We start from the raw sequence: 72,089 nt of genomic DNA, 5'->3' as shown, positions 1-72,089 counted from the left end.
CCATTTGCTGCTGTGATTTCATTACCTAAAATGACTTTTCTCCTAGGTTATGGTCTGAAAAGTCACATCAGGACACACACTGGAGAAAAACCGTATCGCTGTCAGGAGCTGGACTGTAAAAAATCTTTCAAGACCTCAGGGGACCTTCAAAAACACACCAGAATACACACGGGTATTTGTTAAATCTGCCATTTATTCTATATGACATCAACAATCGTAAGTGTACTGTTATAAAAACGTAAATGTTTGGTACTAAATAGTGGACAAAAATATGAATTATGTGAGAGTCAAAAGGATATTTGTCATATTAACTTCATACAGACTGACAACTGACCTATTTTTTGTCATTTTTGAAGGAGAGAAGCCATTTCTATGTCCTTTCCCGGGCTGTGGGCGATCCTTCACTACCTCAAACATCTGTAAAGTGCATGTTCGCACGCACACAGGAGAGAAACCGTACCACTGCCCAGAGCCAGGCTGTAATCGGGCCTTTGCCAGCGCAACGAATTACAAGAACCACATACGGATCCATACAGGTGTGTTGTATGAATACAGTAGCAAATTGTCAGTGTTGACCTTCCTAATGCATCAGCCAAGCAATAATGGACAAGGGGTTGTTTATTTATTAGAAAACAACGCACAGTCACGTCTTGAGTGTGCATTACTTTTTAATAAATCAATAGACCAGAGTTAGTTACTCTTATGCAATGGTTATCAAACCTATAGAGATTGTTTACATGATGCATTTCAAAACATGCCTGGCACTACTTAAGCGGTGCATAAATATCAACATTTTTGCACACCTTTAGACCAGAGGTGTCAAACTCCCGCAGCCCAACACATTTACCTGTAGGTTTCAAACTAGTCTGAAGGACTCAGTTAGTTTGATCAGGTGTGTTTAGTTGGAGTTAAAACTAAACCATGCAGAGCTGCAGCCCTCCAGGAACAGAGTTTATCACCTGTGCTTTATACAGTTAATCGGCCAATCAGAATCGAGCATTCAGCTGCCCTGTTGTATTGGCGATTGTTTTAGAACTTCAGAATCAGCTCCCTATGGGAGAAATGACTAGGAATAATAAACCGCGGAAAACAGTCAAACTACTTGCTCTACAAACAAGTGTTTGCATGACTATACAGACAAAATAGAATAACATAATAAGAAAATATTAGTTTGCAACATCAAGCAGCATAAAGAGCTGTTTTTAAAATCTAAAAATGACCGGAGGTCTCCAGCCAAAAAGATTACAATTGGTGCACCTGCTCGTACGCAAAGAATAAGGTGAATAATGATGTGTGTGTGTGTATATACTCTATTACTCTAGCCATTTATAATAAATTGCCCCAAAAATAACTTAAGAATTGTGTGGTTTCAACTCATTTAAAATAAGTAGTTTGAACCAGCAGCAAAAGTCATCTTATTGAGTGTAGTGGAGAGTATATTAGATATAGAGTCTAATGATTAGTTATTAGAGATATTACTATATAGAGCTGTGGTGGGCAAACTTTTTAGACCCGAGGGCCACAGCAAGTTTTGGGAACCAAGTGAAAGGCATCATGTCAAATCCTTCAAAAAATTACTTTTATTTATAGTGGCAGTATGCATAGAACATGTAATATCGGAAAGAAGCACGTCACATTAACACAAAACTGATTTTTTAAAAAGTTATTATTGAGTCAAATTTACAAGTCACATTAATTTGCACTGCTATTTTTATTTACTTATCAATCACCATAAAACAATAAAATAATCCCTTATAAAATATAATAATGATAATAATAATAATAATGTAATAATTGTTACAGTGAGAATAGAAAAAATATTAACTGCTAGAAAAAATCTCATATTAACACATTTAAAATAATTCTATTCAGTCAAATTTACAATCATCTAATTTACACTGCTTTTAGAATATACAGATCAGTCAACATAAACTTGATAAAATCTTTGATAAAAGAACTTTTTAAAGTGGATGTATGCATATTAAATATATTCTATGACAAAAATGAACACATTTAACCAGCAATTATTATATAATTTGAGTCAAATTCATAACAATCTCATTTGAGCTTGTATTAATATGCTCATATCAATCATTATAAAACTGGGATAAAACGAAAGAATCTTAGTCTTTATAATTCCAAGTCATGTTATTATGAGTGTTAATGTGAACAATGAGCCTGAAAATAAAGTTATATTAATATCAACAGCAACACTCTCGCAAAATACCCAGCTGATTCAAACATTGCCTAGCCACATAAAAAAAGCGCACTGCGCTCCTTTTTTTTCTTGTCAACAAAAAGGCAGTGAGGTGCACCTCGCATTTTTGGAACGTAATTACACGTTCGGTGTGATCGACCCCTTAGGTTGTAGTCTTTAAAAACAGCAATACTTTCTTGGCATATTAGACCTAATGCAATCGGTCCGATGATGGTGAAGAATTATTTTGTTGTCCTTTCTTTTTTAAACGCACAATATTTAAGAGTCTTTTTTTTTTTTTTTTTTTTGCCTGACTCATTGTCTGTCATTCAGTGCATTTAAATATTCGAGAGTGTGTTCTATTTTTACTGGTTGCACTAATTGTACCGCGTGCAATACTGCCATCAAATGGCATTCACTTGTATTGCATCACTAATTTACTAATTCAGAAACCAAACCTTTACTGTGTTTTCACACTGAAAGCAGTGAGAGCGTCCAAGGTTGCTCGGGCCGCCCTGGCGAGAATGCTATCTGCCTTCAGTTCCGGCGATGAGAGCGTCAGAATTTGCTACATTGGTCTTGTATTTAAAGTGGCCGTTGCAGCATATCAGTTACATTCCTGCATAAAACGTTCATTTAAAATGTTGCGCACTTAAATATATAGATATAGATATAGAGTCTTGGAGTATAGTGATTAATAGTAAAAGGGCAATATCAGAAACAGCCATTATGAAATACCTAAAACAATGTTTTTATTAATGACAGGTGAGAGGCCGTACGTTTGCACAGTTCCTGGTTGTGACAAGCGCTTCACGGAGTACTCAAGTCTATACAAGCATAATGTAGTGCACACTCCCTGCAAACCCTACAAGTGCAATCACTGTGGAAAAACCTACAAGCAGATTTCCACACTGGTCATGCACAAGCGCTCCGCACACAACGACTCCGAGCCTATAGAAGAGGAGATGGAGGGCTATTTTGAGCCACCTTCAGGTTGGTTTTGAAAAACGTACATGCACATTATAATTACACAGTACACAAAGTCAATGAACATGTATACAATGACATCACCTATATACTATATAACTGCAGGCTAACTTTATTATGCTTATAAAGTGTGTATAGAAAGTATTCAGGCACTCTTAAATCTTTCGGTGGACAGCTACTTTTACGTCTCTCCAGAGATGTTCAATTGGGTTTAAGTCTGGGCTCTGGCTGGGCCATTCAAGAACAGTCACAGAGTTATTGTGAAGCCCCCTTTAGCTGTAAACCTTCGCCCCATCTAAGATCCTGAGCACAGTGGAGACAGATTTAATCTAGGATATTCCTGTACTTGGCCGCGTTCATCTTTCCCTGGATTGCAACCAGTCGTCCTGTCCCTGCAGCTGAAAAACACCCCCACAGCATGATGCTGCCACCACCATGCTTCACTGTTGGGACTGTATTGGACAGATGATGAGTTTTCTTCTCCCATACCACTTAGAATTAAGGCCAAAAAGTTTTATCTTGGTCTCATCAGACCAGAGAATCTTATTTCTCACCATCTTGGAGTCCTTCAGGTGTTTTTTATGTGTCGTGCACTGAGGAGAGGCTTCCATTGGGCCACTCTGCCATAAAGCCCTGACTGGTGGAGGGCCGCAATGATGGTTGAGTTTTTGCAACTGTCTCCCATCTCCTGACAGCATCTCTAGAGCTCAGCCACAGTAATCTTTGGGTTCTTCTTTACCTCCCTCACCGAGGCTCTTCTCCCCCGATAGCTCATTTTGGCGTGATGGCAAGCTCTAGGAAGGGTTTTGGTCGTCCCAAACGTCTTACATTTAAGGATTGTGGAGACCACTGTGCTCTTAGGAAGCTTAAGTACAGCAGGATTTTTTTATAACCTTGGTCAGATCTGTGCCTTGCCACAATTCTGTCTCAGATCTTCAGGCAGTTCCTTTGACCTCATGATTCTCATTTGTTCTGACATGCATTGTGGGCTGTAATGTCTTATATAGACAGGTGTGTGGCTTTACTAATTAAGTCCGATCAGTATAATCAAACAAAGATGGACTCAAATCTCACATGGGGCGTCAGCCTTAACGCTTCCTATTCACTTTGAATGAGTGACATCAGGCCTTACCGAACTGCATTGTGGATCCGTCGGCACCAATTCAGTGGCATTGCTTGCTGCAGAAGTTGGGACTTGCTCAACTTTTCAAGCGCCGACGTAAGCGTCAGCCAATCAGATCACTGTATGCAAATACACCAGCTCAGACAGTGGCCTGTTGCTGACTAATCTCATTGGCTGAAACTGCTATGATAATCACATCAGCCTCAACTTCAGACACGCCCTCTGTTTGGGGTTGACGCTGAAGTCCCGTGTTTATGGGGCATTAAGGATGATCAGAAGTAATGGACAGCACCTAAGTTAAATATATGAGTGTCACAACAAAGAATCTGAATACTTTGGACCATGTGATATCCTCAGTCCTTTTAAAAAAAAATCTGCTAAAGATTTATAATAATTCTTTGTTTTTCTGTCAATATGGGGTGCTGCGTGTACATTAATGAGGAAAAAAAATAAACACTTCCAGAAAATGGTTGTGAAGAGTGAAACATTTAAGCGGGTCTGAATACTTTCTACTTATCAGCTAATAAAGTTATGGTAAATAATCACTTTTCAGATATTTTTTGTAATGCAATAATGTGCACCTTTTGTAAAGCTGCTTTGAAACGATGATTGTTGTGAAAAGTGCAATACAAATAAACTTGAATTGAGTTGAACAGTCATATGTTGAAAATATTTAAAGGGACAGTTCAAACAAAAATTTAAATGTCCTCATCATTTACTCACACTAAAGTAGTTCATATTGTTTCTTTTGTCTGTTGAGCACAAAATAAGATCCTCTGAAGAATGTTGGAAAAAAGAGGCCTTTTTGATCCATAGTAGGAACTAGGGATGTCCCGATCCGGTGTGTTTGCCCTCAAATCCGAGTCATTTGATTTTGAGTATCTACCGATACCAAAACCCGATCCGATACTTCTATAATACATAAAAAAGAATAAAGAAGAGCGGTTTAATTCAAATGATTTTTTTATTTAATTCACCACATTTTAACATTCAACAACTTTATTAGTTTGTTGTGTTAAATGTAGCCTTTTCCTTCCCACCTCTTTTTTGTGATTATATATTTTTATTTAGCTTTTTTAAGAGTTAACAATACAGAACATCAAAACAAAGCAACAAACAAACTAAATTAAAACATACACAGTATATAAAATAAATAAGTAAAATAAAAAATAAATAAAAAGGGAGGAGACACAGTATAAACCAATGGAAAAAAGACATTTTGTCAAATCAAATCAAGTGGTACTGTTTTAAAAAAAATTCAAAAATGGATTCCAAATCTTTTTTAATACTTCATCTTCTTTCCACCTCTTTCAATCCCAAGTTTACATATCTCAGAGTTTGCTATGGCAATGTTGTCGTCATCAACTTTATAGTACCTCCAGACCGCAGACATACTACTTTGTTCTACTACTGTTCAACTTTGCTGGCATTTAACCAATAGCATCTCTGCAACAAAGGGGTGTCATGCCATATGCGTGGCTGTTTCTGTGTGATTGGACCTGATTTCCGATCATGTGATCAGATCTGGACATCCCTAGTAGGAACTTAAAACTACTACTACTACTGTCGAAGTCAATGGCATTTTTTTTCCACCATTCTTCAGTGTATCCTTGTTTGTGTTTAACAGAAGAAAGAAACTCAAACCCATTTAGAGCATGAGTAAATGATAGAGTTTTCAGTTTTGACCTTGTCTAAAGCTTTTAACAAGCTGAATTTCTGTTTGTTTTTATTATTTATTTATTTAAATAAAAGAGGCTATAGATGACCCGTCCCTCAGCGTCAGCCCGGTGAAGTGTGAAGACTCTGGTCCTGAAATGACTTCTGAAATCTCAGATGTCAGCGAACAACAGCACGTAACGCTTATCACACAGGATGGAGGTTCACAGGTTTGGATCTACACTTTCAGGCCCTGTCCAGACTCGTACAGTAATATAAAAACAGTTTATGTGCTAAATGAAAAATTCTGTGATTATTATTTTTTTTTTTAACAGGCTATTGGAAATGCAATCACTATGGTGACACAAGATGGCAGTATGATCACCATCCCACCCACTGAATCTTTGCTGGCATCAGCGGAGGCTCATTCAGTTACTGTAGCCACAGAGGATGGGACTGAAAGACAGGTGTGTAGGCTTTTAGATACTGTACATTTTAGGAAGCACACGGTTAAATTCATGTGTGTGTGTGTGGTTTTCTTTCCAACACATAAAACGTTCTCCTTATAATTAATACAATACTACATTCCACCTAGTAATTATTTGTGTGCATTTAGAGGTTCCCCTGACAGCAAACATTTATTTATTTTTTAATACCTATTTTCAGAGTACCCACAGGGTCTTAAAAGCATTGAGAAAGTCTTAAATTTGATCATCTCAAATTAAGGCCTTAATAGCCTTGAATTTTGTATACAAAGTCTTGGATTTTGTTACAGAGGTCTTATTTTATACATTTTTTTTTGCCTGTCCTAGAATTTATTTACCATAAAAAATAAACTGTTATTAATGTAGGCTAATTAAAAATTCATGCAGGGTAACTAGGCACCATAGTAAGGTACAGAGCAAGATAGGTACAGAACAAGATAGTCACTAGCCTCGTTTGTCGGCTAAAATTGTGTCGGCTAAAATTACTGAAAGTGTCAGTTTAGGGTGTACTCACACTATATACATTTGCTTTGAACCGGGCCAAAGCACGCTTGTCCCCCTTCCCGTCTTAAGCCTGATTTATACTTCTGCGTCAGGTGACCGGCGTAACCCACGGCGCATGCAACGTGCGTGGCTGTGTATTTATACTTCTGTGCGCTGTCTCTGTTGGTCTGCATTAACACTTCCGAAACGCTAGTTGGCAGTGAGGTGTTAATGTTCCTCTGTGTCGAGTTTCATCGCTGCTTTTTTGCTTTTCCTGAACACTTCCGGGATGTACAAGTGGCTCAAAAAGGAACGTGCAACAACTTTAACTATGAAGTAAACACAAAACAAAACTTTCCATCCGGAGCTCCTTCACGGGACTCCACACTTGTAAACAATTGCTCGCACCATTCGCGCGGCTCTCGGTCCTGCCCAGACTTGTCAGCGCTACCAAGCCGACCAATCACAGAGCTTACGCTACGCGTCGTTGCGACGTGTAGTTACAATTTTTGAGAGGTGCACGTCAGTGACGGCGACGGCCACGGCGAAGGGCTATGCGTCAGCGCCGTAGCATATGCCGGCGTTTGACGCAGAAGTATAATTTAGCCTTTACCCGACCTCTGAAATAGAGACTAAGCCGAAGGAAAACAAATGAAAGAATTTTCAAGCCTAAATCCACTCTCTAGAAGTAATTAAAATGGATGGAAGCATGCAAATCTGGCAAATTACCTCTGACAACTAATATGATTGTATTTCCAAAAAGGATCTACCTCCGTAAGCAAGACAACATGATCATTAGGGACGAGCACCTATGGTGCGTAGGCCCTAGTGAAATTGCTCTGTTGCTTATTATTCTTCTTCCGCAATTTTGTAATGTAATGTAATGTGTATTTTTATATAGCGCATTTATTGTGTATGGCCATACACTCAAAGCGCTTCACAATCATGAGGGGGGGGGGGGGTCTCCACACCACCACCAGTGTGCAGCATCCACTTGGATGATGCGACGGCTGCCACAGGACAACGGCACCAGTGCGCTCACCACACACCAGCTATTGGTGGAGTGGAGAGACAGTGATAGACCCAATTCGGTGGAAAGGGATGATTGGGAGGCCATGATCATAAGACCGAAAGAGGGACTTTGGCCAGGACACCGGGGTTACACCCTTGCTCTTTCACGAGAAGTGCCATGGGATTTTAATGACCACAGAGAATCAGGACCTCGGTTTAACGTCTCATCCGAAAGACGGCGCCCACTGACAGTGTAGTGTCCCCTTCACTTTTTCTGGGGCATTAGGACTCACGCAGACCACAGGTTGAGCGCCCCCTGCTCTCCTCACTAACACCACTTCCAACAGCAACCTAATGTTCCCTAGTGGTCTCCCATCCAGGTACTGACCAGGCTCAGCCCTGCTTAGCTTCAGTGAGTAACCGGTCTTAGCGTGCAGGGTGACATGGCTGTCAATTTTGAGGGTCTAAACATGCCCAAAAGCTCACGAAACTTTGCACACACCCCAGAAGTTCCGCGATCATGCTTGAAATGTCAAGGTGATAGAGCATTTTCAGTAGCAATTCCAAGATCTTCTACTCTCCTTAAGAACATCTCCTACTTTGGAGTTATTTCAGAGGTCACTGAAAACACACTTATTTGCTTTAGCTTTTAATCATGTGTTGTGAGTTTATGTATTTTGGCTCTTTGTATGTTTGCATGTATTTTGTGTTTTCTGTACAGCACTTTGGTATCCAGTGTGCTTGCTAGAAAGTGCTCTGGAAATAAATTGAGTTGAGTATTTCAGGCATTTTTCTTTGTTTTATTTTTTAATCCTATTCAAGTGTTTAATTAGAAACACAAATATCCACAGAATTTTGGAAAGTGGTCCCAGAAGTGCTTAAATGCTAACTTATTTTGTTTTTTTCTTTATTTTTCTTTATTTACTTATTATTGGCCCTGCAGAACTTTTATGAACCCATCTCATGTGCTATTTTTGTGTTGTTTTGTTTCTAGATGACTATTATGATGCCTGAATTAACATCTAGGAACACACAGGATGGATTATCAGCACATCCCATCACACTTCTGGCTACTTCTAATGGCACACAGATTGCTGTTCAGGTAGAGTTTACCTAAAGTCACCATTTTGTCATCAGTTTCTTTTATTTCTTATAAATTATGGATTTCATTTATTTATTTTACTCATTATTTACATAATTATTTATTTAGTATTTATTTTTTAAAAATCACACTGTTTTTACAGTTTATGGTAATACAATTTTTCTATTTTAACTTGTGGGTTTTAACTATTAATAATGACTAATTGCATATGAAAGAAAAGATTGTATTCACATAATATTTATCTGTTTGCTGCGTAGACTTATTATTATTCCATGTAAATCTGTAGACACGTGTGTAGAAAATGTTTATTTATATTTATATATAAATTTATATAATATTTTTACAAATTAATTCAATTATATAAAACTAATTATATATTAACAATAATACATCTAAATATTTTTTAAGTAAATACATTTATCTCTGTATTTATATATACATGATAAATGTACACAGCATGCATTCATACATTATGTATATTCTAACTTTTGTATTCGATTTGTCGCAATTGTTTAGTGGCACAAATTTGAACTCAAATAAATTAAAAATAAAGGTTTTTTAAAGTGTACATTTGTGTTTATATATATATATATATATATATATATATATATATATATATATATATATATATATATATATATATATATATATATATACACACACACACACATACACAGCACAAATGCATACATTATGTAAATTCTGACTTTTATTTTGTATTCAATATGCATTTATGTATCTATGTATCTATCTATCTATCTATCTATCTATCTATCTATCTATCTATCTATCTATCTATCTATCTATCTATCTATCTATCTATCTATCTATCTATCTATCTATCTATCTATCTATCTATCTATCGTCTGTCTATCGTCTGTCTGTCTGTCATTCTATCTATTGGTCTTTCTATCTACGTCCGTCCGTTCGTCTGTCATAAATATACAAAGCATGAATGCATACAATATGTAAATTCAAACTTATTTTGTATTTGATTAGTCACTATTCATTGTTTAGCAGCAGAAATTTTAATTCAGTAAATATTTTAAAGTATATACATTTATATGTGTGTGTGTATTTCATAAATATCAAATATGCATAATACATGTACATTATATAAATTCAAATTTTTATTTTCTATTTAATTAGTCACAATAAATTGTTTAGCAGCACTTGTTTTAACTCAATGTAATATCGTGTACAACCCCTTAAAGTACAGCTGTATTGTATCCTTACTTTATTATTATCATTATTATTTATATTAAATAAACATTTCCATGTCTAGTTTTGACCTTCATCTTTCATCTGAGCATGTAAATATTACATCTATCATACGTGTTGTGTTTTCTCTTGAAGCTCAGTGAACAGACTTCGCTGGAAGAAGCTTTGAGAATAGCATCATCATTACAGGCAGAAGAAGCGGAGCTGGCTGATTAACCACCTTCACCTTGAGACTGGATTTAGTGCGGATAGTGATCACATCAACTCGTGGATCAGCTTTTGTAATTCCCCTGAGTTTCCCCTCAATTGTACAAAGGTCAAGTCATGCACTATAATAGCATTTCTAACAGATTTTGATCACACTGATATAGATCTCTAAATGGCAGAACCCTGTTTGCATTTTTTAAATAAACTGATGATGGTGATATTTAGGTTGTTGTGATATATTTTCCCCTTATTTAACTCCTGATATTTACTCTTTGCTTGAAGGACAAGAAGCTCAGGTTCAAGTCAGATTAAACGTGGCTGACAGTAAAGCAAGATAAATGATACAAAAAAACAAACAAACACATTTTTTCATGCAACAAGAAAACATTTCATTCAAATTGTTATGCTGATAATACAAGCTAGCGTAAAACAGAAAGATGAATATGAAGTTGAAGCCAAAATATCAGCCTTTTGGTGAAATTATTATTCTTTTTCAATAGTGATGTTTAGCAGAGCAGGGACATTTTCACAGTATCTCCTGTAATATGTTTTTATCTGAATTGTCTGGTAAAAAAGCCAATCAAAGGACTGATTTTTGCCGTTTATTTTGATGAAACCCTTACCCAAAGAGCACTGACACATTATTTAAGCTACCCCTGAGCACTGTTTGTTTGATTGTAAATCCTTAAATTATTTTTAAGGTCAATAATATTAGCCCCCTAAAACTTTGTGTTTCAGTTGTCTATGGAGCAAATCACTGATGTTTAATAACTTTCCTAATTAACCCAGTTAAGCCTTTAAATGCCACTTTAAGCTGAATTTTAGTTTCTTGCAAAATAACAAATGAAATAAAGCAAAAACAATTATTAAAATATTTTGATTAAACATTAAAGCATTTAGAAAATATTTGATAAAGATAAAATAAAAACAGCGACACGGTTGCTCAGTGGTTAGCATTGTCGCCTGAGAGCAAAAAGTCCGCTGGTTCGAGCCTCGGCTGGGTCAGTTGGCATTTCTGTGTGGAGTTTGCATGTTCTCCCCGTGTTGGTGTGGGTTTCATCCGGGTGGTCCAGTTTCCCCCACAAGCCCAAAGTCATGCGATATAGATGAATTAAATAAACTAAATTGGCCGTAGTGTTTCTGTGTGAATGAGAGTGTATGGATGTTTCCCAGTGATGGGCTGCGTAGAACATGTGCTGAATAAGTTGGCGGTTCATTCCGCTGTGGCGACCCCAGATTAATATAGGTACTAAGCTGAAAAGAAAATGAACAATTTTTCTCAGTCTTTGCCATGACAATACATAATTTACTGGTTATTTTGCTGCATCCAGTATTTAGTTTAAAGTGCAGTTAATTAAGTTTGGGTTAATTTGGCAAGCCCCTTTTTTTCCCTTTTTTATTAGAGGTCACCTTAGCAGAATGACCGCCAACTATTCCAGCATATGTTTTACACAGCGCCCTCAACCAAGTACTGTGAAACACCCCTACACTCTCGCATTCAAACAATAATCTCGCAAAAATATTGACCTTTAAAATTATTTAAAACAATTTAAAGCTGCACTGAGAAAATTTACTTAGCGGACTTGTAATTGTAATAAACAATAATAAATATTTTCATTAAATAATTTTTTTTTTACTTTCCAGAGTTCACACTTAGCTGATGATTGATAATGAAGCTTGTTTGTTATGCTGCCCTGAGAGAGAGCCCTGAGCTCAGAATATCCTTGAGCCCAGGGCTCCCTCCCATTTGAAGGGCGAGAGGGGAGTTTGAGCTTAGGTCTCAAGAGCTCCCATGTTTGTGAATGTGTTAGAAATAGCTAAGAGATATAGCTGACTAAGAGTTTGCCATATGATGGCACTTTTGATTAGTCAGTGTAGTTATAGTCGAAACCAAAAGTTTACATACACTGTATAAAAAGGCACATAACCATTTTAAAAAATTTTAATATGACTAAACTTTTTCTCTTTTAGGCAAGTTAGGATTATCAAATTTGTTTCTGTTATGCTTAATAGCAGAATAATGAGAGAGATATTTTTGAGACATTGTTATAACTTTTCTTGAAAGTCAAGTTTACATACAATAAGATTATCATGCCTCTGAAAAAGCTCAGATTATGGTGTCAAGGTTTTGGAAGTTTCTGATTGGCTAATTGACAACATTTGAGTTCATTAGTTCAACAGTACTTAAGGAAAACCTCAAACACACTGCTTCATTGTGTGACAACATAGGGAAATCAACAAGCCAGAATCAACAAAAAAGCCAATTACAATTAGCTAAATTACACTGGGGAAAAAAGACACATTTTCGGACACATGTCCTGTGGTCTGATGGAACTAAGATTGAGCTGTTTGGCCATAATGACCAGTGTTACATTTGGAGGACAAAGGGGAAAGCTTACAAGACTAGGAACAACATCCCAACTGTGAAGTATGGGGGTGGCAGCATCATATTGTGGGGCTGTTTTGCTGCAGGAGCGACTGGTCCACTTCACAGCATGGATGGCATCATGAAGAAAGAACACTATGTAGAAATACTGAAGCAACATCTCAAGACATCAGCCAAGAAATTAAAACTTATCCACAAATGAGTCTTCCAAACAGACCATGGCCCTAAGCATGCTGCCAACTTAGTTAAAATGTGCTTTAAAGACAACAGAGTGAATGTGTTGGAGTGGCCATCACAAAGCCCTGATCTCAATCTTATAAAAAAATTTGTGCGCAGTTGAAAAAGCTTGTGCGAGCAAGACAGCCTACAAATCTGACTCAGTTACACCCATTCTGTCAGGAGGAATGGGCCAAAATTCCTTGAAACTATTGTTAGAAGCTTGTAGAAGGAACTCAAAACATTTGACAAAAGTTATACAGTTTAAAAGCAAAGCTAAAAAACACCAAGGAAATGTATGTGAACTTTTGACTGTCTAGAAATTAATAAAAAATTCTCCAAAAAAAATCCTCTCATTATTCTGGCATTTAGCAGATGTAAATGATTTATGTAATCCTAACGGACCTAAAATAGTAAACGTTTGTATGATCGACACAGACATTTTTTTAAATAGAGTGTATGTAAACTTCTGGTTTCAACTGTATATGGTATGTCTTTAGACGGTGGGAGGAAACCAGGGAAAACTCGCGCGAGCATGGGGAGAACATGCAAACTCCACACAGAAACGCTGACTAGCCCGGTTAGGGCTCAAACTTGTAGCGTTTTTGCTGTGGGGCAACAGTGCTAACCACTGGGCTGCCATGCCGCCCTATCAGACAAAGGGGTGAAAGGAGGGATTCTTCAAGACGAAGATCACTGAAGTAAAAAAAAAACTGGTTATTATATAGTGAGTTAGTATTCATCTGATTGGCACGATATGTGAAGCTGATGCGGGACCAGCCATGATCTATCATAAGCACTGGATCGTCTCGAAATTAGTTTATAAATAAACCGCACTTAATATGTCAGTAACCTACTTGTTGCAGATACACACACACACACACACACACACACACACATATATATATATATATATATATATATATATATATATATATATATATATATATATATATATATATATATATATATATATATACATATATACACACACATATATATACATATATACATATATATACATATATATATATATATATATATATATATATATATATATACATATACATACATACATATGTATATATATATATATGTATATATATATATATATTTATATATATATATATATATATATATATATATATATATATATATGTATGTATATATATATGTATATATATATATATATATATATATATATACATATATATATATATATATATATATATATATACATATACATATACATATACATATATATATATATATACATATACATATATATATACATACATATATATATATATATATATAAATATATATATATATATATATATATATATATATATATATATATATATATATATATATATATAAATATATATATATATATATATATATATAAATATATATATATATACATATATATATATATATATACATATACATATATATATATACATATACATATATATACATATACATATATATATATATATATGTATATATATATATATATATATATATATATATATATATATATATATATATATATATTATACAATTAAATGCTTTATGTGTTATCATAAATGATAACAAGACTTTGTATAAGTAGAATTTACTTTAAATTTATAATATGTAGGTGAAGCCTGTCCAAAGCATTCTCGATCACACAGCCACTTTGAGTTTTCTACTCAAGGTATGAGGACCAACATTTTCTGACAAGGCCATAAAAAAGGTAAGACTGAACCCTTTAAATGGCAAAATAAAATGTTTGTTTTATTATTGAGTTGTAGCCTTTTTATTCCAGCTAAAGAAATGCTTTGGAAATTGACTGTAGTACTTTAAAACAGTAATTCTCTAATATATGAAAATGAAAGCTCAGTGACAAGCAATGCTGTCTCTAGAACCTGTTTGTAAGTTGACTTGAGGGCAAAAAGCTGTCAACAAATTCCTGTAGTTCTAGATATATATATTTTTTTCATTGAACTTCCCCTTTTGTAGCTACACTTCTGTATCCATAATGTTGGTTTTGTAAGTCAAGCTCTCGACCTGTTTTTCAGGACTAAGGGAAACTACCATAAAGTATCTCGGATGACAGTGAGCCGTTTATGAATGCAATGCAGCCAATCCAGCAGAATGTTTATAATTGTTTTAAATGCCTGTTACATTAACACGTAACAATAGATGACATTTAAGTACATCTACATTCGTTTCTATTTATAGATGGAACAGGCGGTTATTGTAAAAGTATAAGGATTTCCAGATTCATTGTGGATTGTGTGTTTAAAAATCTTTTGTTTCTTGATTGAACCATTTAATACTTGTGTTAAGGTTGTGTTGCGACCAAAGTTATTCCGGTAACACTTTACAATAACAGTACATGAATAATATGTAAACTAAACATTACTTTATTGTGAATTAATGATGAATTAAGGTATGCACTAATCATGAATTAACTTTAACTACAACATGAGTTCATGTGTAAATGACGACTACCTTAATTACTTGTTAGTACATGTTGTTAATTAATGTATTAATTAACATTTAAGTTTAAGCTAAATGTAACCAACATGAACTCATGAGCTGTTAATGCATAGTTATGTCATGACTTTACTTGGAGGGGCACATCACTATTAACTCATCCTTAAGTACTCATGAACTCCTGTTCATGTTGATGTTGACAGAACACTTTACTATTGTTATTCAGTGTAACTCACTAGCTGGACGTGCATAAGGAGTTCATAAATAGCCCCTCTAAGTAAAGTCACAACATAATTATACATTAACATATAATGAGTTCATTAAGCATAATCTAATGTAGTAACTAATACATTAATTAACAAACAATCATGTACAAACAAGTAATTAAGGTAGCAGTCTTTCACACATGAACTCTTGTGACTCATATTGGAGTTAAAGGTAATTCATGATTAGTGCATACCTTAACTCATCATTAATTCAAAATAAACTAATACATCCTTATTCATGTACTGTTATTGTGTTACCGTTATTCCAATATCAAGTTTTTTTTAAAAACAAGATTCTTTTAAATGACCTGCAGCTTATTTTATTTAATTTTCCTTCAGCTTAGTCCCTTTATTAATCCGAGGTCCCCACGGCGGAATGAACCACCAACTTATCCAGCATATTTATGCAGCGTATGCCCTTCCAGCCTCAACCCATCACTGGGAAATCTTTAAAAGAACTATTTCTTTAAATTAATGCACACCACAGGATTTCAGAAAACTTGATTAAAAAAAAGCAGTGATCCACACTTAAGTGTTTACTCGGGTTGTTTTTATTTTACATTCATCAGGAAACGAAACTGTCAGTTTGTTTCAGTGTGTTTTATAAGCATAAAGGCTACTTTATGTGATACAGCTATACATATCATACTTCATATGTGACTGTGTTTTTGTTTAATAAAGCATGAAATCCCTGCAGAATACCAAACAAGTATGTAAAGCTGGAGTTCAGCTGGTGGTCACGTGACTCCTGTTTCTGTTGTCGCACTGCCGCTGACTGACAGACTGTGAAAGGATCAGTTTTTCAGCTCCCTGACATCTTTCAATATTATTCTGCAAATAATGATTTCCAAGGAAGAAATACTCAAACCCATATGGTACGCGTTTACCGCTCTGGATCTTGACCGAAACGGAAAAGTATCCAAATCCCAGTTAAAGGTAAGAAAACTCTTTAATCTAGCTACTTCAGGAATCAGAGCGCGCGCACCTGTTCGCGGGCACAGCTAGTTTCCGTGTAGTACAAGTCAAGCGTTTGAGAGTAAAGTTAGTCAATAAAGTGATTTACTCGTGTTATTTGTAACAGTATTCATTGTAATTTTAATATTCTTGTTAGTGTTGTATGTATTTAGCTGCATCAACTAGGCGTATTTTCAATGTCATGTTTTAAGAAGATACTGTGAGACAGAAACGGATATAATTTGTGTACTAAATGTCTCATTAACGCATGGTCAGTCTTGCAAGAAGTGTATTTAAATGGATATGCACCGAAGTTGGGAAGTTCCCTATTGTTTAATTATGTTAAAATATGTAACCGTAAAAATTTGGGACACACCCGTTCTTTATTTTATTATATTGTGTTTTATCGCACTTTTTCCATTCAGAATGTTAATATTGAAATGAACGCAAAAACAATCACGACAACATTATCTTATAATAGTCTAATGTGTTGCTTTAATTAGTTAGACATTGAAATGGATATACCTTAAGTCAAATTTACAAAAATGTCCCATATTACTCAAATTCACCCTATTTTTTCTCGATAGAAAGCAGAAAGGTCATGTAATTTCTTCAAATTACCACATTTTCCAGATTTCATCTCTTATAAACTGCTGGACACGCTTAAAGAGATAGTTAACTCAAAAAAGGACATTTACTCACAGTTTACCTTTCCATAAGTGGTCCAAAGCTTTCTTTTTACACAAAAGAAGATATTTTAAAGAAAGCTATAAAACTTTAGCCTATTTATCGACTTCCAAAAACAAATTTGTTTCCATCCCACATATAGTTTGGGTCACAAAGTAAATTATATGTATATATTTCACTTTTATTTGTTTATTTCTATTTATATGTGCACATAAGTTGTATTTAAATAGCTTGAATGCATTTATAGTAAAAATGCAGCTGAACTGTCCGTGCGAACTTACTATAAATGCAGTTAAGTCATTTAAATACAGCATATATATATATATATATATATATATATATATATATATATATATATATATATATATATATATATAGATAGATAGATAGATATAGATATATAGAAATAGAAATAAACAAATAAAAAAGAAATATATACAATTATATATATATATATATATATATATATATATATATATATATATATATATATATATATATATATATATATATATATATATATATATATAGTCTTTCCAATTTCCATTGTATTTGTGACCCAAACTTAACTTCCATTAGTGGTTCCAAACCTTAAAAGAAGATGTTTTGAAGAAAGCTAAAGAACTGTGGCCTAACCATTGACCAAATATGTGACCATCGCACATATAGTTTGGGTCACAAAGTACCTTATATAGAAATATTTCACTTTTATTTGTTTATTTCTATTAAAATGTGCGCATAAGTTGTTTTTAAATAACTTAAAGGAATTTATAGCGAAAATGCAGCTGAACTGTTCAGCGCAAACTCACTATAAATGCAGTTAAGTCATTTGAATACAACTTATATACATATATAAATAGAAATAAACATATATAAGTGAAATATATATGATAAATATAAACAGTGTTCCCAACTTCCATAGCATTTGTGACCCAGACTTTTTGTGGGATGGTCACATTTGTTGTGATTTTCAAAATCAGGGCTATTACATCAAATATAGATTTAACATTGGTATAGTGTTATCTAAAAGAAGACAAAAAACCATCAGGATACACCGACATTATCTTATCCTTATAGAAAGCAGAAAGGTCATGTAATTTTTCTATATTCGACACATTTTGCAGATTCAGTCTCTTATAAACCGTGCTGGACACACTTCAAGGGATAGTTCACCCAAAAATAAACATTTACTCACTGTTTACCCTTACATAAGTGGTTCCAAAACTTAAAAGAAGATATTTTGAAGAAAGCTAGAAAACTGTAGCCTAATTATTGACTTCCAAAAGCAAATATGTGACCATCGCACATATAGTTTGGGTTACAAAGTAAATTATATGTTTATATTTCACTTTTATTTGTTTATTTCTATTTATATGTGTGTATGTAAGTTGTATTTAAATGACTTAAATGCATTTATAGTGAAAATGCAGCTGAACTGTTCAGCGCAAACTCAATATAAATGCATTTAAGTCATTTAAATACTATTTATACACACATATAAATAGAAATAAACATAAAAAGTGAAACATAAACAAGTCTTTGCGATTTTCATAGGGTTTGTGACTCAAACTATTTGTGGGATGGTCACCATCCCACATGTAGTTTGGATCACAAATACTATGGATGTCAATGGTTACCGGTTTTCAGCATTTTTCAAAAGATCTTCTTTTGAGTTCAGTAGAAGAAGCAAACTCTTAAAGATTGAAAACAGTGACAGGGTTCAACGCCAAGGATTTTTCCTAATGGCCCAATTGGACCAGTGGTTCAGATTTTTACCTGCCCTGCCAAAATTTTTACTGGCCCCAAAAAAAAAAAAAAAATTTAATTAATTAATTAAAAAGTTAATTGCTATTTCTTAGCCACATTTATTAAATAATATGTCACAAAATATTGTCTGTGAATCTAGAATTCAAATATTTGAAAAATATTAAAATATTTAGCAGTAAAATATAGAGTATGACTTAAAAGTGACGGCAAACTAAGCAAAACATCCCTTCATTTTTTTCGTCGTGTTGTACTCATGTAAATGTTTCCACAAAGTTAGAAGCAGACGTTTTCTTTTAGCCTCATAATTTAGTGTTAACGGTTATGTTGACGTCTAATAAAATTTAGTGACAAGGCAGCACTGCCCCGATCGGGCCAGTAAGGATTCTGTCTACTGTCCCGAGCATCCCTCATGCTGGCCCCGGGCCATTGGGCAGTCCTTATTGTTGAACCCTGAGTGAGTAAATGTTGCATGGCTGCAATTTTTGGGTGAACTATTCCTTTAAACATAAACAATATAATTATTATCAGTCTTATAATTGCTACATCTGTCTCTCTCACTCTGCAGGTTCTGTCGCATAACCTGTGCACCATACTGAAGATCCCTCATAACACTTCAGCCCTGGAGGAGCACTTTAAAGATGACGACGAAGGACCGGTGTCAACGCAAGGGTACATGCCCTACCTGAACACCTTCATACTTAGTAAGGTAAAAACTAAATACGCAGTTTCTTCTCAAATCACAGTTGTATATAACCTGTTCTATTAGGATGGTGATAATGGCGTGATGTTTTTGTAATAAAAGAAAATCCCTTTAGATACACTCACCGGCCACTTTATTAGGTACACCTTACCAATACGAGTTGGACCTGCTTTTGCTTTCAGAGATGCCTTAATCCTTTATGGCATAGATTCATCAAGGTACTGGAAATAATCCTTAGGGATTTTGGTTCATATTGACATGATAGCGTCTCGGAGTTGCTGCAGATTTGTCGGCTGCACAATTATGATGTGAATCTCCCGTTCCACAACATCCCAAAGGTGCTCTATTACAGTGTTTCTCAACTGGTGGGGACATTTTCAGTGGGTCACGGAGTGTATGGTCAATAAAAACAACAAAAGTTCATTTTTTTTTAAAACTTTTTTTGGCTTATACCGGACTTTTGGTCATATTCTGGTCATATTCTGGAACAATAGGATATATGGTAACTGTTCACAGTTTATTAGTGTCTATTATTTAATTCATCTTGTACTATATTAGTTAAATGTTTAGTTTATGTCTAGTGTGTGTCATATTTTTGTTTTTAAATTGCACATTGGAGTATGGGAGAAACGCAATTTCAGTCTGCTGTGTAATGTACTGTTGCATGGTTTGATTGACAATAAAGTTGACTTGACTTGACTTTTGTTTTGAAATACGTGCGCGACAACCGTACTGTTTAACATGTGAAATTTAATTTAACTATTGCAACAAATATGTCAACGCGCAAGTACGACCCCGAATATGTAAAGTATGCATATATCTATTGACGACAAAAAAGACTTAAAGCCTTAGTATCATATGTAGTGAGGTGCTCTCATAAGAGAGCATGAAACCTTCTAAATTTAAACGACATTTAGAAACCAGAAAACATGTTTTATTAAAAGTTTATTATTAACAGTATTTGTCATTTTTACTTTGTAATATTTCTATAAAATGATCCATTATGTTAAATTACTGCAATAAAATATTGTTTATTTGTGAGTCTTGGTAAATTTGTTATGATGTATCTGTCACTACTTGTTTATGTTAACAAATAAATACAAATTAAGTATAATTCCTAAAATTGTATTATAGTTCCTAAAAAATTGGGTCGCGGCTTGATGACCATGTAAAAATGTGGGTCCCATGGCCAGAACCCCTGCTCTATTGGATTGAGATATGATGACTGTGAACGCCATTTGAGTACAGTGAACTCATTGTCATGTGCAAGTAACCAGTCTGAGATGATTCACGCTTTATGACATGGCACATTATCCTGCTGGAATTAGCCATCAGAAGATGGGTGCACTGTGGTCATAAAGCAATGAACATGTTCAGCAACAATACTCAGGTAGGCTGTGGTGTTGACACGATGCTCAATTGGTACTAATGGGCCCAAAGTGTGGCAAGAATATATCCCCCACACCATTACACCACCTCCACCAGCTTGAACTGTTGATACAAAGCAGGATGGATCCATGCTTTCATGATGTTAATGCCAAATTCTGACCCCTTCACTCGAATGTTGCAGAAGAAATCGAGCCTGTGTGAATTGTAGCCTCAGTTTCCTGTTCTTAGCTGACATTAGTGGTACCCAATGTGGTCTTTTGCTGCTGTAGCCCATCCGCCTCAAGGTTTATCAGGTTGTGCATTCAGAGATGCTCTTCTGCAAACCTCTTCTGTAACGAGTGGTTATTTGAGTTGCTGTTGCCTTTCTATCAGCTGGAACCAGTCTGGCCATTCTCCTCTGACCTCTGGCATCAACAAGGCATTTGCGCCCACAGAACTTCCCCTCACTGGATATTTTGTCTTTTTCTGACCATTGTCTATAAACCCTAGAGATGGTTGTGCGTGAAAATCCCAGTAGATCAGCAGTTTCTGAAATACTCAGACCAGCCCGTCTGGCACCAACAACCATGCCACATTCAAAGTCACTTAAATCACCTTTTCTTCCCCATTCTGATGCTCGGCTTAAACTGCAACAGATCGTCTTGACCATGTCTACATGAATGCATTGAGTTGCAGCCATGTGATTGGCTTATTAGAAATTTGCTTTAACGAGCAATCGGACAGTGTACCTAATAAAGTGGCCGGTGAGTGTATTTCACGAAATTAAAACATGCGAAACGATATATCACTCTCAAAAGACAAGCAGAATCTTTTTTTTAAATTACACTGTAACTAAAAATATTCGTAAATTAGCAGTTTTACATATTTTGTGATTCATGTTTTTATTTTTCCTCATTTATATATGCGTTTGAATTGCATTACGGGACCTTGATCTTTCAAAAGAGTGACTTTTATGAACATTTTTAATAGTTTAAAGTGAAATATTGTCTGGGTTGGTGTCGTGTATTATGCTACAAAAATTATGTAATAAACTGCCAGAACATTTTCTGTTATTTTACAGACTTATTTCTCTCTCTATAAAGTTTTTATAATGTAATATATTATTTAAAACTACTAAAATGTCAATAAAAGTCACTTTGTTAAAGAGTAGAGTTGTAATTTTTAACACCAAAAGTCGACAGAGCAGAGATCAACGTCCCATTATGGAATTCACAATTATAAACTTGTGAATCACAAAATGTTCATTAACAGTGCAGATGATTTTCATTTCCTCTAGAATAAGGTTACACAGTATTTCTCATGACTCGTATAGGGAGGTCATTTTATTTTTATATATGTCTGCTTTTCGGTTCCATGTGTACAAGGTCCTGTCTACCAATTAAGTAGGTCAAAATAATATTGACAAATAATACACTGTCACTATGCATGCCAGAACAGCATTTGGGAATGTCACTTCATAAGGAAACTTGTATGACGTATGATATTGTATGATGTTTTGATTGGCAAGTACTCACACATGGCATAGATGCTATGTGCATGTAACACACACACACACACACACTAGGGATGGGAAGATTAACCGATATGTATCGATACGCGGTTATGCGCGTTCACGATGCGAGTGCATCGGTTGAGCAGCAGAGGATGAATGAAATTTTGGAAGCAAATCGAGATGCATCGGTTTTTGCGAGATGCATCGATTTTTCCGAGATACAGCTTATATTTTTAATATAGAATGTATTTTTTATTTATTAACAAGTGTTGTCAACCTGTTTTTGGCGCATAATTTAATCGACCTACATAAAGTAAGCCTTAGCAACGGATTTGCGGATGTGCACACACTACAACTCAGTGTATCAGGTGTGCGGATGAAGCTAGTGGTGCGCCCTCAGAAAGCGCGAGAAGCAAAACAAACATTTTATTCCCCACTGAGTTTTAAATCTAAAGTATGGCAAGCAACATTATGGATTTAAGGATGGACGACATGACAGGACAGATGCAATTTGCAAAATGTGCCGCGCATCTGTAAAATACGCGGGCAGTATGACTAATCTGAAATCTCACTTGAAGCGGCGCCACGGTGTTGTTGTGAAAGCATCTTCCAGTGTTTCTGCATCCCCGGCTTTCGCACTGCTTCAACCAGCTCCAAAAGTGGTGAGAAAAGCATTGAAAGTTTTTTTTTCCATGCGCAACAGTTCTGCTCGCTCTACGCCAATAACGAATGCTATTGCATTGTTCATCTGCAAAGATATTCAGCCTAGTGTCACGGAGAACGAAGGTTTTAAACACCTCCTCCTGTTAATTTTTATTTAATTATAATAATAATAATATTAATAATAATAATGATAAAAATAATTGGGTGTCACAGTGGCACAGTGGGTAGTTTGACCACCTCACAGCAAGAAGATTGCTGGTTTGTTATATTTTTATTAGCCTGTTGTTTACAGTGACAGTGATGTTTCAAAGCAGCATAACACTGCTAGTTCACGACCTTAAGTTTTGAATAATCAGTGGCAAAATATATCTTTGTAAAACTTGTTTTCATAGTTGAAAAGTTAAATCACAATTCTTGTTGTGCAATGCTAATTTTATTTATGTTGAAAGAGTGCAAATATATACATATTTTTTTAATATATATTGCACTTATACATTCTGTTTATCTTGAAAATACTTAAATAATATGTGCTATATGTTCTAAAATGGCCCTCTACTGTAAACTGACACTCTGGCTCTGAGAGAAAAGCCAGTTTGTAAAAAAAAGTCTTGGTTTTGCTTGGTTAATAAATAATCAAACTCATTCAATGGCACAGCATCCTCTTTCACATAATCTCATAAACTTGATCTAATTAGTTAGTGCTGAAATATCGCATCGTATCGTGATATGGGTGTGAATCGTATCGTGTTGCATCGCAATATGTCACAAATGTATCGCTAATATATCGGATCGTATTCTTTGTATCGAGATGCGTATCGGATCGGCATTATAGCTTAGATGCCCAACCCTAACACACACACACACACACACACACACACACACACACACACACACACACACACACACACACACACACACACACACACACACACACACACACACACACACACACACACACACACACACACACACACACACACACACACACACACACACACACACACGTGTGACATCATTTGATTTTTGTTTTTCAAAACAAACTCACATTTTTGTATTTGACACAGACACGATATAAACACTACCTGTATGTATGAACTCATGAGAGTCATACATAATATAATTTTTTTTCCATTGCAACATGACTTTATATTCTATACCAGGGGTGCCGCTGGGCAGGGGAAAGTTAGGATGGTTCTAAGGGCCCATGCCATTTTGGGGCCCCCAGAGATACTATTAGGGAACCACCATGCTCTTCACTTTTCGCGACACCCACAAAATGTTGCCATAGGACCCGTACCGGCTAGTAGCGCCCCTGTTCTATACTCTTCTTTATTTTTGTTAAGACAGTGGTTCTCAAACTTTTTTCATCAAGTACCACCTCAGAAAACAATTGTCCTTCTAAGTACCACCATAATGAACAGTATTGAAATACAGTTGCGTAGTAGGCCCAGTAAAGCTGCGAAAATGTGGCAGATTAACTACTATTATTAAGGAAATTAATATTATCAGCCATATTAAACATTATAAATAGTTTGAACATTAACACTGTACTGTGCTTATATGTAAAAAACAAACAAAATAAAATATCAATGTTTAAAAATAAAATGTGCTTTTAAAAGTTCTTTAAAAATGGTAGGCTACTGTTCTTAAAAAAAAAAAAAAAAAAGTGTTACCCTATAGTGTGCTATTCATCAAAACCTGGAGATGCTCCTTGGACCCCATAAATATAGGCTATATGTCTTAATATTCATATTTGATTATGTTTGATATATTTTGAAATATATGTTACATGCACATATGAAATATTGGATTTCTCTGTGTACCACTAGAAGGAAGCCCGCGTACCACTAGTGGTACACGTACCAGTTTGAGAACCACTGTGCTAAGAGACAAGACTTTTTTCTAAGCAAAGTCAGACCTTACTGTCCTAATTAAATCATTAACAATCAAATATTTTGTTTTGGTAAAATAAGTGTAATCTAGAGGCATTTGCCTTTCATATAAGCCACTTCTGATACCAAATGATCAACTAGAAGTCAAGTTATATATAAAGGAAAGAGCGAAATGATTTAATCGGGATGAGCTCAGACATTTTCAGTTCAGACTGAAGTGTATTCCAGGTTGAGGGGGCGTTATGACTATAAGCTCGCTTCCTTTTTTCAGTTGTAACTCGGGGAACAGACAAATGATAAAATTCACTTGAACATAGAGCATAGTGGCTTTTTGACCTATGAAGAAGGGAACACACTGTAGGTATAAAGGTGCCAGACCAAGAAGAGCCTTGTAGAACAGTTATTGGGTGTACTTTCTTACATTCAAAGAAAGCCACTTAGCTTGTGCATACAATAGTGGCATTGTTTTCTGAACTTGACCCTGAAAACCATTTCCAAAAAAGTGTTTAGGGGTCCCTAAAATGCTGTTTTTTGTACTGAACTGTAGTTGAAAAAAAATGCATTGAAATTGATATATTATTATATTTACAGTTTGTCCAAATTATTAGCCCTTCTGTGAATTTCTTTCAAAACTGTGGAAATTTTCACAGTATTTCTTATAATATTTTTTCTTCTGGAGAAAGTCGTATTTGTTTTATTTTGGCTAGGATAAAGGCAGTTCTTTTATTTCATGAAACCATTTTAGGGTCAAAAATATTAGCCTCCATAAGCAATATTTGCTTTTGATAGTCTACAGAACAAACCTAATTATCCTAACCTGCCTAATAACCCTAAATACCTAGTTAAGCCTTTAAATGTCACTTTAAGCTGAACAGTAGTGTCTTGAAAAAAGATCTACCAAAATATTATTTACTGTCATTATGGCAAAGATAAAATAAATTAATGATTAGGAACGAGTTATTAAAACTATTATGTTTTGAAATTTGTTAAAAAAATCTCTCTGTCAAGGGCGAGGCAGTGGCGCAGTAGGTAGTGCTGTCGCCTCACAGCAAGAAGGTCGCTTGTTCGAACCTCGGCTCAGTTGGCGTTTCTGTGTGGCGTTTGCATGTTCTCCCTGCCTTCGCGTGGGTTTCCTCCGGGTGCACTGGTTTCCCCCACAGTCCAAAGACATGCGGTACAGGTGAATTGGGTAGGCTAAATTGTCCGTAGTGTGTGTGAATGTGTGTGTGGATGTGAAATGGGTTGCGGCTGGAAAAAACTTGATGGATAAGTTAGCGGTTCATTCCACTGTGGCAACCCCGGATTAATAAAGGGACTAAGCCGACATGAAAAGTAATCTCTCTGTTAAGCAGAAACTGGGGGAAAAATAAACAGGGGGCTAATAATTCTATCTTCAAAATATAAAAAATAAACACCGCCTTGCTAAAACTATTATGCTGATTATAATTTTATTTAATTTTCATATTAAATAATAATAATAAAAAAAAACACTTTTGACAATGAAGTGCTAAAATGTCTGTAGGGAAGTTAATGTGCTGTCACGTATGATTCACTGGTGCATGAGACTTGTTACTCACATATTGATATTTATTTCTGTCTCTTCATAAAAATGAACCTTTAATTAGACCTTTGTGACACTTTAAAATTTCATAGAGTGAAGTTAGAAAATAGCTTACAGTAGAAACTTCTTTTTGAATTCAACTAAAAATACTTTGGGTTGTCTTGTTACTTGGTTTGCTGTCTGTTGACACTTAAGTATTTTAGCTGTGGGACACACACACACACACACACACACACACACACACACACACACACACACACACACACACACACACACACACACACACACACACATGCATACCCTGTAAAAAATGCTCTTCCACACAGTTCCTTGTTGTTGTCCAAACAAAAATAGATTAAGTTTACTTAATTAGTTAACTTCATTCATTCATTTTCTTAGTCCCTTTATTAATCAGGGGTGTCCACAGCGGAATGAACCGCCAACTCATCCAGCATATATTTTAGGCAGCGGATGCCCTTCCAGCTGCAACCCATTACTAGGAAACATCTACACACACTCATTCACACACATACACTACGGACAATTCGCCTATAGTGCATGTCTTAAGATTGTACGGGAAACCGGAGCACCTGGAGGAACCCACGCGAACACAGGGAGAACATGCAAACTCCACTCAGAAATACCAACTGACAACTGTCCACAGTCAGAGGAATGCTGGAGGGGTTGCGGGAATGTGGGCAATCACGCACATATATTTTGGGAGTGTCCGAAGATACTTGCATTTTGGCAAGGGGTAAAGATTGAGATCATGAAAATTATGCAGATAGATCTACCTTTTACTCCCCTGTTTTTCTTGCTTGAAGGGATACCCCAGGATATATATAATAAAAACCAGAGATATATACTACATATACTTTTACTAAGTGCAAGAAAGACCATAACAATAAATTGGATGAAGCCACACCCTCCAACAATTGTACAGTGGATAGAAAAACTTGAATCTACACTTGAAGTCAGAATTTTTAGCCCCCTTCAATTTTTTTGCTTCTTTTTTAATTATTTCCCAAATGATGTTTAACAGAGCAAGGACATTTTCACAGTATGTCTGATAATATTTTTTCTTTTGGGAAAAGTCTTATTTGTTTTATTTCGGCTAGAACAAAAGCAGTTTTACATTTTTTTAAACACCATTTTAAGGTCAATATTATTAGCCCCTTTAAGCTATATATTTTTTCTCGATAGTCTACAGAACAAACCATCGTTATGCAATGACTTGCCTAATTACCCTAACCAGCCTAGTTAACCTAATTAACCTAGTTAAGCCTTTAAATGTCTCTAAGCTGTATAGAAGTGTCTTGAAAAATATCAAGTCAAATATTATTTACTGTCATCATGACAAAAATAAAATAAATCAGTTATTAGAGATGAGTTATTAAAACTATTATGTTTAGAAATGTGTTGAAAAAAAATCTTCTCACCGTTAACAGAAATTGGTCAAAAAATAAACAAGCGGTCTAATAGTTCAGGGGGACTATTAATTCTGACTTTAACTGTATATATATAGAATGAAGTATATGACTGCTCAACTTCAACTAAAACTTTTAAACAAAGATGGGCACCTGTTATGTTGTATCTGAATAGGACATAGTTTTTTTAGCTTTTCTTTTCAACTGAAAATATTGTATGTTTTTTTTTTATTAGTTTTTTTGTAATTTATATTTATTTACATCTGCGGCTACTGTCGTTTTTTTTTTCTTTTAATAATTGCTGCTGTCACTGAATATTCTGTTCTGTAAAATGTTTTAATGCATAAAATTAAAGTAAAAAAAAAAAAAAGAAATGCCAACTGTGGCTGTGTGGCGATCATGCTACCCACTGCGCTGCCGTGTCACATTAGCTAATTTTTTTGAAATTTAAGTGGATTGAACATAAAACAATTAAGTTGTCCCCCCCCCCCAAAAAAAAAACTCAAGTATTGTGTTGATTCGACCTATTTTAAATGAGTAGTTTGAAGAAGCAGCAAAAATAATTATTTTGAGTGTATACTCGTTTAAAATGAGCTAAAACAACACATTCTTGAGTTTTCTTTGGGACAGCTTATATTTTTGTGTTCAATCCACTTAAATTTGTAAAAACGAATAAGTTAACTCAATTCCTTCATGTTGTCTCAACACAAATTGATTGTGTGGACTTTTCTGCTTTTCCAAACAACTTATTTAAAATGAGCTGAAACAACACAATTCTTCATAAATCCTCCTATAGGGCCTGAGTGTTTATATACGTGGACAGCACATTTTTAGCTCTTAAGTGGCTAATTAAAATACTTTTATGAATGTTTATATTTTGTTACAGACATACGGTGTCATCCTGCAACTGTTTTGCAGCATATGAATTGTCCCAAACCCTATTTGTAACTTTACAAAATGGGAAAAAAAATTTAGTTTTTACTATCTGATAGTCAAAGCAAATAAAAAAAATAAAATAAAATAAATAAATCTATGTTAAATTTGCATTTTACATTCGGACCACGAGTCCACAAATATGGTCATCATTTTTCTCTAAAAGTACATCATATCAAAAGATGATACTTAGGTTTTTATTCTAATTAGGTACTGTGGCGAGGCAGAGGGAAAACACATACACAGCGACGTTGGGTTACAAACAAGTCCCCGAAGGGTGCTTTATTTACAAAGTGAATACGTGAAATACGGTGCTCTTCTAGGGGTAGGTGCTCCGGGGAGAAGGTGAAGTAGAGTGAGAGTTCGGGTGCTGGATCGATCACGAGCTGGAGTCCGCTGTGGGAAAGAGACAGAGAGACACATGTGTTAGCACAGGGAGTCGTGTCAGAATGAAGCTCGTCTTCCTCGTGTGTGGGGCTGGCTTATATGTGTCTCCTCTTGATTAGCTCCAGCTGAGATCGATCCAGTGCTGATGATGTGCCAGCTGGGGTAAATCCTAGACCAGGTCGACGTGGCATTGGTATACTCGCTACAGTGCCAATAAGCCCAAATAACAAAGAGAAATAAATAATGTATGTAAAAAAAACACCTTGGGCCTTAAGAGGATATTTTTTGGGACAACTTAATTGTTTTATGTTCAATCCACTTAAATTTGTACAAACAATTAAGTGAACTTAATCGTTTTGTTTTGGGACAACATAAAGAAATAAAGGTCTTTGCACACTGAAGTCTGAAATTTCCGTATGCATTTTTTTCATATTTAAATGCAAAACATTCGTTACGTAAACAATCCTTGCCTACTGAGTCCGATGCGTATTTATGGGGTATATGCAGAAGCATGCTAATAGGTCTTTTAATTTGCCAGTAACCTAGGTTAATCGCTTCCGGCGAATTGATCCGGTGCGTTTAAGGTCTGTTTTCTTTAAAAATCAGCGATCTCCACTAGCTGAGTGATATCCGATTTAAAGTGGTTCTCAGATTATACAAGAAGCACTGCATTAAATTACATTTCCCCTGCCATATCTTTATAATATGAGCATTTATTTTACCCCAGTATATTCAATGGGGCTTCTGCACTAGCCTGCCGATTCTGACGGGCGCGTGCGAGTAAACAGCTTTTTGTCTCGTTTTACGCTTGAGCAACTAAATAAATGCTAAAGTTTATTTAACTGAATGTATTTTAATGACATTACAACATCGATGCTGTATAAGGAACCGTATAAAATGGAAAAAAGTTCACAATGACAGGTCACCGGAAGTGTATCAGCATGGGAACAGCACTAGCTCGGCATATACCCTATTAATCCATTAAGAAAAATAATTCTGGTAGTCAGTTTAAGCAGCGATGCTTTGTTCTCCTCTCTGTACGTTTTCAGAATGAGCCTACAGTATGTTGAGAAAAAGAAAGAGGAAGAGGCTGTATATTGTGTTCATCCAATACTACATAGAGAGGAAGGAAAGTTCATCTAATTATCAAAGAACTGCGCTGGATTATCCCCAAATGCAAAGTTTATTTCAGAATGTGATACTTCACACATTCACACGTAAACAAATCCTAAACAGACAGAACTGGCAGTACCTATAGACATTCTCCATTGACCTCCGCATTCTGTCTTATATTATGCATTGTATTTGTCAAAAAGTTTTGGAGGCTGTGTGTCAATACCACTGACGAAGGTTGAATTTATTTTTTAAAGTGCGAAAATTACAGACGGATATTTCGATTCAGTGTGCAATAACCTTTACATTTGTTGTTTTACAGATATCTATAACCGTCTTGTTACTGAAACAAAGTCTCCCACTGTAATCATTTTCTCATTCGACAAACATAAATGCAACTTAAAATCCACCATTCATGGAAGTTTTGAAAGTGAATGAATAACAACAGCATGTCTTTTTTTTGTCCCTTACTGAACTATGTTAACAGTGCGTCTTTAAAATCAATAGTCTGAATCAATCATCATTTTCTGAACTGGTTAGAGAGGAACCAGCTGAGCTCTTCTGGTTCTTTTTGACTGTGCAGTTGGACATGTTGCGCATTTAGAAATGCTTTTCTATGTAACACCGGCATAACATGTGGTTAAAACTTTTGTAACACTCTCTGTTGCCGTCCTATCAGCTCAAACCTGTTTGACCGATCTTCTCTGACATGCATCCAAAGTGTTTTTGTACTCCCAGAACTGTCACTTACAGGATGTTTTTGGTTGTTTACACCATTTTCTGTGAAACAAGGAGATTGTCGTGTAAAATACTATAAGCTAAGTATTTTCTAAGACACTCAGGTCCATTCGCACCAATGACGATAACTATAACAATAAAGATGCCGGCATAACTTGATTTTTGAGATTGTCTTTCAATCTGTTTTTTATTTTATGTGATTAAATCAATATTTATTACATTGTTATATTTATTCCAGTGATATTATTCAATAATATGCACAATTTTTAATTGATTGACATGAAAACTGCATATTTCCACTGACTTTGAGTCTGTATTTTAATCTGTTTATTTACTTATTTTTATAAATTTTTTGATTTATTTCACTAATATTGAATTATATGCACAGTATTTAATTGGTTTACATTGACAGACCTCTGAGATTGTCTTTCAATCTGTTTATTTATTTGTGTAAATAAATATTTATTCAGTTTTTATATTAATTTCAGTCATATTATTGAATAATATGCACAATTATTAGTTGATTTACTTGCAAATGACTGTTTTTTACAGACTTTTGAGTCTGTCTTTTAATCTGCTTATTAATCTATTTATATAAATAAATATATATCCAATTTTTATATTTATTCCAGTAATATTATTCAATAATATGCACAATTTTTAATTGATTGACATGAAAACTGCATATTTCCACAGAGTTTGAACCTGTATTTCAATCTATTTATTTACTTATGCGTGTAAATAAACATTTATTAAATTTGTATATTTAATTCACTAATATTGAATTATATGCACAGTATTTAATTGGTTTACATTGACAGACCTCTGAGATTGTCTTTCAATCTGTTTATTTATTTGTGTAAATAAATATTTATTGAGTTTTTAGTTTTATTTCAGTCATATTATTGAATAATATGCTCAATTATTAGTTGATTTACATGCAAATTACTGTTTTTCACAGACTTTTGAGTGTCTTTCAATCTGCTTATTAATCTATTTATATAAATAAATATATATTAAATTTTTATATTTATTCTAGTAATATTATTAAATAATATGCTCAATTATTAGTTGATTTACATGCAAAATGACTGTTTTTACAGACGTTTGAGCATGTCTTTCAATCTGTTTATTTATTTATGTGCTTAAATAAATATTTAATAGGTTTTTATATCTATTCCAGTAATATTATTCAATAATATGCACAATTTTTAGTCGATTTACATGCAAAATGCAGACTTTTGAGCCTATCTTTCAAACTGTTTATTTATTTATGCTTTTAGGTAAGTAATTATTCAAGTAATATTATTCAATAACATGCACAATTATTAATTGATTTACATAAAAAATATGATTTTCACAGGCGTTTGAGATTGTATTTCAATCTGTTTATTTACTTATGTGTCTAAATAAATATTTATTTTAGCTTTTATATTTATTCAAGTAAAGTTATTCAATAATATGCACAATTATTGGTTGATCCACATGCAAAATGCAGATATCCACAGATATTTGAGCCTGTCTTTCAATCTATTTATTTATGCGTTTACATATTTTATATTTATCCCAATAATAATATTCAAGAATATGCACAATGTTCAATTGATTTATACAAGAAATGCAGATTTCCACTGATGTTTGAGCCTGTCTTTTAATCTCTTTTTTAATTTATGTGTGTAAATAAATATCTATTCAGTTTTTATATCTATTCCAGTAATATTATTTTATAACATGCACAATTTTTAATTGATTTACATGAAAACTGAATAATTCCACAAACATTTGAGACTGTCTATCAATCGATTTATTTATGTGTATAAATATACTTATTCAATTTTTATATATTTATTCCAGTAATATTATTCCAAAATATGCACAATTATTAAGTAAATTAAGATTTTCAAATTTTTCTAATTTAAGATTTTAATGGATTTATTTATTAGAGAGCTATACATTTGTTTACTAAAGTTATTTTAATTTGAAAGTTATTAAGTTTTTTTTTTTTTCAGTTTTTGTGTCAGGATTTTGGCTTTTATAATGTCATAATATGTACTTAATATATTTATTTTTCTTTCTTTTTTCATTTTCTTTTTCTGCACAGAAATAGCAAAAAAAAAAAAAACCTTGGCTTTGCCTCAATTCAATAATAAAAATTATAATAAAAATATTGATGTATTGTTTTTATGTTTTAATGGCAGATCCAGCCCAACTTTGACTTTGTTGAGCTCAATAAGATGTGCTGGACTCTGTCTGCACCGAAGCACATCAACACCATGAATCTGCTCATGTCTGAAAAAGACGCCTTCAGGGTCTGGTGCATCTTCAACTTCCTTTCTGAAGATAAATATCCACTCACAATTGTCACAGAAGAGGTGTGTTGTAGTTTTTTTTTTATTCGATTGTCTTTGTTTAATTCATATTTCGTTATGTCCTACTAAAATCATATGCTTGTTTATTTCTTGTGACAGCTTGAGTATTTCCTGCGCAAGCTGTTGACGGCAATGGGTTGCAGTTGGAATGAAGGCCGGTTTGAGGATTATAAAATGCATCTCAATGCAAAGAAACACCATCTGAATGCATGGGAGCTGATCGAACTTATTGACATGGGTAATTTCACTAAAGGCATCAACCCACAGACTGTCTCCATGGGCATCAATGAAGTCTTTCAGGAACTTGTAATGGATGTTATTAAGCAGGTAAGCATTCTAGATCTGCTTTTGACCTTGCATGATAGCCAGATTTAGAAAACACTGGATTTAAAGTTTGCATGAATGGAAGCTGCAGCCATTTTTTTCCCATATTGTGACGCAGTTGCTGGAGAAATGGAATATTAAATGAGAAAACAGTGGGTGTGGCTTGTTTTTTTCTACTGCGAGCTGATTGGATGTAGTAAAGTAGGCATTTCCTTCAGAAAGATCAGGCCTTGGGGAGAGTTATTACAACCTAACAGACACCTCCTGCTCACCATTTCTGTTTGTTGGCATAACTTACAGTTAGAGGGGTGTGGTTAAGTATGATAGCCACGCCCAATACCTCAGACAGACTTAATCTGAGAATTGAACTAAAAACAAACAGGAAGTGCATTTTCAGATTTCAATTAAATATATCAAGGGAAAAACTATTTCATATGTACTTTAAGCCTGATGAAATAATAACTCACTTTTTTTATTTGTAAAGGGCTATATGATGAAAAAAGGCCATAAGAGGAAGAACTGGACAGAGCGGTGGTTCGAGCTCCATCTAAACTACATGTCGTATTATGTGAGCGAAGACCTTGTAGAGCAGAAGGGGTGTATTCCGCTTGATCGCAACTGCTGCGTTGAGGTAAACGTCTAAACATTTGTTGTAGTTTTCATTCAATCATACTAGAGCTGCACAATATTAGACAAATCAGCAATAAAGTCAAAAGGAATAAGGAATATTGATGCAACTGACTATTTAAACAACTGCAATAATTAATGGTCTATATATGTAACTCCAGCCATTTTAGGTATTTTCATAAGAATAAAGTCGATTTAAAAACCGATGCTAACTGACATAGCGTGTTACAGTAGAATATAGCTATAAAATAATCAGATACAGTCACAAAATCGGAATTGACCATCAAGATCTGCATTGTAAATGCAGCCAATTACTCTTCTCGAACTTTTGGGCACACAAGAAAAATCATTAATTCATCACTTTGGATGTATTTAATTTCCCATGCTTTTGTGACTGATTTTGACGTGCTAGTCTTGAGTATGTTTAACTGAATACAAGCCGTATTACACTGTCTTAACAACACATGACGCGACAAGATTCCAGCGACAAGCCATTTGTCTGTCTGCACCAAATGCGACATGACAGAACCATTTAAATACCAGCCACTGCACTCCCACTGAAATGGTTTTAATCGAATTAACACATATTAAACCTCTTTGACATCATTAATAGGCTTAAGAGGGACTGATGTTGTTGGAGTCACAGCTCTGACTTTTCATTGTCAAACCATCTGCTATTTATTTTATTTTCAAGATCTGACGTAAATTTTGTGCTGCTGCTTTGAGTAGAATGACAGTAAACGTCACGTAAGATGGTATTTAAACTCACATTGGTAGCATTTAACACTGGATAAAGCCCATAATCAGTACCTGAGGGAGAGAGAGGGGTCTGGATGCAGACCTGAGGCCTCATGTACGAAGACTTGCGTGGAAATCATACTAAAACATTGCGTACGCACAAAGCTGTAAATGTGCGTACGCAGAAAAAAATTCAGATGTATGAAACACTGCGTACGCCGAATCTCACGCATATTCTTTTGTACATCCGAATGAACGTGAAACTGAGCGCAACATGCACGAGCACAAAACCCCTCCCTGCCTCCTCCCCCGTATGAATATGCTAATGACTATGCTAATGGAAAAACCCAACGAAAATGGCAAAAGCAAGCAAAAAGAGAAACTTTGAACAGAATGTGAATTGGAGGTGCTGCTTTCGGAGGTAGACCGGAGACAAGCGGTGTTATTTGCAAGTTTGTTCTCTGGAATTAACAACAAAAGAAAAAAAATAGAGTGGGAGAGTTTAGCTGATGCGGTTAACACAGTTGGGTCTGAACATCGCAACTGAGTGAATTAGAAAAGAAGTAGTGTGATTTATAGGTGTAAAATGTTGCAATACCTTAAACAATCTCAGTGGCGCAGCTCGTAAAACGCATGTTATCATGGTTTGATATGTTCGAGCATGAACTCGGTTTGAATCCAGCGTCTGATGAACTCATTCTTCTCCCTCCCCCCCGCTACATATCAGATTTTGCCAACTATTTATCATGAGAAAGACAAGTAGGAATCACTAATAGGTCTGTGCATCATATTTTATTTGCACATTTATTGAATGGAAATGTTTCTGATTCACGCTTGCAAATTCATCTTCAGATAGTGTCTTTATAGCAATGTGCGTGCGGTAGATAGCTCAGATTACATTGGGAAAACAGGCGACCGCTGCAAATTGTGCTTTAATGTTTGGCTGGTCAACTGTATGGTATGGAAACCTTATATACCTGCTAGATGAACCCGTCTCATACAACTGCCATTGCAAGGCTCAGACACTTTGTAGAGAGCAATTTAACACAACTGCCTCTAGGAGTCGCCAACGGAAATAAAACAGACACGCACAAAAAATGTGCGTACACCAGCCATAAAGCTGCCGTGAAGCTGCGCACATTCTCACGTTCATTTCATCGTTAGTAAATCCAAATGTGAGCGATTCTGAGCATGAAACCTGGCGTACGCAAAGTTTTTGTGCGTACGCAGCGTTGATACATGAGGCCCCTGGTACAGTGCAATCTGGGCTGCATCCAAGGCTTTTTAATGGGCTCACCTAACCCCACCCCTAACCCTACCCATCACAGTGACGTCACTCGCTCCATTTGAGTGCATTGTGTCTGACATTGCATCGCTGAGTGATGCAATCTCAGCGTGCATCAAAAAGGCTGCATCCAGATACTATTGACCTGAGGTGATCTTTGTCACAGTAGTAAATGCTGTTGTTCTGCTGCGACGTTGCTGAAATAGAAAGCCTTTCTAAAATATATCCCCGTCACGAACGGTTTGGAAAAAACCTCCTGTTAACATGGAAGAGATACCCGTCGTGGTGCTGCAATGTGGGTTGTTAGGACAAGGTTCAATAGTCATGGTACTGAAAAACTCTATTATAAAAATATATATATTTTTAACAGTAGCTGATAAACTTTTAAATATACAGGGTTGCTAATAAGTTCCACACACTTTTAATGAACCTATTTTTAAAACAATAAAACAAAAAACAAACTACATTACCCATGATTCTGTTCAGAAATTCCCGCCAAATGTAAACACATTGAAAAATAAGGTGTATAAATGATGGCCAAATTGTGATTTTCATCTCTATAAATATCTAAACTGCTCTATCTTTGCAGTCCATGCCAGACAAAGACGGAAAGAAAAACCTCTTCATTATAAGATGTGTTGAAAAAAGTTTTGAGATCAGTGCATCGGATAAAAAGGCAAAACAGGAGTGGATTCAAGGTATCACATATACACTATTTTTACACTTGCAATGGTAAAATACATGTACAGTGCTCAGCGTATACAAGTACACTTCTCAAAAACCTCTCATTTAAAATAATATTTTCTATAGGAAGCGTTATAATATTATATCTGTGCATATACAGTTGAAGTCAGAATTATTAGCCCCCCTGAATTATCATCCCCCCCTGTTTATTTTTTCCCCAATTTGTTTAATGGAGAGAAGATTTTTTCGACACATTTCTAAACATATCAGTTTTGTTTTGTAGACTATCAAACAAAAATATTGGCTAAAGGGGCTATAATTTTGACCTTAAAATAGGTTTTTAAAAAATTTAAATCTGCTTTTATTCTAGTCAAAATAAAACAAATAAGACTTTCTACAGAAGATATCTGAAAAATATTATCAGACATACTGTAAAAAATTTCCTTGCTCTGCTAAACATAATTTGAGAAATATTAAAAAAATATATATAAAAATGGGGCATATAATTCTGACTTCAACTGTACATTAGATTAGTCAGTACTGAAGGCAAATCTGGAGCTTATTTAACAAAATATCTTATGATAACAGTCCAAAATAAGTACACAAACTTATATGTTGGGGGAAAATATTAAATTAAAAATTTAAAAAGAGAAATATTCAAGAAAAACAAAAAATTTGTAACATTTTATTGAAATTTTGTAGTTTATAATATTATTTCCCAATATTTCGCATGAATTTAAATGCATTATCTTCTTATTTCTAAAGATGTTCAGTGACTAGAAGATTTTTTAATAAGTTAAAGAATATAATAGTGATATAATATTATTAAAAATACATAATTAAAATAATTATGTAAAAAATATAATTATTTTTTAAAATAATAAATATAAATAAATCTGTTTTGTTCAAATGCACACATTTGAACATTCATTCATTTATTCATTTTGTTTTTGGCTTAGTCCCTTTATTAATCCGGGGTCACCACAGTGGAATGAACCGCCAACTCATCCTGCACTTTTCACGCAGCAGATGCCCTTCCAGCCGCAACCCCATCGCTAGGAAAAATTCACACACACTTATACACTGCGAACAATTTAGCTTACCCAATTCACCTGTACCGCATGTCTTTGGACTGTGGGGGAATCCGGAGCACCCGGAGGAAGCCCACGCGAACACAGGGAGAACTCATGGAACATGGAAACTCCACACAGAAACGCCAGCTGACCCAACCGAGGCTCGAACCAGCGACCTTCTTGCTGTAAGGCGACAGCACTACCTACTGTGCCACTGCGTCACCCCATATTTGAACATATAAAACATATACTGGATGGGTTGGTGGTTCATTCCACTGTGGCAATCCCTGACAAATCAGGGACTAAGCTGAATGAAAATAAATAAATGAATGAAAATGGGCTGTACTCATTTATGTTGAGCACTGTATATCCACAACTCTCTACACCCGTTCTCCTCCTCCTGAGTGTTTTTGCTTGTGTGTGTGTGTGTGTGTGTGTGTGTGTGTGTGTGTGTGTGTGTGTCAGCCATCCAAGACTGCATTGTCCGCATAAGGCAGGGCCTTTCCTCCGCACACCGAGAATCCAGACAGAAGCGCAGAGAGCTGAGAAACAGGATAAAAGCTGAGCAGGAGATCTTGGAGAACAGAATGAAACAGCTACAGTTGGCCAACGAGAGCAAGCAGGCCCAGCTGGAGGCCCTGAGTAAGGTAACGTGTCCTTCTGAGAGTCCCCGGAAAGATACAAAACAAAAGTCACCTGCAAATATGTTTAGTTTGAATTAAAATCATGGGCGGTGCAGTGGCTCAGTAGTTAGCACAGTCACCTCACAGCAAGAATGTTGCTGGTTTGAGTCCCGGCTAGGCCAGTTGGCATTTCTGTGTGGAGTTTGCATGTTCTCCCCGTGTTGGCGTGGGTTTACTCCAGGTGCTCCGGTTTTTCTCACAGTCTAAAGACATGCGCTATAGGTGAATTGGATGAACTAAATTGGCCGTAGTGTATGAGTGTGTGTGTGAATGTGAGTGTGCATGAGTGATTCCCAGTTCTGTGTTGTGGCCAGAGGGGCACATTCAAAACATTTGTGGAAACCTCCCAAATGGAAAAAATAAAGTCAACACTAGTGTTTTTAAATTATACCATAGTAAAGTGTATTTTACTCTATTTAAAATAGTATTTACAACACTTTTGAATTAATCCTGCAGCAGATTGTAGTTTTAACATTACTGAACTGATAAACTGTGTTAAATACTGTAGCGTATTTTAGTTTTTACAACTGTAAACTTTGGTGTATTGTAGTGTAACATAGCCTAAATAAGTATTGGGTCATTTGTTTATTTTACTATAGATTATGTACTATAGTAATTTATTATTTAAACTATAGTATTTACTACAAGTTATAACACACTACGGCCAATTAAGTTTTTTTCAATTCACCTGTACGACTGTGGGGGAAACCGGAGCATCCAGAGGAAACCCACACAAAGAACATGCAAACTCTACACAGAAATGATAACTGGCCCAGCCGGGACTCAAACCAACAAACTTCTTGCTGTGAGGCGACAGCGCTAACCACTAAGAGTGAGCGAGTGAACTTTCAATTTAATTAAAACAAATGAGAAAATAGAATAGAAAGTCTTAGAGGGCCAGAGCCCTTTTTAAACGCAGAAGAAAATAGAGTAGCATGTGTTGATGAAAAAGATGAATATTTAGCCATTTCCTGAGAATGACTGTAGAGACTCTGACGATAGATGCAATCAAAATGAACAAACTAAATTTAAAAGGGATAAACTATAATGGATAGACTTATTCAAAGCCATTTCATTAGTACTGTATCTCTGTTGAAGATGTCAGTAGTTTTTTTTTAAATATAGTAGGCTGAAAGAAGAACTAGAAGTTCAGATTTAAAGGGATAGTTCACCTAAAAATGAAAATCTGTCATCTTTTACTCACCCTCCTCTTGTTCTAAATTTAATTAAGTTTTTTTCTTCTGATGAACAGAAAAGAAAGATGAAAACCATTGGTATTTATTTACTTCCATAGTATTTGTTTATTCTGTTGGGGGCTAATAATATTGAAATGTTTTTTTTTTTTTTTTAACTGTTTTTATTCTAGTCGAACTAAAACAAATAAGACATTCTTCAGAAGAAAAAATATTATTGGAAATACTATGAAAAATTCCTTGCTCGGTTAAACATCATTTGGGGAAAAAAAAATTACAGGTGGGCTAATAATTTTGACATAAGTGTGTAAATGGTAAGTAAACATTAATTGTTGGGTGAACTATCCCTTTAAGAACCAATAGCAAACATGCCACCTTCTATTGATGTGACCTGCACCCACTTTAAACTGTATGCACTGTGTTGACAGGTCATTTTAATCCATTTATTTCTAATAAAAACATTTTCTTTTTCTTCTCTTTTTACTTTCAGTTCTCCTTTCGGCTCATTTTCATCCTCCTGCAATATATCTGTTTATAACACACTTTTAATAATGTTTTAAGAAAGTTTCACATCCTTGTCTGTTTTTTTCATGTTTGGTCTTCATGGTAAACTTCTGATTGGATCCTTTTCAACTATGAAAAGAAAGCTATAAGCTCTTAAAGGGATAGTTCACTCAAAATATGAAAATTCTGTCATCATGTATTATCTTCTGTGTAGTTTTAAAGCTTTATGAGGTTTTTTTTTCTTCTGTTAAGCACAAATGAAGGTTTTTTGAAGAATGTTGATCGCTGGGACTTCCATAATAGGAAAACAAATACTTTGGAGGTCATTGGGTACCAGCAACCTGCATTTTACAAAATATCTTCTGTTGGATTCAATAGAAGATAGAAACTAAAATAGGGTTTTAACAAGTGAAAGGGGAGTAAATGATGACAGAAGAATCATTTTTGGGTGATCCAATCTCTACTTCCCTTTTGTCAAAATAGGAAAAAAGCTAAAAAAAAATGCATTTATAAAAAAAAAAGTATTACTTATGAAGATATTGTAATTCACCTGCACAAGAGAACGCCAATGCAATGAAGCAGGACTTCCTGTACAGGCTGTTTTTGAAGTTACTAGTTTCTGTTTGATATGTCCATTCTCAAGGGATTATTCTTTTAACATTAATGCCAGTAAAGCAGGAAATAAACATGAGAATACATTTCTTTTTTATCTCCCATCAACTTTTTAAAGCCAGCATACTTGGAAGCCTTTTCACAGATTGTTTAATGATTGTACAATACTTTAATGCATTAAGCCATTACAGCTTTTTAGTCACATTTTAAATACTTTAACAAGCTTTATATTTTTGCTTAGAAATCCACTGAATGCCTCTTAGACATTAACTGTAAACTAGGGCTGGGCCATTTGGCAAAGATCTTGCTAATTATTTTCCATGTTGAACAAAACGATTGAAGTCAGAATTATTAGCCCCCCTGAATTATTAGCGCCCCTGTTTATTTTTTTCCACAATTTTGTTTAATGGAGGGAAGATTGTTTCAGCACATTTCTAGGCATAATAGTTTTAAAAACATATTTCTAATAACTGATTTATTTAATCTTTGCCATGATGACAGTAAAAAATGTTTTACTTGATATTTTTTAAGACACTTCTATACAGCTTGAAGTGACATTTAAAGACTTAACTTGGTTAATAAGGCGAACTAGGCAGGTTAGGGTAATTAGGCAAGTTATTCTATAAAGATGGTTTGTTCTGTAGATTATCGAACAAATATATAGCTTAATGGGGCTATTAATTTTGTCCCAAAAAGGGTTTTTTAAAAATTAAAAACTGCTTTTATTCTAGCCGAAGTAAAACAAATCAGACTTTCTCCAGAAGAAAACATATTATCAGACATACTGTGAAAATTTCCTTGCTCTGTTAAACATCATTTGGTAAATATTTAAAAAAGAATAAAAAAAAAATTGAAGGGGGCTAATAATTCTGACTTCAACTGTATATTTCAATATAAGCTGTTAATGCTTCCAGATTTAAATGAGTACCCCAACAATGACTGAAGCCACACAAATTCAGTACATCTCTAATATCAACACACTTTTAGATTCCCATTGTTGTACATTTCTGCTGCGTGATTGGCTCTTAGATCAATATAGGGTAAAAAAAAAAGTCCAGAGCTTGTCATTGTTGTTGACATTAATGATTCAATATAATATCGTTTATCGGCCAAGCCCTACTGTAAGTGTATTATTGTAAATATTTGTTTTATTGTGGGATGAATAGAAAGGATTTTGCTGAAATTATTTGCATGGCACATCTGTCATTGACTTAGGCAAGTTAGGGTAGTTAGGCAAGTCATAACACATTGCTATGTGTAAACTAATGGAGTATATATCTTTTAATTTCACAATGAACTTATTACATTTAAAAACAATCCCATTGATAACAGAATGGACTTATACTAGTCAGGCTGCACTGGTTTTTGCTTAGATTTGTCATGTGACAATATTTCATTTCAGTTTGCTTTTTTGTAGCTCAGCAATAAAACAAACAAAATAGGTTACATTAAATTAAAATCTACGATATCTGTTAAAGGTATTCTCTCCAACCCTTCCCATCATTCTTACTCTTCTCAGATGGGATGGTGGGCCAAGTTAAAGGAAACCATGGGCCAACTTTGGCCCGCGGGCCCTAGTTTAGGCATGTCTGCTTAAGGGGGTTAATAATATTGACCATAAACTGCTTTTAAAAAATTTAAAACTGATTTTATTGTAGCAGAATAAAACAAATAAGACTTTCTCCAGAAGAAAAAATAAATATTATAGGAAATACTGTTAAAAATTCCTTGCTTTGTTAATCATTGCTTGGAAAAAAAAAATAATTAATGGGAGGGCTATTAATTGTGACTTCAACTGCATGTCTAGGATTAATATTTTTGTACCTGCGCTAAAATTTAATTTGGCTCACAAACACCCTGATTAGTTACTCTTTTGTTTTTGTCTGGATGTGGCAGGACCTGAATAAAGCCACAGCTAGGGGTGATCTGGAGGAACAGAGAAGACTTCAGGCCCAAAAAGAACTGCTGGAGCAATACAAACGAGACCTGGAGCAAGAGAAAATGGTAATTTTTCTTCTCATGGAGAATGATTTTTTTTTTTGCTGTAGTGTTGTTTGCTTGTAAACATGGCAGGAAACCCTAACATAGATGTATTATAAATAAAATGTCATTAGCTGTGCCTCCATCACCCTGTGTTAATGCACGTTCTGAACTATCACAAGTGATGGAAAATTCTGAATAGAAATACAAAATTTTACACAGTTTTTGGTTTCGGACTTTTCGGACCATTAATGCTAATAATGATTATTTTGTACACTTGATTTATGAACATTAGTTGATGTAATTATGAATGTTATCTTTAAACTAAATTAGTTAGGTGAGGGAAATATGAAGTTAAACAACAGTATAAATTGCACTAAATTGCCATAAATATTAATTTACTGTCGTCAATTTTAATTCTTGTTTACTGTAATTACTTGTATTATATCAGCCAGGGGTGCTTTTCCTAAACAACGACTTAACTTGCAGCTGAACTATCATAGTACGATGCATCTTTTGGGAAAAGGATGATGTAGTGACGAGTGTCTCCCAAAACACATAGTCTCTCTGTCGCAGATCTATCGTTTGAACCACGTTAGTTATAGCGTGAAACGCCCATAATGATGCTCTAAACGGGGTGGAGTAACAACTTCTTTAGACAAGAACCCATAATTACTTTGTGCAAATTAGATTGTTTTACACGCACACGCATTTAAAATAAAAATCCAATTTTAGATTTGGTAAAAACATGCACTCGCTTTCCATATGAACTAAAATATATGTTAATGGCTCATATAGGATGTTTCCTTTACAAATATTATTGAGAAGATTACATATCCTATTCTAAAACATAAAATCACTTACAAAAGCTAACACGTATTCTAATATCATATATAAAACATAAAAATATTTAATAAGTAATGAAATTTAATATTTATTTTTATTAGGAAATAAAAAAAATATTAATAAATTACTTTATTAATAATATGAAGAATATTAATGATGACGATTATTATTATTATTATTGAGTAGGATATTGTTTATTTAATTTTTTTTGAAAAGTCTACTTTTACAAATTGAACACATGTAAGCCACTGCAGAAATGTGCTAACCGACAGGCCCATGTCATATAAAGTACAGATACTTTATAAATAACCTACTATAAAATGTAAACAAATAATGTATGCTATGTTTTTTGTTTTCACAAGTTTTGGAGACGTAACATGAATTCCGCTTTTAAATAATAGGTCACCTAAAGCTTTCGTCATGAGGCTGTCTCCAAAATGACGTCAATGTTTTCAAAGTGCTCTGCAAAGGGAGCACAATTGTAAACATGAAGATCGCTAAAACTGAACTGTAAAAAAAGTTTGAAAGGAAATTACAGCTAAGAGAGATGACCTTAATGCTTTTTTATTTTGAATCATTCCAAGTTTGAATGTTATAATATTATTAATGAATATGGCATAGGGGGGATAAGTGGGAATATATATATATATATATATATAAGCCAGGAACTATGTTTCTAACTACAGCTCCAGAGGTGTAGTTGCAAGTGCACAAGTTTGTGACGCAGTTTGCAAATTTTCGTTGGAACGACGGATTTGGGAAACGGAAAATCAACAAACTATGTTTGTACTGACGAAACTTGCGACCTTAGTTGGCTAACGATGGTTTTGGGAAATGCACCCCTGATAGATTTCTCAATATCTGCTCTAACAAATGCTTCTGCCTGCTCGCTGGAATAACCAATAAATCATTGTTCCATATTTTTTCTATATTGTCAAAAATATTGTTTTAGCCAATGATCACCAGAAGGGGGAAATGCCAGAGTAAAATGAGAAAATATGATACGCCGGTGTTTTGGAATATGGAAAAACTGTGTTTATGCTGTTTTCATCTGTTGTTATATTATTTGTTTTTATTTTGTTTATACTTGTGTCTTTTATTTCTGTTTATGTAAAGCACTTTGAGTTGCCACTGTGTATGTATGTACACACATACACACACACATATATATATATATATATATATATATATATATATATATATATATATATATATATATATATATATATACATATACAAATATAAATGTGCTGTATAAATAAACTTGCCTTGCCTTGACTAAAGGTGTATCAAATCGTGATTTAGCACATTGCTTAGAAGATTAATTAGGATGTTGCTGTTCTGCAGTTGCAAGATTTGTTGGTGTAAAACAAATTATTAAAAATAAAACCATTGTTTCTTAGGCTCGAATGCAAATGGAGGAGCAGGTGATTGAGAAGTCGAATGAAGTGGAGCAGTACTGGCAGCGTATGCAGGAACTGGAGGAAATGTACCTTCAGCTCAAACAGGCTCTGCAGGATGAGAAGCAGGCCAAGGAGGATGAAGAAATACTGCGCAAACTGCAGGCCAGGTAACAGTACACAAACTCAGACACACAATCGCAACAGCTGCTTCCGTTCTGAACCATTGTATGTTGTCTTGTTTGCAGACTGCTACAAGAGGAGGAAAACAAGAGACTTGAATTAGAGCAGATTCACCTGCAGCAGCAACGGGTCTTATCCCAGTCCCAGAAGGAGAAGGAGGAGCTGGCGAAGGAGCGGGAAGAGAAGGAGCGAGCCCTGCAAGCGGCACAGGAGCAGCTGGAGAGCCTGAAAAGACAGAGGGAGGGAGCGGAGGAGGAATACATGGTAGCAGATTCACTTGGTCACACACACACACACACACACATACAGGGGTCAGACAATGAAACTGAAAAGCCTGGTTTTAGACCACAATAATTCACCAGCATAGTGTAGGGCCTTCTTTTGTGACCAACACAGCATCAGTTCATCTTGGGATTGACTGCACAGTGGCCAGAAGGCCTAACGATATAGGTCGTTATGATAACATTACATGCCTTCAGTGATTTCCTGAAGATAAATACCAAAAAAATAGCACAACTAGAAGCACTACAGCAGTCGCCATCGTCTGATCTCACATGAAGCAGCTGCTCCTAGGAGATCGCGAGGACATATGATGACGTGTGCAGGTGCTGTAGTGCTGTCCTAATTCTTAGGGGTAAATTTCGAAGCCGTTCCCCTTCACCCTCGGTTGTAATGGCCAAGGGGAAGGGGTAGGGAGAGAAAAATAGAATTAGGATTGGCTTAATGCTCAGGTTTTTTCTGTCTTTTTTTCTTTTATCAGGCTGTAACAAAGAAACTGGAACGAGCAAGTAAGAAGACAAAGACCTGGAAACACAAAGTCTCTAAACATGAAGGCCTGCTTAAACTCGTTCAACCAGGTGACTGAGTGTAAACTTTCTCAAATAACTGATTCTATAGCCCAAAATCACAATTTTTTATGTTTTTATTTTTTATTATATATATATATATATATTAGGGGTGTCAAAATTTATTGTTTCTTAGGTGCACCGCGATGCAGACGCGGACAATTCGGTATCGGTTCAGTAATAATCATAACCAGTTATTATGTACTGACGTCATTTATCTCCTATGCTCTCTGTCGCGAGGGAGGTGAGCGCGAGTATTTTCAACACTCAGCCAACGCAGGGCCGGTCCGTGGCATAGGCACCATAGGCAAATTCTAAGGGCGCTGTATATCCAGGAGGGCGCCAGAAATGAGCGCGGTTCAGTTGGTTTTGTTTTCGATATTCTTGATACACATTCAGTTACAAACGGCAATAACTCAAAAACCTTTTACCCTAAAAAGATCTAAAGTGTGTTTCCTACAAAAAGACAAAGCTGGTTATGTTTCACAGCTGTCTTTCTTTTTTTTCGCTCCACACTACGAGCACTGCCCTCGCAATATGTGTTGAGCCGGGATAGCTCGCGCTGAGAGGAGCTCTCAGCAAGGGACCGTGGGAAAAGTGCTTATTTTTTTTATTTTTTTATTTTTTTCGTTTTTCTGCTCCGCTCTTAGCGAGCTCTCCCTGTTGCGAGGGCTTAAGTGTGTGTGTGTGCGTGCGTGCGTGTGTGTGTGTTTGTTTCTTTGGTGCTGTCTATGTTTGTGTTTGAATGAGAGACAGTGTGGTGCTGTGTCTCTGTGTGTTTATACAGACAGCTTGTTATAGCCTCTAAAATATAACACTGTATATGGAAAGCATCGTCGATGCACCGTGATGCACCGAAATATCGAATTGAACCGAATCGAAGGCATGATAATCGTAACCGAACCGAACCGTGAGACCAGTATAGGTTCACACCTCTAATATGTATATGTATATGTATATATATATATATATATATATATATATATATATATATATATATATTTATATCTTATATATTTTTTTTTCAGGCGGCAAGACACCCAGTAAAATGACCAACTGGGGACAGGCGGCGTTCACTGAATCAGAGCTGAATGAACTGGAGAAGATGTGGCAGGTGAACAAGAATAGATCAGAAGAAGAGTAACACCCCATCCAACCAATCCCTACATTTGTGTTTATTTATTGTATATTTACAAGGCAGTCCTCATACTGGTCACATCTGCTGTCATTGTCATTGCTGTCATATAATCATACTTAAAGGCATAGTTCGCCAAAAACGCTTCTTATTTCCTCATCTTAAGTGCTTACAAACCTTTATAAGTTTCTTTATACTGTTGAACACAAAAAGCAATTTTGCAGAAAGTTGAAAACCATTGACTATGTATGGATTAATACTAAGGAAGTCAATAGTTTTCACTTCAAAATATAATCTTCAAGAGTGACACGGTGACTCAGTGCTTAGCACTGTCGCCTCACAGCAAGAAGGTACCTGGTTCAAGTCCCGGCTGGGATACATGGCATTACTGTGTGGGGTTTGCATGTTCTCCCACTATTGGTGTGGGTTTTCTCAGGGTGCTCCTATTTACCCAACAGTCAAAAGATATACCCTATAGGGTAATTAAGTTAAAAGCATCTGCTGTGTAAAACATATGCTGAATAAGTTGGCGGTTCATTCCGCTGTGGCGACCCCTGATTAATAAAGGGACTAAGCCGAAAGAGAATGAATGACTATATTCTTCTAAAAATATTCTTTTGTGTTCAAATGAAGAAACTCAAACAGGTTTGCGGGCTGTGTAAAGAGTAACATAATTTTCAGTTTTGGATGAACTGTCTCTTTAAATTGGTTATGAATGATAATGCAGTTTTAGTTTGAGTTAAAAGTGACATTCACAAATTATTAACTTACAAATATTGCTTTTTTTTTTTTTTTTTGAAAACATTTAGAAAATTCAGATTTTTAATAAGTAACAGGAGGCAGATTGGAATTATTAATGCTCCTTTTTCTAAAGCATGTGGTTTATATGTTCCTACTGTGTCCACTAGATGACTGTGTAACATCACTAGATGATCCACAGACACATGCGAAATGCTTTCATAACCACACTTTCTAAAACCTGGAGTTACTGGCAGACCAAATACATTAACTGAATGGATTTTGCATGCAGCTTCCATAATTAAATGACTAAATGTGCATTTTATATCATATTATTAAGTTCCAAAATTACTAAAGGCAGTCATGGAGCTATATGATGGCTATAGATTAAATTGAAAGCAAATTATGCACACACCAGAAAGCAGTGAACATACTTTGCTATTGTGGTGTATCCTTCTTCAAACTTAATGTACCAAAAAAAGGTAATCCTTCAAGGTAAGATGCATTAAGAATATATATTTAGCTTCAGTTTTTTTTTTTTTTTACTCTTTCAAAGTTCTGTGTGTGAGAAAATATGTAAAGAATAAATAATCATGTAGTTAATGATGGAATTATGTGATTTGTTTTGTCTTGTTGCAATATAAAGTTGTGAATTTACACTACCGGTCACTACCGGTCAGGGCTCAGTGGGATTTTTAAATGTTTTAAAATAAGCTTCTCCTGCTCACCAAGGAGATTTATTTCATCAATAATACACTACAGATTATAAAATAGTGAAATGTTATTGCACTATAAAACAACTGTTCAGAAGTAGTTTATAATAACATTATATCATTTATTCCAGTCATTTTAAAGATGAATTTTCAGCTTCATTACTCCAGTATTCAGTCACTTGATACTGCCGAAATCACTCTAAATATTAATTATTATTATTTTATTATTTATATTATTATTAATGGTAATAATAATAAAAGCAATAATGACTGGAGTAATTATTTCATTTGAATATGAAGTATATATAATAAAATACTATATACAATAAGAAAGCAGTTATTTTAAATTTCAATTTAACATTTTTTTACATTTAATAAATGCCGCCTTGATGAACAGAATAATTTTATTTACAAAAAAACATGATAAAAAAAAACAACAACTCCTGATTAATAAAGGGACGAAGCCGAAAAGAAAATGAATGAATGAATGAATATGAGTATGAACACACACAGTGGGATTTTTAAATGTTTTAAAATAAGCTTCTCCTGCTCACCAAGGAGATTTATTTAATCAAATTACACTACAGATTATAAAATAGAGAAATGTTATTGCATTATAAAACAACTGTTCAGAAGTAGTTTATAATTTACTATAATCATTTATTCCAGTGATTTAAAGATGAATTTTCAGCTTCATTACTACAGTATTCAAAGTCAGATGATCCTGCTGAAATCACTCTAAATATTAATTATTATTAATAATATTATTATTAATGGTAATAATAAAAGCAATAATGACTGGAGTAATTATTTCATTTGAATATACAATATATAGTATATACTATATACAATAAGAAAACAGTTATTTAAAATGTCAATTTAACATTTTTTTACATTTAATAAATGCCGCCTTGATGAACAGAATAATTTTATTTACAAAAAAACATGATAAAAAAAAAATATAAATATATATAAATTATATATATAACTTATTTTAAAACATTTAATAATCCCACTGAGCCCAAATTTTTGACCGGTAGTGTATATGAAAAATGTAAAGTATAAAATGTGTGAAAAATGTCTTGCTCTGTTTATCATTATTTGGGAAATATTTGAAAAAGAAGGGCTAATAATTTTGACCAACTCTATGTTGACCAATATAAAATGATTAAATTAGTCCCAAGCGACTCACAAACATCTCCGTTAACAATTCGTGCGTTGAACTTCCACTGAACTTTGTTGTTCATGAAAGGAAACTGAAACTTGCTCTATAAACGCTGACGAGTAAGAAACCGGATTCCCCCAAAACATGTCCTTGCAGCATAATAAAAGGCACACAAAAGACACTAATCCTCTCAAGTGCGTGTCAAAACAAACAGGGCTACGTTACGCTGCGTCTGTGTTTGTGCCCACGTGCGGTTCCTAACGTGTAATACCTGCAGAGACTATTGCATTATCTGACATCATCTGTGGGTTTCAACACAACAATTGACAGACGCTGGAGCCGTGACACTACAGTCATGCTGAAAAACTTGCAGCGATGCAAATGAAAGGGCAGCAGTTCATTCTTAGGCCAGAGCTGGTATGGATGACAGGCCTCGACATGAGCGTTTTTACTCGCTCCGAGGTCATCGCCATTATAAATTCTTGGACAAACACTTACCAAGTTACAAACACTCATTTTACTGAGGAGTCAGTAGTTTTGTTTTAAGGCCCAAATTTTTCACCAGTGGTGAAGCTACAGGTGGACTAAAGCCATTTATTAAAACGGTCACACTTTACAAAAAGATTTGATTCAAACAAGTAGTTTGAAACTACTTATTTAAAGTGAGCTGAAACAACACAATTCTTGAGCTTTTTTTGGGGGACAACTTAATTGTTTTAAGTTCAATCCACTTGAGTTTGTAAAAACAATGAAATTAACATAATCGATTTGTGTTGGGACAACCTGAAGGAACCCTGCCCCATTAAAAGCATTACCTGATAGATTGTTGGTAATATTTTCTGAAGATGACTGTGTCGAGGGGGCGGGGCCGAGAGCCGTGGGAACAGCGTAAGGGGATTCACCTGTATCCCGCAACGGCCTCGAATCCCACGGAAGGAGCTCTGGACTATAAGAGTAGGAACGATGGCAGTGGAAGCCGAGAGAGGACCGGCCCGAATTGTTTTACTTTTTTTTCCCGTTTGTTTTGGTTTAGTTTTTTTGGTGAAGTTTTCAAATATTTATTAATATTTGAAAACTTCAACGGTTCTCCGCCTCCTCCTTCCCGGTGGCCAGAGGGCCGTAAACTTCATTACAATGACCATGTCGCTGTTAGCTAAATAAATTCACGCCTTCGCCATTTGCAGTGCATTAAAACATTGTTTTCCAACTGCAGCCGTGCTTTATTCTTGAAATGTATAGCTTGTCCTAAGTGATTCATACACACCATATAGTATACTATGACCAGGGATACAGTCAGTCGGCGCAGTCGGCCCTCCATAGTAAAAAGTGACATTTTGTGACTGCTGGTTTGTTTACTTGCGCGAGTTCCATTGGCATTTTCCTGAATGTTAATTTTGATCGAAAAGCAGTTTAGGAAATACATTCAAAATCATCTGGCCAATGAGTGATGTGGATTTTGTCACATGACTGTATTGTGGTTCTTTTCAACTGGTTCGGACCAAAGCCAGCAGTGTGGTGTAAAAAAGACCCAAAAACAGCAGAAAAAAATGCTACAATGTATCATATGTTGCCCTTGATCCAGACCAAATGAACTGAGGGTGCTTTCACACCTACACTTTTGTTTCGGAACCTGTTTTGTTTGCCCAGTTAGCGCGGTTCGTTTGGCATATGTGAAACCACCAATCGCTCTCGGATCCACGCCAAATCAATCACTCTGAACTCTGGAGCGGATCGATTGCAGTGAGAAAGCGATCCTGATCAGAGCGCGGTTATATCACAGTGTTTTATGGATATGTAATAGGCATACGGCTGTATGAAGAGAAAATTATGAGTAGGGTAGGAAGTTTCGCGAGTCTCCGGATGCCCACAAACATGAGTGATGATCTCCCGGTAATCTCGCGTCTCCCTCCCAGTTCTCAAATAGACTACGTCGCGCACCCTTCTCACCCCTCCCCACCGCATCTCTCCTTACTCTTTAGACACGTCGCGCGCAACTTGTCAAACACCACCAAACCACCACCTCTCCTGACAGCTGAGCGGAACTAAACTAAACCCTGACACTCTGACCAGTGTGAGAACAGTTTACTCGCACGTGACTTGTTTTAGTTCTTTTGGTCCGATTAGAAACTTTGCAGTGTGAAAGCAAACCACACAAGAGAAAAGAGCAAAAATGTAACAATTTAAACTCTGTTTCGGAACAACTGAATCGATTCACAGATGTAAAGCACCCTATGTTTCTCGGGTGGCCTGGGAATACCTTGGGATCTTCCCGGAGGAGCTGGAGGAAGTGTCTAGGGAGGGGTAAGTCTGGGGTTCTCTCCGGAGACTGCTGCCCCCGCAACCCGGCCCCGGAAAAAAACGGAAGAAAATTAATAAATGAATAATTATGAAAGTAGGGCAGCACGGTGACTCAGTGGTTAGCTCTGTCACATCACAGCAAGACGGTCACTGATTCAAATCCTAGCCGGGCCAGATGGCATTTCTCTGTGGAGTTTGCATGTTCTCCCTCCTGTGTAAAACATATGCTGGAAAAGTTGTTGGTTCATTCAGCTGTGGTGACCTTTGAAAAAGAGACTAAGCCGAAGGAAAATGAATTATGAACGTAACACACACTGAGAAGGCCAAACTTGTAAAATCTGCATATAAGAGCTTTCCAAACTACCTTTACACCTCAGAGCCTTTGATCACTGTCAGTGAACTCACACAGTCTCTCTGAAGACGTGCAGCAAGATGCTGGAGCAACAGCTGAGTGTGTAACACAACAAATACCAATCATACAGATCCAAATTACAGACCACTACTTACAGCTGTGCATACACAAATCTGTGTTATTTTGCAGAAAAACATCACAGTTTTGCTGAAATACAGTTTTAAAAATCCACAATTTAAAGAAAAAAATTAGAAGCTGACTAAAGTTTTTTAATTGAATAACTACACTGTGAAGAATGCTGGCTTCCACACTACTCCATGTTGTTCCAGCTCGTATTGATTTAGTTTACTAGTAAGTTTTTGACCAGTGTTGGGTAAATTCATTCATTTATTCATTCATTTTCTTTTCGGCTTAGTCTCTTTAATAATCAGGGGTCGCCACAGCAGGATGAACCACCAACTTATCCAGCATATGTTTTACGCAGCGGATGCCCTTCCAGCTGCAACTCATCACTGGGAAACATCCATACACTCTCATTCACAGACATACACTACAGACAATTTAGCCTACCCGGCATGTACTGCATGTGTTTGGACTTGTGGGGGAAACCGGAGCACCCGGAGGAAACCCACGAGAACACGGGGAGAACATGCAAACTCCACACAAAAATGCCAACTGACCCAGCTGAGGCTTGACCCAGTGACCTTCTTGCTGTGAGGAGAACATGCTACTGACTGCGCCATCGTGCTGCCGTTGGGTAAGTTACTTAAAAAAAGAAATCTATTACAAATTACTGATTACTGCTGGAAATTTGTAATCTGATTACATTACAAATTACTTCATGTAAAAAGTAATCAGATTACTAATTACTTTAAAGTTACTTTTAAAACATATAAAATATACCAATAAAAATACAAAATAATCCGCAGCTCATTCAGTTATTTAATATTCACTGAGAAGCATTAGCCTAATGCTGATCACAGCAGCTGAGTTGGCCCAAAACTTCAAATTCTCTCATCATTCACTTGTTCTAAACCTGTTTAACTTTTGAAAAAAAAAACATTTAGAAGAAAACTGGATACCTGTAACCACTGACATCCATAGTATGCAAAAGCACTGCAGTGTTTGGGTGTTCTGTGTTTGACTGAGGTAATTATTCTACCGAAATGTCTATATTCCATACAAAGCATGAAGCTGATCGGTCAGTTCTGGTCACGAGACTTACGGTTTTCAACTAGGGGCGCCTGGAAAATGTTAACATGTGCAATATGCGCTCCTAATATGTATGGAAAGCCAAAGGGATTAAACTGTGCCTATTATCAAACATGTCATCCTCAAAAAAAACTTTATTTTGGGATTTAAAAACACTGAAAATCAGGGCATTTTGCAGTGCAACGTTGGCACTAAAACTGCATATTTTTTATCCAACCAAAAAGGCCGTTTTTGACGTTGTTGACTTTCTGCATTTCGCTAATATTTTCTGCGTGTCTGTATATCAAAGATGGCATAGAAACGGGGTTAATATGCACGCACAAGCTGCACGTCTCCATTGGAAATAACAAACTTGTGGCCCAATAAGCAGCATTTCAGCTCGCATTCTCCAGCAGTTTCAAACCTCATGCTTCTTAACCGACGTTGCAGCAGATAACGTAATTTAAAATAAGCATTTTGTTTTTAAAACTACATTTGAAACGTAATTAACGCAATTACACTGACTTAAGTAACCGTAATCAAATTACACAAATTTAAAATGTAATGCGTTAAATTACTGCGTTCCCCAAAAATGTAATTAGAATACAGTAACGTTTTACTGTGGAGTGCATTATACCGAACTCACATCCTGACGCCACATTGTTTGCGGTTCACAAGTGTACTAACTAATATCTAATGTGCTGGTGTTTCTTTTTTGGTAACAGGAAGTGAAATAAATGAGGCCGATGTGTTCTCTTACTCCACTGCCACCTGCATTCAGACTAGATGTAATCCCCATTCTGCATGCTTTTTGTCACACTTGCATTGTTCACATTTCTGATTTGCACTTGAGTGTTTAGACATGAACATCTGCCATGTGTTCCGGCTGCCAATAAGAATGTGAAGCATCTCAGACCGGCGGGTTTAGCCCTGAAATCCCTCTGTAACGAAGGCCAGCTAACATTAGTGCCAATGAGCATTCATCCCAAGTAAAGAGATTAAAGGGATAGTTCACCCCAAAATGAGCAGTTCTTTATCATTTACTCAAGTGCTTGTAAACTTTTATGAATTTCTTTCTTCTGTTGAACAAAAAACAAGATATTTTGATGAATGTTGGGGAAAGGCACCCATTGACATCCAGAGTATGAACAAGTATTCTGTTAAAGTCAATGGCTGCTTTTTCCTTCAACATTCTTTAGCATATCTTCCAATGTGTTCAACAGAAAGACACTGGAACAAGTGGAATTGGAGTAAATGATGGCTGAGTTTTCAGTTTTGGGTGAACTGTGCCTTTAAAAAGCACACCTATCATGCAAAATTAACTTTTGGAGAAGACTGTTTGGAAAGAAATGTGTGTAGGTGTAGTGTGTCCACAGTCATATTGGAGTAATATAAACAAAACAAACAAATTAACATCAATTTGGGCGGGGCTATTAGTAATTTCAGGTGGGGATGTCAGTCATTTAGGGCGGGGCTATCAGTCCTTATGGGCGGAGCTATCAGTCCTTTTGGGTGGGGGGGCCTATCGGTCCTTTCTTGCAGGGCTGTCAGTCCGTTCAGGTGGGGATATCAGTCATTGAGGGTGGGGTTATGAGTCAATTTGGGAAGGGCTATCAGTTCTTTTAGATGGGGCTATCAGTCCTTTCTGGTGGGGCTGTCAGTCCATTCGGGTAGGGATATCAGTCAATTTGGGCAGGGCTATCAGTTATTTCAGGCGGGGCTGTCAGTGATTTAGGGCGGGGCTATCAGTCCTTTTGGGTGGGGCTATCAGTCCTTTCTGGTGGGGTTGTCAGTCCATTCGGGTAGGGATATCAGTCAATTTGGGCAGGCTATCAGTTATTTCAGGCGAGGCTGTTAGTCATTTAGAGCGGGGCTATCAGTCTTTTTGGGTGGGGCTATCGGTCCTTTTGGGTGGGGGAGCTATCGGTCCTTTTGGGCGGGGCTTTCAGTCCTTTCAGGCAGGGCTGTCAGTCCATTCAGGTGGGGATATCAGTTATCAGGGGCAGGGTTATCAGTCAATTTGGGCAGGTCTATCGGTTCTTTCAGATGTGCAATCAGTCGTTTAGGGCTGGGCTATTAGTCCTTTTGGGTGGGACTTTTTAGTTCTTTCTGGTGGGGCTGTCAGTCCATTCTGATGCGGATATCAGTGTCTAGGGACGGGGATATCAGTCTATTTCAGCAGGGCTATCAGTTATTTCAGGCTAGACTGTCAGTGATTTAGGGCGGAGCTATCAGTTCTTTTGGGTGGGGCTATCAGTCCTTTCAGGTGGGACTATCAGTCCTTTTGGGTGGCTCTATCTTAATTCATTTGTCCGTCTACCTTCATTTTGTTAGCAACACCCATCTACCAACAACCCAATAAGTTCCCAGTAAACGAAATAAAAAAATTGTTTGCACGAGCCTTAACGGATGGTTACTATTTCTATGAGTCCGCACCAAAAGTGGACTAGTTTAATCCAATCATGAAAACAAATTTGACTGGCGCTTATCACCAATGTCATGACCAACAGCAGGCGTTTAAAAGTAATTAAAAGGGCAAGAATTTTTGGTTTAGCAGGCCATGGTAAAAACTGGTCGCCCAAAACTGGCACTTTTGTTCACGTGCCTGCTAAAGTTACCGTAAAACACAACTTGATGCCGCTCAAGCACAAACCAGTATAGCCAAGCACACATAACGAAGAAGATTCATGGAGGCAAGACGAATGTGAAGCTGCTTGTTTTATTGCTGTATGATAGACGCAACATTGACTACAAAATAGAAAGTTATTGAAGAGATAAACTATGCAGAAAGCTATGCAGCGCCACCTTGTGTACTGGAGTTTTTAACACCAAGGAGTGATTTAGCATGTTCTGTTTATCGCCAGTGAGTGTAAATGCTAAAAAAAACGAATTGGAAAAACGCTGATCATACAGCCATCACGAATGAAAATCATTCTGGTATGCACAATCTTGTGGAAGTGAATATGTCTGTAAGTCTGCATCAAAAGAGGACACATTTAAACCATTCATAAAGACGAACGTTATGACTGAAATATCTCAGAGATTCACAAGTCTCCAGCGACGGCCAGTTAACCGCATTCTCTCCACAGCATCCCATTTGTCCCATTCCAAGCATTCTGGAGGGATTCCCTTCTTCCGCTGCTCCCCTCTCTAATCCTCCAGTCCAGGAGGCCATCTATATTTGGACAGAATTGTGAGAGAGCCTCGGTCCAGATGTTTTGCCAGGGCGACACCTGCTCTCAATACAAGTCAGCAGGGAGCAACTGGTCCACATGCACATCTTCAAACCGCAGTCCCATCAGTGTTTGACTTTTTTTTTCTTCTTGCAGAGGCGCTGCAGTGTCTCGCCTCAATGGCGCCGGTGGCCTCGTTTCTGCAAGCGAGACCCCCTTGGCTGTGTGTTCATTAGATGCGACCCGTTAGGTAAGGATCTGAAAACGTTTCAACTTACTAAGACATCCTGTTGGGAACCCTAGAAGAAAGGCGAGACTTGTTGTTTTCCTGTTGTTTTTCCTCAATGAAGGCGCATATTACAGAATGAATGCAAGTATCATATTATACAAGCTGACATAGCAAACTGATGACGAACTCGAACCCGTCTTGGCCTCTACTGTGACTCATTTGCCTGTTGAGAAGCGCTTTTAGATTTCCTCTAACATCTGTTCTGATGTCGATGATATTTTCAAGGTTGCAGTATTTCGGCTGAATATTTTCTAGATGTGGTCAATTTGTTTGCACAGATCGTCTGCTGAGCAGCAACGGGTTATTAATGATTGTGATATTTTTTTGGAGAGCGCTCTTTGGGATGTTCTCTTATGAATAGAATGTCCTGCAGAGCGGAACAAAATCCATGTGCAAATTGTTCTTAGGACTACGAAGTAATTAGTCTCATTCAGCTAAATGGTACAGTTATGCAAGAATGTAATCCTGATGTAATTACACAGATATTTGGCCTTTGGGTATTAATTTGAATGTTGAGCACAAAGGAAGATATACTTAAGTATGTATACTATAGTATTTTTGGACTGTGGATGTCAATGGCTGCTTCCAACATTCTTCAGAATATCTTGTTAGGTTAACAATCCCTTTAAGTAATTTTCACCTAAGAATTCAATTTATATATATATATATATAGGTAGACAGACAGACAGACAGACAGACAGACAGACGGATGGGTAGATTAGAGAGATAGATGGATGGATGGATAGATAGATGGATAGGTAGATTAGAAAGATGGATGGATGGATGGATGGATATATAGATGGATGGATGAATTGATGGATGGATGGATGGATGGGTAGATTAGAGAGATAGATAGATAGATAGATAGATAGATAGATGGATGGATGGATGGATGGATGGATGGATGGATGGATGGATGGATGGATGGATGGATGGATGGATGGATGGATGGATGGATGGATGGATGGATGGATGGATATATAGATGGATGGATGAATTGATGGATGGATGGATGGATGGATGGATGTATGGATGGGTAGATTAGATAGATAGATAGATAGATAGATAGATAGATAGATAGATAGATAGATAGATAGATAGATAGATAGATAGATAGATAGATAGATAGATAGATAGATAGATAGATAGATAGATGGATGGATGGATGGATGGATGGATGGATGGATGGTTGGATGTATGGATGTATAGATAGATGTATAGATGGATAGATAGATAGATAGATAGATAGATAGATAGATAGATAGATAGATAGATAGATAGATAGATAGATAGACAGACAGACAGACAGACAGACAGACGGATGGGTAGATTAGAGAGATAGATGGATGGATGGATGGATAGATAGATGGATGGATAGGTAGATTAGAAAGATGGATGGATGGATGGATATATAGATGGATGGATGGGTAGATTAGAGAGATATATGGATGGATGGATGGATGGATAGATAGATGGATGGATGGATAGATAGATGGATGGATGGATAGGTAGATTGGATGGATGGATGTATAGATAGATGATAGATAGATAGATAGATAGATAGATAGATAGATAGATAGATAGATAGATAGATAGATAGATAGATAGATAGATAGATAGATAGATAGATAGATAGATAGATAGATAGATAGATAGATAGATAGATAGATAGATAGATAGATAGATAGATAGATAGATAGATAGATAGATAGATAGATAAATGTACGTATGGCTGCATTTCATCTCTAAAATGAATGTACAGGGTGGTTATGGCCTCGTTCCTTTTTGCACTCACCAGCTGACCGCTTAACTCCGTAAGGACGGCTTTTCCGCTGTTACCAGTTTGTCCAGTAACTCACCATGTACGTTGGTGGACTTGAGACGCAGAGAGCAGTTGACCACGAATACAGGGTTTGAGTCTGGCGAAGAACGGTTCCAGAAAGCAGGTAAGACAAAATCAGAAGCCAAAAAATAATTAAACAAGTAAGTAACAGGATGAGAATGTGGTAAAATCTGAAACGTGGAAAAAATCTGGCAAGGGCTTCCTATTTTTGGATTGCTTTTTAAAAACAATTGGTTGGGCTAAGAAAAGGGAGTGGGCGGCTCAATCGGTGCTTTTAAAACACTATCGGTTGGGTTTAGGGAAGGAGGAGGGTGGGTGAGTTAATCGGTCAGTCAGTGGACAGTGCCCTCTGGTGAATTTACGCAAGAACTGCAGGCGTGAATGACACTTGCGAGAGAAATTTGACATCTCAAAAAGCGTACACAGCGGCCTCTGGTGGATTCGCTAAAACAAAAAACGACAAAAAAAAAAAAGTATATACACAAACGTATATAGTGGTACGTTTTCAGAATGAGCCTGGGTTGAAAAAAAAACTCCAAACAGTCTAAAAAGTGGATTTCAAAATTTATTTCAAATAACAGCAAAAAGTTCAAATAAAATAAGCAAAAATCAGTAAACAAACCAAAAAAAAAACATTAGTGGCACCACAACGTATTGTACATACAGTAACATCATTTTAGTAACAGACATCTTGTCTGATTTACTTGTAGTTTTTTGCTTTTAAATTCTTACAGACACACCATCAAAACAGTTAAAACCTTAGTGCCTCATAAAGCCATCAACATCACACCGAGAACAGACAAATATAGTGTTCTTCCCTTCATTTCAAGCACGACGGCTTATTAATAACCATCTCTGGCAGGAAGTGCTTCGCTTGGTCCGTAAATGATCTGTAATCTTTAAGTATAAATATGAGTGTTTACTTCAAGTTAGAATAAAAGGTTAGAAAGACATATTTCAGCAGAGTATAAAAAGCTGCAACTGTAAAATATGTACATCCATCTCTCCATTCAACACACACACACACACAAAAACACGCACTTGATGCTTTTAACGTATTAAAAAATAACTTACAAAACAACGTAACTCTTATGCACGAGCAGAACATTCACACTGAACCAATGTTGCAAATATATATATTAAAAAACAATACTTTGCACATTAGAGTCGTCTGCTCCAAGCGTTTATATATGTAGTTAAAATGTAATGCCTAGTTGTTCTAGCTAGTAAAAACCAGTACTGAGTGCATATCTTTAAGTGCAAATCAATTGCTTTTAACACATTGTGCATCGTCCGAAATATAGTCGTCAGATTTTGGTAGTCGTTTTGCAAATCTATCAGCAGCAACAGTATTTATTTATTTATTAGGAACGCTTCTTGACCCCCGAGTTTAAAGATTTGTGCTATTGCTTTTTGACTTATTTCGCATGTTGCAGTTAGTTCAGCAAGTGTAGTGCGTTGCGTCGTTTTAAGCAGTGCTTGTTTCGTTGTTTTTGAGCACAGTAAACGCAGCTCCTTGTTGAAGTTCTCCACTGCAGTGTTTCTTACCAGTCTTTTGGGTTTTTTCAACAGGCACTGAAGGCTTTACTACGCTCCTACTAATTGCACAGTGAGAGGTGGTGCTGTGAAACCCAGGGAGGGGCTTCAGGCGTCTGAGATGCAGCTCTGGATCTTATCAATCCACAGCTGAGCGCTCGGCGCATCCGCTGCACAGAAGTTGTACACCCGTTTATTGGTCTTCAGCTGCGGAGAGAGAGAGAGAGAGATAGATGGGTGGATGGATAGTAGAGATGCTCATTTCGGTTAATTTGCTAACTGACAAACGCAGCTAGTTAATCGGTTATTAACGGTTAACTGGTCAACAATTTATACAATTTAATTATTATTTTTTTTTTTTAAACAAATTGACGTGTCTATCAGTCTGACACATAAAATTTTGCATTTTAAAATACTGATTTATTTTAACATGCTAGCATATTAACAACAGAACATAACAACAGAGGATCTTTTTCTTTTCAACGGCATAGAAAAACAGAAAATAAATAAAATTAATAAATAAATAGGCCTGCCCTGAATTATTTTCACTTCAAAAATTCATTTAGAGAACAAAACGAAAACACTGACTGATCCTTTTTAAGAACCAGCATATAGGTTGTTTTTTTCCCAATCATTTGTTTTTTACTTCCGTCAAATAAAAATTGCAGACTTCCTCAAATCGCTCACTCCACGGAAAATATGCATTTATTTAATGCCCCGCTGTTATTATTATATCACAAAACCTTTACATTTTTAACAGAAATCATTATTTTAAAGATTATGTCTTGATATTTCCTCTTACTCGTGTTTCAAGTGTGCGCGCTGCATGATGAAAAGACAGTGACAATGCGCGCATATGTTAACAGTTTTGTTGTTTAAATATGATATTGCATTAATGTGCATACATGCTTTATAAGCAGTAAAATGAAAGCTAAAGCATATTTGTTGTGTTGAACGCAGATCTAGGAGGCGATCATCAGCGCTGGTTTGGCATCAACTCGTCTGTATCAAACAGCAATATTCTTTTTCCATTTTGCTTCTTTAGCAAATATGTCATCAGGCGCGTGGGGTCATACGTTATCGTCCCACAAGTTAACAAATATGTCTGATCACAGCAAACGTGATTTTCCATTCCAAAAACATGAGGGGCACCTCGCTCTTTTTATGCTGGCAAGGAAAAAAGGCGCGGCCCTCTATTTTATGTCACTATGAAACGACTGAACCAGCTGGGTATTGATTATGCAAGAGTGTTGCCGTCTATGTTGTAACAATTGTAATATTTAATACTATTGTGATATTCAAGATTTGTAAATTCATACAGCTCTGGATATCTTGAAAAAGCGAGCACTAGTCTCTCCTACGTCTTTAAAAGTTCTCTGTAGTTGTCTTGACAACACAAACTGTTGCTCTGGGATGAGCCACTTGCAAAACAATTGCGGCTTTTAGTAAACTATTCAAAAGATGCCCCTCTTAACGCAAAAAGCACATTCAATCAGCCCCTTTTGCAGCCAAACTAAAAATATATAAAATCATATTTTTAATCGTTTAACTGATACCATTAATCTGTTACAAACACACCCTTTCGGTTAACGGGTAATCAATTATTATGAGCATCCGTAATGGATAGATAGATTGATTTCTAGCTGATCATTTGGTATCAGAAGTGGCTAATATGAAAGGCAAAGGCCTCTAGATTACACTTATTTTACCAAAATAAATAATGATCATGGCTTGATTTTTTATTATTTGATTAGGACAGTAAGGTCTGACTTTGCTTGGACAAAAGTCTTGTCACTTAATAGAAATAATGAACAGTATAGAATATAAAGTCATGCTGCAGTGGAAACAGAATGGATATTGTGTATGACTCCATCATGAGCTTGGAGGACTGCATCCATACATCTCTGCAATGACTCAAATCACTTATTATTAAAGTCATCTGGAATGGCAAAGAAAGCGTTCCTGCAGGACTCCCAGAGTTCATCAAGATTCTTTGGATTCATCTTCAATGCCTCCTTCATCTTACCCCAGACATGCTCACTCATGTTTATATCTGGTGACTGGGCTGGCCAACCCTGGAGCACCTTGACCTTCTTTGCTTTCAGGAACTTTGATGTGGAGGCTGAAGTATGAGGAGCAGCGCTATCCTGCTGAAAAATTTCCCCTCTCCGGTGGTTTGTAATGTGCAGCACAAATGTCTTGATAACTCAGGCTGATGATGTTGCCATCCGCACTGCCAATCTCTCGCACACCCCCTTACTGAATGTAACCCCAAACCATGATTTTTCCTTCACCAAACTTGACTGATATCTGTGGGAATCTTGTGTCCATGCGGGTTCCAGTAGGTCTTCTGCAGTATTTGTGATGATGGGGATGCAGCTCAACAGATGATTCATCTGAAAAATCCACCTTCTGCCACTATTCCAAATGATCAACTAGAAGTCAAGTTATGATTTGTTGCTCTTACAACTGGGATCGACGACAAGACTTTTGTCAGGTAATGTACTTACATCCACATTCATGTGTATCTGCTTGTCTGTCATGCTGTGTTTTTGACTGTTTTGAGCCATCATGTGAATGAATAATATGTAGGTTAGTATATGCTTTATTCAGCTGGTTCTGTTTCTGTCAGCTTTGCGTTTTTGATTGTTTGGCGCCATCTTGTGACTGAATAATGTGCAGGTTAGTGTATATTTAAGTGCAGGTATGTTTAATTAAAGATTCATTTAACTGTTAATGTTAACTAATGTTAAAATTAACTAAGGCAACATGGTTGTTTTCTCGCTGAGGCCCCCTTGTGGGCCAGGAACCCCCTTTTGGGAACCGATGACATAAACCATGTGACTAATAGGGATGCAGCAATAGCTCGCAGTTTGGTTCGTATAATGGTTTTAGGGTCACGGTTTAGTATACGATATGTTCAGTGAAAATGGCAGACTGAAATTAAAAAAACAAACAAAAAAATCAAACGTAGCCATACGATCCAGTGTAAACTATAAAAAGTGTAAACAAAACTTACAGTATGTATTTCAAAATTAAAAACGCATTACTGAAAACGGCACCTAAAGTCACGTTTGAGGGTAATGTTCGTAGCCCTTATCACTGTGATGGCTTGTGACGAGGGTGAAATACTTACATCGAAGAAAGCCTTTTCGCTGATGTGTTTGGGGGCTCCTATGGTTGGTGCGGCAATCAGGACAGATTCCACATCGGCAAGGTCAATAAAGCCACGGCAGCTTGTGTCCTCATCCGTCTCGTAATACCTCAGCTACAGACAGAGTCACTGATAATCAATAACAAGTACATGCAGGAATGAAGCTCAAGTAAAAAAAAAAGGTAATAAACCACTGACCTGATGCTTTGTTGTGTCCAGAACGAACCATCTAGCTTTCCAAGCTTTAAGTAACGCTCCTCGCTTGTACAGGATTCCCTCAAATGATCTACACAAATAATGAATTGATGGCTTGTTTACTTTGTCAGTTTCAAAGCTGTATTCTGTCATAGTTTCTAGGGCTGCATGCAGGATACTGTTAAAATGTGATATTCATACTATATTCATAATATATATTTACTAGTGCTGTCAATCGATTAAAGGAATGAACTAATCAATCACACTTTTTTTTGCAATTAATCATGATTAATCACATTTAAAAGACTGAAACTTGTCATTTTGGCTATTCAAATGTAAAATTTATTTAAACGCAAGACAAAAACTATTTAAATTCAAAATATAATTGTTTATTAGAATTTTTGTTTAACTTGTAACAGATTTCTTCATGTAAACAACACACCCACAATAAACCATCAAGATCCTGGCTTGACAGCCATATTTACTACAGAAATAAAAACACAAGCATGTTAGTGCTGTTTGGTCACACCAACTATAAACATTAAAACAACTTTGAAAGATACGAACGGCGTTATCGGAAACTCTGGGAGCGACTCCCTTCAGATTCAACACGCATGATTAAGTTCATCAAATTTGCTTAAACTAAGCTTTCTAAAGTATGGCTATACTTCACCAAGGATTCTGACACAGCAACGTGAAGCAGACGCTTTACAAAAGTTTCGTTTAAGGGGGAAACACGTCAAACTTAATGAAACATTTGAGGGCTCAGGGAATCAACTTAAAGGCAGATGAATGCGCTGTCTTTGACAGCTTGCGACATCATCTGGCACTTTCACTGATACATTTACGTGGACATCAATACTCCACTTTTAATATGATTAATATGATACTCTTATTAAGAGTCTATCATGTAAACAGCGATTTTTGATTACCTTAAACGACCACCAAGTCCCGAAATGCTGAGTGTAGTATCAAATTCCGTTAAAACAAAAGTCGAAAGTTTCAAAAATGAAACATACGAAATTAAATAAACTCTGGAGGAAACGATGGATAGCCTGGTGATGCGACATTGTTTTATACTAAAACTTTCCTTCTTAAGTGCTTCCTTGGTCTTATCCAAATTTCTTTGCATGTTGAACACGTCGACCACAACATGAAAAAACAAACAGCAACTGCGTTAATTGCGTTAATTTTTAAACGCGTTCAATATTTCAAATTAATTGTGTGCGTTAACATGCTAATTTTGACAGCACTAATATTTACATAACATTTACACTTAGCAGACACTTTTGTCCAAAGCGACTTACTGTACAATTGAGGAGGCATTTAGCGATTCAACAATAAGAGGCAATACACACAAGAAGTTCTAGTTCTGCACAGGAACTGTTTGTGCTCAGAGAATAAAGCGCTAGAGTAAGGAAGATGAGTGTTTTTTTTTTTATAGAGAGAGGAGTGTAACTACAGGTGGTTTGTCAAGCCCACTCACCTGAGTGAGGCAGACTTGGAATTGCACCCATACGATATTTATATATAAAATATACGATGGCTTTGCAATATTTATAGTAATATAACATTCAGGGTTCTCACACTTTCATAAACAGCAGATTCAAATATATAATGCAGCCTTAATAGTTACCTATTGTCTTCATTCTTCGGGGTAAACTGATTGTAGAGCGTGGCTGCGCGTCGATGAACACCGTTGACTGCAGCAGGGCTATTGTCCTCTCCAAGGCCGCCGTCGGGCAGGTGTAGCATGGAGCGTCTCTGATAGGCCTGCAGGTTAGATGTGGGGACCAATCCAGAGATGGACAATGACTGTTTCCGCAGCTGCGAAATTAAACGTACAGCAGATGAGGTCAGGACATTAGGAATAAATCACTTTGCTACTTTTTAATGCTTGTACTAGGGCTGAACAATTTATCTTTCAGCATCGATATCCTAACATGTTTGTCTGTAATAATCACATCGCAGGATTTGACTATTTATTAAAGATGAAGAGGTATGATTATTTTTACATTATTTACACAATGATGACCGTGTTGTTTTACGTTTGATAGTTCATCTGCACTTGAATACTGTTGGAAAACCATAAAGCACTGTTGATTTATTTATTTTCGCTTGTACATTTTTAATAATGTATGGAGATGCACTGCGTAAAAAAATGACTTGATTATCTGAGTCGATCTGAAAGGAGGAAATCTTTCCAAATGGAGCTATTCACATCATGGGGTGAAATTGTATTCATATTGCAGCAAAACAAAATATCACAATGTCAGATTTTTCCAATATCATGCAGCCCAAGAGCCTTTACTCAATTTTTGGTGTGTTCAAACTGCAGGATCTGAGAATTGTTGTTGGCTTTAAAGGCTACCAATAGCTCCAGGAACTAAAAAGTGTTCCTCTGGTAAAGATCGCGGTTTTGTTTTTGCTGACAGACTTTTCATGCATACAGTTGACATACAGCGCAAATTTTTAGCCCTAAATCATTAACAAATATTACCCAAGTGAATTTAAACAGACCAAGGGCATTTGTTATACTGTTTTTATTCTGGAGGAAGTCTTTATCTTTTAGTTATACCTATATCTTTTAGTTTGGATGAAATCCTTCGTCTGCTTCGGTTTAATTGCTGAATTATCAAAAGTTGCAGTTTTGGATAAAATAAAACTCATTAAATGCTCTAGATTCAATGTTATGCTCATAGCACAATTACACAGTGGCGCCCCCAGAAAATTTTCTTAGGGGTGGCCAAGTAAGGCCACAACAAATCTTGTGGTGGCACACAAAAAAATTATGAATTGTGTATATATTGTGAATAAGGAGTAATGTTATATTTTTGTTTTTGGTAAAATAAATAATGAAGTTTTAATGAATTCCAATAATTACTCTTGAAATATTGTAATTTATTCCGCAAGTACAAGTGCAAACCAAATAAAAATCAATATTTAGTCTAAAACCTCTTTCCGGTAAGTTATTTCTTGTACAACATACAATATATGCCATGTCTAACATTAATGAATTATGAATAATGAATATGATTAATTAATGAATTAATAAACCAAACAAAACCCAACAAAATTTTGAAAAGCAGATTTCAAAATGTATCTAGTTATTTATTTTGGATTTGTGGTTTTCAATCAGATGAAACACAACTTTCTCATTTCAAAAATAATAATTTCTTAATAAAAAGTGTGCAATCTCAGTGAATCAGCTTCGTCAGTGGCGCTGATCAATCCACAATAATTTAGTGGCTGCATTTTATTTATTAATTTATTTATTGAAGTATTGTGAATTTAAGTAAATACATTTAAATTAATAATATCAGCAACTATCATATTGGGGTGGCCACAGGGGTGGCCAGAGTTTACACAAGGGTGGCCGTGGCCACCCCTGGCCACCCCTTGGGGGCGCCCCTGCAATTACATCTGACATTTTTGCATGTTAATAAATAAAATCGACCTCAGGTCGTTCAAACGCATATACACACTGCCTCCAAAACTTCAAAAAACTCCAAAACTTTAAAATCAGAACAAAACAATTTTTTTCCCAATTATTCGCATCTATAGCAAGCATTTTGAGAGGTGTTTCGACAAATCACAGTCACTGTTTCACAAATTGAAGACTCGGACAAGAAGACACTTGGCTTTCAAGACATACAGTATTTTTTCTCGGCTATTACAAGAATGCTGTCCTTTGTTTGTAAATGACAAAACAAATACTGAACACAGTAGAATTTTTGTTTCTCATTAGTTTTGCATGTATAACCTTATTTTTTATCGTTAAAACTAGATAGATGGACTATCGTGGCTAAAAGTGTCTCCTTTCCAATGATACCTAATTTTTATTTGCTGCTCACTGGGGTCAAGGACTGTTACTTTTTAAAGTTAGGTAGGTGTAAAGTGCTGAGTGCTGGCTAATAGGTTAAGTTAAATGAATGTTTTTTATTTTTATTATTTATTTATTATTATTATTTTTTTTTTTTACAATTTTTAGTAGATTAAACAAAAAAAATGAAGTTGTCCTTCAAAAAAAAAAGAGAAAAAACTCAAGAATTGTGTTGTTTTAGCTCATTTTAAATAAGTTGTTTGAACAAACAACACAAATATTTTTTTACATGTAGAAGTGAGAGCCAGAATCTAGAATGCTGTGTGACATTAATATACAGAGTACATTATGACAAACAAAGAACAGAATATAAAGACAGATGGTTGTGGATGTTGGACGAATTACCATGTTTGTAAACATTCAAGATGCGCAGGCAGCGAGGTTGCAGTAAAAACGGGAGCGCAAGCAATTACAGTGAGGGAATAGAATCCGATGCAGGGTATGTGAACTTACACTTTTACATTTCATTCTTAGCATTCAGTGTCTGCAGTTTAATTCACCATATTTAACTGTTTTTGTTGAAATCATTGCTGCAATCAAAAATGAGTGATGTGTATAATTCAGCATAGCATGAACTACCTGATATAACATGAGGACAGCAGAGTCCAGCATTTGTAATTCGGTTCTCACTCCATTCAGCTCCCTTTTAGCCAAAGACATCTGCGGTTGGCATTAAAAGCAGTGTGGTGTACGGTAAAAGTTAAGTTTTCTATTTTTAGACTTTGGCATACTACAGCAAAACACAACATGTTTGCTATTCCAACCGGTCTCTTTTTGCAACCGGGAGCCAGTGTGACGTCATGTGTGACGTAGGTTGTTAATTCCTCTATTGTATGCTGGTTCCAATGCCTGGCGCACATTAGTCAGCTTTCCCATACTCCTGTGTGTGTATTGTGTTCATATCCTTGACATTCTGCCAGCCTCTGTTCAGGATCAATTTAATTGACACAATATTTCCTTTTTTTTTATTTGAAGAAAGATGAGAACTGTTCATCATTACATCATTGTGTGAAGATTTTTTTTTTTTTATCACAACAGATTCATTAATTCTGACATTTACTGTGACTACAGAAATGTTAATATGGGCTGTTAAAACTGCATTGTTTGTGTGTGTGTGATGTGAAACAGGCATACAGCTGAAGTCAAAATTATTAGCCCCCCTGAATTATTAGTGCCCCTGTATAATAGTTTTAAAAACTCATTTTTAATAACTGATTTATTTTATCTTTGCCATGATTACAGTAAATAATATTTTACTTGGTATTTTTCAAAACACTTTTATTCAGCTTAAAGTGACATTTGAAGGCTTAACTAGGTTATTTAGGTTAACTAGGCAGGTTAGGGTAATTAGGCCAGTTATTGTATAGCGATGGTTTGTTCTGTAGATTATCGGAATAAAAATAGCTTAAAGGGGCTAATAATTTTGTCCCAAAAATGGGTTTTAAAAAATTAAAAACTGCTTTTATTCTAGCCAAAATAAAACAAATAAGACTTTCTCCAGAAGAAAAAATATTATCAGACATACTGTGAAATTTTCCTTGCTCTGTTAAAAATCATTTGGGAAATATTTAAAAGAGAAAAATAAAATCAAAAGGGGGCTAATAATTCTGACTTCAACTAGATGTGTACACATTTACCATACAGCACTCACATTGCCCTCCTGTTTGAGGTCTTCCTGGATGCCGTCTATCGCTTTCTCCAGAGTGGTGTGCCAGGGTTCAGAGTGCTGTCCCTGTTCTCCTTCTAGCTTCTCAATGTCCTGCAACCACAAAGATCCAATATACAGATTCCAATTAAACCCATACTCTTTGCTTTCGTTCGGCTTCCTTAGCATTTCCTCAGGGCTCGTCTACACTGACATCTCTTCATAGTTATAATCAAACATTGACTGGGAGAAACTGATTGTGGTTTAAAAAGGTAGCAAACACCGACTCTCTGACAAATCCATTAAAGAGATAAAAATTACATTTCGTCACCATTTACTCGCACTCAGGTAGTTCTATATTATACATAACGTGGGTACGGAACGTATTCAGACCCCCTTAAATTTTCACTCTGTTATATTGCAACCATTCAAATGAGAGGCTTCACAACAACTCTGTGACTGTTCTTGAACTGTCTTGAGCCCTGACTTAAACCCAATTGAGCATCTCTGGAGAGACCTAAAAATGGCTGTCCACCAACGTTTAGCATCCTAGCTCACAGAACTGGAGCGGATTTGCAAGAATGAAAGGCAGAGGATGTCCAAATCGAAAAGACTCATGACTGTATTAGATCAGGGTGCTTCTACTTAATACCGAGCAAAGGGTCTGAATACTTAGGACCATGTGATATTACAGTTTTTTCTTTTTTTAATAAATCTGCAAAAATGTCAACAATTGTGTTTTTCTGTCAATATGGGGTGCTGTGTGCACATTATTGAGGGAAAAATAACTTAAATGATTTAAGCAAATGGTTGCAATATAACAAAGAGTAAAACATTTAAGGAGATTTGAATACTTTCCGCACCTACTGTATAGTATTTATAACATATTATATGTTATGAATAATCAGTGCTTGACTTTTTTGATCACCAGCCATTGTGGTTAGTAGTTTTCCAACGTTACTAGCCACTTGCCAATTTTACTAGCCACAAATTTTTGTTGGGAAAATATATTTTATATGCATAAATTTGACTTTGGCATGTTAAAAATGACCATTTTTAAAATATTTGTGGTATGTCCACATGCCTTCTTTTTTATTTCACATGACTTTTTAGGTCTCGACACTAAGGATTTACCCTTTTTTTTTCTCAGGCCACACCAAACTTATTATTTCTTTGCCACAAATGTTAAAGAATGTGTCAAAACAAGCTAAATATAGCTGTATACATAAACTTTTTATTCAACAAAAATGTTCTTAAAAAAACTATTGATATTTAATAAAAATATTCTCATTTATCTAAAACTATACACAGTAGTTTGTCCAGGCTAAGGGTCCATGATCATCAGCTAACTATAGATAAATGGAGAGTTATCTGTTATTAAAGCAATGTTACTGTAACTGATGATAAATAAACTATATTAACAAAAATAACTGCAAGCAAAAGAAAGCAGGTTAAGAATATTGTGTGTGATTGTGAAAGAATGATCACATGCACACGGTTAATGCTAGGCTCAGAAATAATCTGTTCAAAGAACGGTAAAAGCGAAAGTAGCAACAGCAGCTGCATATAAAACATCTGGAGATCTGTTTAAAGCAGCAGGACTGTGGGTGCAGGAGCACCAATTTTTCCCAATCTATTTCGAAGAGAAACGATCGCCATACCTGTCAACCCTCCTGTTTACCCAGGGATTCTCCCGTATTTTACTGTTCTATCCTGCTATCATCCCGTAAAGGTATTTTCCCGTATTTCTACCGTATTTTCAGTCTTTCTCTGAACAGCCGAGCCTCCTTATTCGCAACCCATATCGCCGAACCATCAGGGGTCGCCCCTTGCTGTAAAACATGAGTCTTCTGTGCTTTCGCTTTGTTTAGGAATGAAAACACTTATAAATAAATATTAAAAA

At 35.8% G+C, this 72,089-nt stretch overlaps 3 protein-coding genes across 6 annotated transcripts in view; 2 read left to right on the top strand and 1 right to left on the bottom strand.

The window, feature by feature from the left end:
• Positions 1-10,696, top strand: part of znf143a (zinc finger protein 143a) — a 31,736-nt gene extending 21,040 nt beyond the window's left edge. Inside the window, exons 10-16 of one of the 2 annotated variants that reach the window (XM_073906514.1) lie at positions 47-172; positions 357-536; positions 2,963-3,190; positions 6,060-6,193; positions 6,299-6,430; positions 8,937-9,044; positions 10,401-10,696. In XM_073906514.1, coding sequence (XP_073762615.1) covers positions 47-172; positions 357-536; positions 2,963-3,190; positions 6,060-6,193; positions 6,299-6,430; positions 8,937-9,044; positions 10,401-10,481 — 989 coding nt within the window. In that variant the 3' untranslated portion in view covers positions 10,482-10,696. 2 annotated transcript variants of the gene reach the window in all.
• A 5,887-nt stretch (positions 10,697-16,583) lies between these two features.
• On the top strand, positions 16,584-49,352 carry swap70a (switching B cell complex subunit SWAP70a). The gene is made up of 12 exons (NM_001362396.1): positions 16,584-16,763; positions 19,801-19,941; positions 33,729-33,902; positions 33,999-34,226; positions 34,708-34,854; positions 37,463-37,571; positions 39,096-39,277; positions 43,519-43,626; positions 45,852-46,018; positions 46,097-46,295; positions 46,792-46,888; positions 47,905-49,352. Exons 1-12 carry the CDS (start codon positions 16,668-16,670, stop codon positions 48,018-48,020), a joined length of 1,764 nt encoding a protein of 587 aa, NP_001349325.1. The 5' UTR covers positions 16,584-16,667; the 3' UTR covers positions 48,021-49,352.
• A 10,973-nt stretch (positions 49,353-60,325) lies between these two features.
• The window catches only part of sbf2 (SET binding factor 2), a 288,988-nt gene continuing 277,224 nt past the window's right edge, over positions 60,326-72,089 (bottom strand). For all 3 annotated transcript variants that reach the window (XM_009303601.4, XM_009303602.4, XM_021478035.2), the window contains 5 exons: positions 70,193-70,300; positions 66,295-66,485; positions 64,662-64,749; positions 64,446-64,577; positions 60,326-61,516 (listed from right to left, as the gene is read on the bottom strand). In XM_009303601.4, coding sequence (XP_009301876.1) covers positions 61,418-61,516; positions 64,446-64,577; positions 64,662-64,749; positions 66,295-66,485; positions 70,193-70,300 — 618 coding nt within the window. In that variant the 3' untranslated portion in view covers positions 60,326-61,417. The remainder of the gene's footprint in view (positions 61,517-64,445; positions 64,578-64,661; positions 64,750-66,294; positions 66,486-70,192; positions 70,301-72,089) is intronic.

Source organism: Danio rerio, chromosome 7 (assembly GCF_049306965.1).
Source record: "Danio rerio strain Tuebingen ecotype United States chromosome 7, GRCz12tu, whole genome shotgun sequence".
Classification (NCBI taxonomy): domain Eukaryota; kingdom Metazoa; phylum Chordata; class Actinopteri; order Cypriniformes; family Danionidae; genus Danio; species Danio rerio.
Note: the sequence above shows the minus strand (reverse complement) of the source record. Positions and strands in the feature narration are given on the sequence as shown.

Coding starts and splice junctions, on each gene's coding strand:
- swap70a (NM_001362396.1), top strand. CDS start 16,668: ATGATTTCCAAGGAAGAAATACTCAAACCCATATGGTACGCGTTTACC. Junction 19,942..33,728: donor ACACCTTCATACTTAGTAAG/GTAAAAACTAAA, acceptor TTTTAATGGCAG/ATCCAGCCCAACTTTGACTT. Junction 46,019..46,096: donor CTGCGCAAACTGCAGGCCAG/GTAACAGTACAC, acceptor TCTTGTTTGCAG/ACTGCTACAAGAGGAGGAAA.